The 71,943-nt window shown below is 47.7% G+C and overlaps 1 protein-coding gene across 1 annotated transcript; it reads right to left on the bottom strand.

Annotated features, from left to right (window-relative positions):
• Nucleotides 1-6,452: 6,452 nt before the first annotated feature.
• LOC123377418 (BTB/POZ domain-containing protein KCTD16-like) lies at nt 6,453-50,693 on the bottom strand. The gene is made up of 5 exons (XM_045030318.1): nt 50,616-50,693; nt 50,288-50,344; nt 30,707-30,832; nt 10,860-10,961; nt 6,453-6,993 (listed from the first exon to the last, which is right to left on the bottom strand). The coding sequence occupies exons 3-5, from the start codon at nt 30,813-30,815 to the stop codon at nt 6,476-6,478; spliced, it is 729 nt and encodes a 242-aa protein (XP_044886253.1). The 5' UTR covers nt 30,816-30,832; nt 50,288-50,344; nt 50,616-50,693; the 3' UTR covers nt 6,453-6,475.
• Between the last annotated feature and the right edge of the window lie 21,250 nt (nt 50,694-71,943).

Below are 71,943 nucleotides of genomic sequence, written 5' to 3' on the forward strand. Positions count from 1 at the left end.
GATCAATTGTTCTCCATGTCCACTGAAGCAATGGGCTTAATCTGCAGAAAGGGAGATTTACATATTAGGAAAAACTTTCTAGCCCTAAGGGCGGTTGAGCTCTGGAACAGGCTTCCAAGGGAGGTTGTGGAAACCCTATCACTGGAGCTTTTTAAGAGCAGGTTGGACAAACACCTGTCAGGGATGGTCTAGGTTTACTTGGTCCTGCCTCAGCACAGGGGGCTGGATTTGATGACCTCTTGAGGTCCCTTCCAGCCCTACATTGCCCTCATTCTGTGATTTTACCTAAATGAACAGAAATCATTCAAGATAAAGACCTGAGCATCACTGGGGAAAGTTTCACAAGCTGTGCTCAGCCTGACATGTCTAGCCACCATTATTCAGCATGCAAGAACAAGGGGCATTCAACAGCATTGAAAGGCAATACATTTCAAATTTGAGACAAGGGATTTTTTTTTACACATGCATAAGTGACCTGGGGAACTCCCTGCCACTTGATATCATTGAATCAAAGTGCTAAGTAGGACTTTTAAAAGGCTCAGGCAGGTACATGGATAATGAGAACATCCCATTACAATAAATGGTACAGAAGTAAATTATAAGGTATTTAAACCTGCCTGCTTCAAGACATCACCCAACTGGGGTGAGGAAGCCACTTCACCCCATAGGAAGATTATTCCATAATTATCCACTAGGGGGGTTTCTTGCAGCTTCCTCTGTAGCAGCTCGTGCTGTCCATTTCTGGAGACAGGGGGCTGGACTAGATGCACTTGGTCTGATCCTCTCTAGCAATTCCTATGCTCTTGTGCCTGGGTCTGGCTCCTCCCTGCAGCTGAACAGCCTGCACTGGGATTCAGGGTAGCATGATTTCCCCTGCACAGGCTTTTGCTGTCTTCCAGCTCCACTACAATGAGCCCATAGCCACAGGCTCATCCCACATTCCTCTGGCTGCCTGGGTTCTTGTAAACATGCTCCTCCCACCCAAGGCGGCTGCTTATAAAAGGAAGAAGAATGCAGCTAAACACACACCCCCGCCACAGTTTCCTGACAAGCCAATAAATTCCTCACTCCCAACAATGCCTCAGCAAAGCCAAGAGTTGAGTTGGTTTTTTTTAATTTAAAAAGGGAACCACTATTTCTCTGTGTATGTCAGCCAGGCTAGAGGAGCAGCTCTGGGGTGAACATGCTTGATCTTTTAGACTGAAGAGTGCAGCCTGGGTAAATTGTTTGTAATGAGGCTGGAACTGCTGGCAAAATTTGGGGCAATTCTTTTCTGGCTTGCTGTGATCTCCCCACTCCCTGCTTCCCCACAAGGAGTTGCAAACACAAGCTGTGGGGGGGAGGGGGGAAGGCGGCGAGGAGGGAGGGAGCAAAACTGTGCTTTCCATGTGGGAAGCATGCAAGGCACAGCATGACTGCAAGGGGGCACTGATGAGATGTGTGTTACTTCAGAGACCTCTCCCATGGGGAGAAGTGGGTATTTATTTTCTACCTCCTCCACACCCTGCTTTATTTGTCAGATAACCCTCCTCCCCCCAAAAAGTATCAGACATGACACAGACCCTGCAAATACACCACCCTCCCTTATATATGCTATGACCCTCACTTGAGCAAAAGGGATTTTAAATATGTAAGCAATACAATTCATGGCAAGGTGTAAGGTCATCAGTATTGTCAGCCCCAAGAATTTGTAAATCCTGAATCAGGCCATGAAAAATCCTGAGATTGGCTTCAAAACCATGAGATTTTTTTTAAAAATATGATATGTCTTTTCCCCTTTACCTTCTGGTTTCTGCACCTTTAGGGTGAACCTGAACCAGGTTTCTAAGATCGTCTCCATAACCATCAGGCCTAGAAACATACTTTGATAAAGTAAATGAAAACAGTCTCAACTAATCATGTGACTCCAGGAGCTGGGGCTTGAACAATAACTATTGCAAGAGCTGGCAGCACTGGGTTGTAGCTGTTCATCAAATAACTTTGCTGAGTTACAAGGTGAGAGGCAAAGCTGCCTCCAGCTGCATGGAGTTCCAGTGCAGTTACTCCCATTATCACAATCTCCCTTCCAATCCACTTCCTTTCAGTCTCTCATCAGCATTTTCCTTAGATTGCACCTGGGTCCCTGTGCAATGCTTTGTAATAGTACCATTGTACTGCAAGGTATGACACAACAGGCGGACAATGCCAGCCTGTTGATATAGCAGACAGGAGATGCTACACAGGCCTTCTCTTGATCCTATAAGAACTTAGATGTGCATCATGGAAATTAGATGATAAAACTCTCCTAGGCAGAATGCTGAAACTTCTACACTAAAATGAGAAACACTCTTAAGTCATTGCCAAGAGGCTGGAATGTGTTTGATAGTTTATACCTGGTGTTATTCTTAGCTCTTCTCAGATTATAACCAGAGACTGTCTAACATCCCAGTTCCCAACCCCAACCCACCCATCTGAAATCCTGTGGAGAACACTATGTTTCCATCATATTCTTGGAGGAAAAAGGGGTCTCACTTTCATGATCGACTGAGGGTATATTTCTGACTATAAAAGTTCTTCAGCTGAAGTAGCATCTGTGATGCTGTCTACCCAGGTACCGGCTCAGGATAGGGCTAATTCACTCATATGCTAATAGAAATCAAAGGAGTGTCAAGAGATAGTGTAGTGGCTGGCCAATTCACTCGTGTGTTAGTTTAGTTCAAAGGAAATGTTAAGGGTATTATCTTCACTTATCTATAACCTGTTGATTGTGGTCACATTACATTATGTATACCCCTGTAGCTAGTTAATCCTAGATCAAAAGTATGTGCTAGTGTTCCAATGAGAATGTGCATGATGTGTAAACTTCATGAAAACTAATGAAGGATTGTTGTTCGCTATTACCTTTTACATTATGACTACCCCTGTAATTAACTTACCCATCAAATGTGATTAGAGCCCTGAAAACGTAAAGGAAGAAGAGTGCTAATTTCAAAGCAAGGGCCATTGTGTTTGACAATGGAAATTCACCAGCCCACATGTGTGAAGACTGTCAGATTGTCTTCTGTGAACAGAAACTATAAATACTGATCCAAAGGACTGTTTGGATTCTAACAGGGTGGAATAGCTGGACAAGAAGATGGAGATCCCTGGAGTTATACTGGGTAACCCTGAAAGACTTTGGGGAAACTAGCAGATTACTACATCTCTGCTACCATTTTGGATTTACAAACTTTGACTCACCTGTTAATATATTTTACCTGCTTTAACTTCTCAATAACCCTCATTTATTTTCTTAGTAAACTAAAGATTTATTAGCCAAGAATTGGCTACCAGGGTTGATTTGGTGTGAGATCCAGAGTACCAAATTGATCTGGGGTAAGTGACTGATCCTTTGGGATGGGAATGAACCTGATGTGGTATAATTTTTGGTTTATATGACCTTTTATCATCAAATGCAGTTTGTCTGGGTGGCAAGATAGGCTGGAAAGCCAAAAGACACTGCCTGTGACTCTATGATAAGACTGGTATAGTGATCCAGTTCATGTGTGTTGCTGGCTTAGTGAAATCTAATTATAGAACATACCACCAGTTTGGGGTGCCTGTTTTCTGACAGTCTGACTGGAGATTGGCACTCACAGCTGTGAGCCACTCCAGACAGCGTGACAGCATCCCCAAGTCCCATGGTCCAGATGGGACCTCTACATAGCAACACAGGGAAAACAGTTTTCAGAACGGAGAGAGGTAAATAGTGGTGTCCCCCAGGGGTCTGAACTGGGACCTGTTCAACATATTCACAAATGATCTGGAAAAAGGGGTAAACAGTGAGGTGGCAAAATTTGCAGATGATACAAAACTATTCAAGATAGTTAAGTCCCAGGCAGACTGTGAAGAGTTACAAAGGGATCTCACAAAACTGGGTGACTGGGCAACAAAATGGCAGATGAAATTCAATGCTGATAAATGTAAAGTAATACACATTGTAAAACATAATCCCAAGTATATATATAAAATGATGGGGTCTAAATTAGCTGTTACCCCTCAAGAAAGAGATCTTGGAGTCAATGTAGATAGTTCTCTGAAAACATCCACTCAACGTACAACGGCAGTCAAAAAAGCGAACAGAATGTTGGGAATCATTATTGCCTCTATATAAATCCATGGTACACCCGCATCTTGAATACTGCGTGCAGGTCTGGTTGCCCCATCAAAAAAAAAAAAAGGGGTATATTGGAAGAGGTTCAGAAAAGGGCAACAAAAATTATGAGGGGTATGGAACAGCTTCTATATGAGGAGAAATTAATAAGACTGGGACTTTTCAGCTTGGAAAAGAGACGACTAAGAGGGGATATGATCACGGTCCATAAAATCATGACTGGTGTGGAGAAAGTAAATAAGGAAGTGTTATTTACTCTTTCTCATAACACAAGAACTACGGTCACCAAATGAAATAAAAGGCAGCAGGTTTAAAACAAACCAAAGGAAGTATTCTTCACACAATGCACAGTCAACCTGTGGAACTCTTTGCCAGAGGATGTTGTGAAGGCCAAGACTATAACAGGATTCAAAAAAGAACTAGATAAATTCATGGAGGATAGGTTCATCCATGCCTATTAGCCAGGATGGGCAGGGATGGTGTCCCTAACCTCTGTTTGCCAGAAGTTGGGAATGGGCGACAGGGAATGGATCACTTGATGATTATCTGTTCTGTTCATTCCCTTTGGGGCACCTGGCATTGGTCACTGTCAGAAGACAGGATACTGGGCTAGATGGACCTTTGGTCTGACCCAGTATAGCATTCTTATGATGAAATGGAATCAGTGCAGGATTCCAATCAGTGCAGAATATAGCCTGCCCACCTTCTCATCACTCAAGGGTGTATCTGGTACTTCACTGGTACTGCACTTGATCATTGCTGAAAGGCCATGTGGTTATACTGGATACCTGCATGTTTGTGGCATGCTGGGAAGTCACAGTGACGTAAGCCACAACTTCAACCACACAGGAAGTGATAATTTACCTGGGCAATGGCACAGCATTAAATGCTCCAATGCAACCCAATGAAAATACTCTGTAATATGACGAGCTCTTTGTGCGCTGTGGATTTATACCAGATACACATACCATTCGGGGGCCAATTTTAGTTTTCAATTCACTTTCACCTTATTTATAGATCTGGGCTGAGGTTCTCAAAGCCGAATCTAGAACTTGTCAGAAGTTTTGGTTTTTTTAGGCATGGAAAATTTAACCTTATCAAAAAATTCAAAACCAAAATATTTAGGTCTAAATCTGAAATATTTCAGTTTGATTGCTGCTATGGTGTCTCATGGGAGTTGTAGTCCAGGTGCTTTATGCTCCTCTTCTCCTCTATAGGCTGGGACCTTTGTTGGACTACACCTGCAATGATGCACCATGGTCTTCCCTCCTGGTGAAAGGAAGTTGGTTGTATATTGTAGGGTTTCTAAGGCCATGGTATATCATGGGAGAAATAGTCTGGCAAGGGAGCCCAGCCCATAGCAGAGAACGAGAACACGAGGCAACCCCAACCACAACTCCCATGAAGTACTCTGTGGAATTTCCAAATAAAAGAATTTCAGTTTTTAGCCAAAAAAGCAAAATCTTTTCAGTTTTTAGCATTTAGTTCTTTGACCAAAAACATATAAATAAACTCCATGGAAAGCAGAGGCTTTTTGCAAAACCATTTGTTTGGTCAATAATGCAATTTTCTGTTGAAAATCATTTTAGATGGAAAATTTTTGAACAGTCCAGCTGAATCTAGGGGATTTAGATGCACAGTTGCCATTTGCTTCAACAGGAACTATGTGTCTAAATCCCATGTTCAGCTTTGAATAGCTCGGCTCTAATACCCAATCATTTTGAAAAAAAAAAGCTGGGAAGGGACTGGAATTAGGTTTCATCATTGGCTACATTTATTAACCCCAGGAGCTCCGATCAAAGTCATACTGTCATAAAGGCAGGAATGTCCATATTGCTTGAGCTGTAGGTTTGTCCCTACAGACACAACCCGAACCAACATCAGTTTCCTCCTTCCCATCCTGACTCAAATATTGTCACTTCTAGGATTTGTACAGCTCCTTTCATGCACATTTCACCCTTGACTGCCGTGAGAACAAGGAAGCTGTAGCCTTATAATCTCTGCCTGTGGAGCACCAATTCCTGGAATGATGCATTGATCAAGAAACCACTGCTCTTTGTTTTGAATACCCCTGAGTGACCTAGGTAAAGTCAATGAGGTCAGACAGGATGCAAATCAGTTAGTCCCAGTGTCAATCAAATAACTGGTTTAAAGTAAGAGGCTCTCACAAGTCTCTCTTCAAAGAAGGCTCAAGCCTGTAAGATGCTGAGCTGCTCCTGGCCATCAACGGGGGCCAAGGACACCCAGCACCTGGCAGGCTGGCCCATCATGGACAGGATGCAGGGGAAGGTGCCTCTTGTGTCTGTGGAAGCCAGTGGGAGGCTTCAGTCCCAGCCCCTCCCCTCAGACGTGGTATTTGTTCAGTAGTTCGCTTTGCCACTGCCGCTTCTTGTTGGGGAAGGACATGGGGATCTTGATCTTCCTGAAGTCTTCGATGCACTTCCCCAGCTCCGACTCCAGCGCCCTTCTCTCCTCGCTGACGGGAGGTGCCTCAGGGCAGCTCTCTACCCCGTTCTCCTGGATGTTCAAGTGGTCACTGTTCCTCCTCTGCCCCATCTGCTTCACCTCCTCCAGGAATTTGAGGGAGTTGGAGAAATCCAGGGTGTTAGGCCGAGGTGGACATTCCTCTGGCAACTCTGGCCAGGGCAAGGAGGCTGTGGAGCCGGGGTCACCAGCCTCCGACTGGGGACCTTTGTCTGGGAGACTGTCTCCAGTGGCCAGAGCCAGGTCAGGTTCACAACGGCTGTCCAAGCTGGAGGTCGAAAAGTCGTAGCTGCTGTCCATGCCAGCCGAGTCCTTGTGTGTCTCCAGGGTTGGGTTTGGCTCTTCTGTCACCGTTGGGGCACTATCTGCTGCTGGCACTGGAGGGGAAAAATCAGAGACCGATATTAGGGATAGGTGGCTGCCATAAGGGCACATTCAACATTATGGGCCAAATTTGGTGCCCTGACATGCCACACAACCACACTGAGCTCAGTGGAAGCCCCAGAATCCAGCACAGAGTTTAGCTCTTTTGCTGCCATTCCTTCAGCTACTGCTCCGAAGGGAAGAGAGCGCGAGGAAAGTGCTGACATATGGCTAGCTGTTGTCAATGTACGGTGTTTTATCCTTTATTTAACCATTTCCTTTGGCTTCTCAGTTCATCCCACCTCCCTCCCACCTCCGCCTTTTCTCTCAACTGCACACAGAAAGAGACCAATCCACATGCCCCTCGTGCTCGGTGGATCACAGCTAGGGAACCACTGCTGTAGGCCAAACACAACCAAATAGGGGCCCTAGCATGAAATCCAGACCCAACTGACAAAACTCTCATTTACCTCAGTGAGGACTGGGTTTCACCCATAATCCTTGCTGGGAGGGGAGATTCAGTTGGTAATAGAGCCCCATACAAGTGCTTGGCTGTTTTTCATTTTCTATACCCCCTGGTCAAACCCCACGAGATGGGACATACTCAGCATGGTGTGTAGAGCTGGGCTCTCAGCTCTTGCTTTGAAACAGGAATTGGGTTACATGTTGGGCCACGTTCATGAATCATTCAGCAAGCCTGAGGCTAAATATTGGGCAAACCTGGAGGCTGATCTATGGGTTAGGGTGGAAATTTTGTAAAGCTCACTAGTTTCAAAGGTTTTGGTACACTGAACACTGCCACTGTTAGGAGCTGAGTGAAACTTGTTATGGATTGAGTTAAAACACCATTGAGATTGGTAGGGGAGTACTCACCCTTCAATTAACATAACTCTAAGCATAAACCCCCACTTAAGAAAAAAGATGTGAGTGAACCCACCCAGGAGCTTTTGGCTGAGTATTGTTTTGGGTAGGGGTGTTGGGGGGGAAGAGATCACACAAACTGGGATCAGGCAAGAACAGAGAGAGAGGGACTGAGGCGAGTTAATAAAGCCAAGCAGGACCCTGTAAGCACAGTGTGACTCTGGAAAAAACTAGAGTGAGAGCTTTGGGTTTGATGTTGACTAACGAGGCTTGGAGGCTGTAAGACAAAGAACTGCTGCTTTGTTCTTGGTTCCTTCTGCATTCAGAGACACAGGACTTTGTACACTCTTTGTAAATAAACAAGACTGCATCAAAGAAAACAGCAGCTGCCATCAACTTCTATTTCCAACTTGAATGTCCCCAGGGCCCCAAACTTCGACTAGCTGCCCTGGTCGAAAAGTGGTAACAATATTCAGCATGATGCGCAGAGCTCAGCTCTTGCTTTGAAACAGGCTTTTTGTTACACACTGGACTGTGTTTGTGAATCATTCAGCAAGCCTAGGGCTAAATTTTGGCCAAGCCTTAGGGGCTGATCTATGGGTTGCAATAGAAATTGTGCAAATCTCGCTGGTTTCAAAGGATTTCAGGCTGAGCTTTGGGGTGATTCAATCATGAAACCAAGATGAATGGAAACTGGAAAGTGAAAAATAAGTTGCACAGCTTCCTATGTTGCTAGCTGCTGAGTTGGTCTGAAACAGTCACGGTGAATCTCTGTTTGCTAGCATTAGTGGAAAACAAGCAGTGACTCTGTATTGGAAACAGCCACTATGTTTCAATTTCTAGCCACAGGAACAAATCATGCAAAGGAACTTTAATGGATACTGATACTAAACCATTTAGCAAGGTCAGCCCTGTCCCCTTGCCCTCAGTTAGTGAAAAGCAGCACATGCAGCCACAGCAGAACCCAAGGGAGTGGGTCTTTTACTGATCCCTGTGCCCAGATATGCAGAGAGATTACAGGGCTAATTCCCTAAATGCATCTAACGGCTGCAGACTGCAGATTATCATGGCAATGCCATCCCTGAGGTTCTCTTGTGGGTAGAAAAAACCCCATGGGCAACTCATTTTGCATAAGGAAACATTTTCCCATCATGCATGTATCTAGTCCAACTGCATGCTGGAGTGTGCATGAAATATCACTGCTACCATGTGATCATCTCAAATGATAAAACGGGATTATTGAGACCTCTTACCAGTGAGCTGAGCATTGTATGCAGGGCGATGTCTCTCTCTAGCCACATATTATTATAGTAGCAATATAGAGCTGGAAGGAATGTCAAGAGATCATCTAGCCCATCCCCTCACTCTACGGTGGGATTAAGTATGATCTAGACCATCCCCGACAGGTGTTTGTCTACCCCTGTTCTTAAAAACCTTCAATGACGGGGATTCCACAATCTCCTTGGGTCACCTGTTCCAATGCTTATGTTAGAAACTTTTTCCTAATATCTAACCTCAGTCTCCCCCTTGCTTCAAACTAAATCAATCACTTCCTGTCCTACCATCAGTAGACATGGAGAACAATTGATCACTGTCATCTTTATAACAGCCTTTAACATATTTGAAGACTGTGATCAACCCCCCCGCCCCCAGTCTTCTCTTTTATGCTCTAGACTAAAGATGTCTTTCAACCTTTCCTCAGAGGTCACATTTTCTAACCATTTGTCATTTTTATTGTTTTATTGTGACTCTCTCCAATTTGTCCACATCTTTCTTAAAGTGCAGTGCCCAACACTGGACACAGTACTCCAGCTGAGGCCCCACCAGTTACCTCCCGTGTCCTACATACGACAGTCCTGTTAATACACCCCAGAATTACATTGCCTCTTTTGCAACAGCATCATGTTGTGGACTCATATACAATTTGTGATCCACTATAACCCCCACATCTTTTTCTTCTGTACTACCACCTACCCAGCTTTTCCCCATTTTGTAGTTGTGCATTGAGTTTCCCTTCTAAGTATAGTACTTCACACTTATCTTTACCGAATTTCATCTTGTTGATTTCAGACCAATTCTCCAGCCTGTCTAGGTTGTTGTCAATTCTAATCCTGCCCTCCAAAGCGCTTGCAACCCCTCCAAGCTTGGTATCATCCCCAAATTTTATAAGCATACTTCCACCCCATTATCTAAGTCATTAATGAAATTATTGACTAGTACTTGACCTAGAACTGACCCCTGTGGGACCCACTAGATATGTCCTCCTATCAAACCACTGATAACTACTCTTTGAGTATGTTTTTTTTCAATGAGTTATACACTCACATATAGTAATTTAATCTAGACCAGTGGTCTTCAACCTGGAGCCGCAGACTATGTCTACGATTTCCAAAGGGGTCGGCATCTCCATTCAAAATTTTTGAGGGGTCCACAAATGAAAAAAGGTTGAAAACCACTGATCTAGATCACAATTCCCTAATCTGATTCTGAGTTCTAGCTGAAGTGCAAACAACCTTTATAACTTTCAAACAAAACCCATTTTTGGAGGGGTGTGTGGAAATTTGGCCATTTCTCAAAATGAGAATTTTTTGCAAAAACTTTTTTTTTTCTTTTTCAAATCCCTTATTCCAAATATTTTCAGCAGAAGTTTTTAAGGGGGAAAAAAGAAGCCTGCTAAATATTTTTGTTTGTTTTTCCTTTTCTGTTGTCATTCTGCATTGCCAATTTTAGATCAGTTGAGTCACATGGAGGGAATTTTTGTTCCCCAAAGTGGAATTTTTTGAATAACACTGACGGATCTCAAAGTAATTTACAAAGCTCAGTATCATTATCCCCATTTTAAATATGGGAAAACTGAGGCTCAGAGCAAGGCAAAGACTTGCTCAAGGTGACCCAGCAGGGCCATGGCTAAGCCAGGACTAGAACCCAGAGTCCCAGTTCCATGCTCTAACCACAAGGCAACATTGCCTGCATGTTGTGGGATGGGGGAGCTGCAAATAAAGGCACATTAGATACCAGCCTTCAGGTTTGCAAACCCCATCCTGTCTGGAACCGCCTGCTCCTGTGCCAAGCTCCTCCTCACATCCATGCCCATCTGAGGGTATGTCACTGACTCCAGCACCTGGGGAGAACAATCCACAACAAACAGAACATCAGCAATCAGAACAGGTGATTGTGCATGTAAAAGATGGGAAGGTCATTAAAGTGCAGGGTATCGCTGAGCAAAGGGAGGTATAATGTAGACCAGCTCTGAGCCCACACACAGCTCTGCCAATGCATCAATAGCGGACAAACTGTGAACTCTCTGCAATACTGACCATTGCTCCTGTAGCTCTTTCTGTCTCCGGCTTTGCTTTGTCCTTTTGGATTGGACTGGATGCAGAATAACCCTACTTCTAGAAAGCCCAGAGGGAAATTAGGGGGTTAAGGAGTATTCTCCAGAGGGCATGCATTTGGAATGAGATGAACATACACTGATCCTGGTGAATGCCGTTGCTCTGCTGTGTGGTAAGGAGAGATCTTCTAAAGCACCTAAAGGAGTTAGGAGAACAAGTCCCATTAACTTTCAATAGGACCTGTGTTCCTAAATCCCAGAGGTAATAATATATAGAGATATACTTATCTCATAGGGATGCTGAAAGGTCATTGAGTCCAGCCCCCTGCCTTCACTAGCAGGACCAAGTACTGATGTTTGCAGGGGCGGCTCTAGGTATTTTGCTGCCCCAAGCACGGCAGGCAGGCTGCCTTCAGCGGCTTGCCTGTGGGAGGTCTGCCGAAGCCACGGGAGCAGCGGACACTCCGCAGGCATGCCGCCAAAGGGAACCTCCCTGCCGCCCTGGCGGTGACCGGCAGAGCGCCCCCCATGGCTTGCTGCCCCAGGCACGCGCTTGGCGTGCTATTGCCTGGAGCCGCCCCTGGATGTTTGCCCCAGATCCCTAAGTGGCCCCCTCAACGATTAAACTCACAACCCTGGGTTTAACAGGCCAATGCTCAAACCACTGAGATATCCCGCCTCCCCTTTTGAAAGGCCCTCACCAGAGCTATATTTCCTGATCAGAGGGTGCATCTCAGTGTTAAAATGGCTGGGAAGGTGCTCTGCAACATACTGCAGCAAACACCACAGTGCAGTATGCAGCCCTGCTGCACAAGTCTCCCCCACATAACTGTATACGCACATACACACGCGCATGCTCATGGCTAGATCCTCAGCTGGTGTAAATCAACACCACTGACCTGGGTTATTTAGGCTCCACAGAGGAGCCGCCTCTCGGCTTGCACAGCACAGGCTGCGTGTAAGGACGTCCTCAGCGTGAGGGGAATGACGCGATCTCCGGGTGCCTGAGTGGCTTTGCATTTAGAAGCAGGCAGATGCTAATCACTGGCCCTTGGAAATGCCTTAGCTCAGTAATAGCACATAGATATCAGCTTAGCCTGTTTTTATCCCTTTACTGAGGGCATGTCCTCGCTTAGCCCATCCAGCAGGGCCCTTATGCTAATGGCTGTAATTATCTGTACTCTGCTGGCAGTGCAGCTCTCAGCAGGTCTTTGCTGTCCCCAGCCACTGCTGTCTGCATGCCTGCGTCCCCTGCAAACAGGGTTCACGTGTATTTCCTCTGAGTGTAACATCCAGTAAGGCCATGGGGCACAGAGGCTGTTCTGTCCAGAACTGGTCCCAAAGGAAATGGACTCCTAGCTATGCAGACCAGGGGCGATCATTTGAGCCATCCAGGCTGGTGTCACTGTGCTTTACAGACTCTTTCTATCACAGAACGTAGGAATTGCCATACGTGTCAAACCCGTGGCCCATCCAGCCCAGTATTCTGTCTCCATCAGTGGCCAGATGCTTCCATGAAAGGTGCTAAAAACCCAGAAGTGGGCAATTGTGGGATAATCAACTCATTAACCCCATCAGTTAGAGCTTGGTGCTTGCTGTGAAGGATGAGAGTTCAGATCCCTTCTGCATTTCGGTGAGTCCCCACCCTGAGACCAACCCCCGTCCTGATTTTGGGACAGGTTCCACCTCAGCTCTTATTCCTTCCACAACCTATCTGGGCCCCTGACCTGCTGGGTGACCTTGAGCAAGTCACATCCTCACTCTGTGTCTGTCTTGGCTATGTTTCAGAGTAGCAGCCGTGTTAGTCTGTATCCGCAAAAAGAACAGGAGTACTTGTGGCACCTTAAAGACTAACAAATTTATTGTGATTAGGTCCTATGATGGATAGGATTTACAACCTATCCTTAAAGATGATCCCTCACTCTCACAGATCTTGGGAGACAGGCCAGTCCTCGCTTATAGACAGCCTCCCAACCTGAAGCAAATACTCACCAGCAACCGCACACCATACAACATAAACACTAACCCAGGAACCTATCCTTGCAACAAAGCCCGATGCCAGCTCTGTCCACATATCCATTCCAGTGACACCATCATAGGACCTAATCACATCAGGCACGCCATCAGGGGCTCGTACACCTGCACATCTACCAACGTGATATATGCCATCATGTGCCAGCAATGCCCCTCTGCCATGTACATTGGCCAAACTGGACAGTCTCTACGCAAAAGAATAAATGGACACAAATCTGACATCAGGAATCATAACATTCAAAAACCAGTGGGAGAACACTTCAACCTCTCTAACCACTCAGTGACAGACTTGAAGGTGGCAATTTTGCAACAAAAAAACTTCAAAAACAGACTCCAAAGAGAAACTGCTGAACTCGAATTAATATGCAAACTAGACACAATTACCTGTGGTCTAAACAAAGACTGGGAATGGTTGGGTCATTACATTAATTGAATCTATTTCCCTATGTTAAGTTCTCCTCACACCTTCTATGGGCCATCTTAATTATCACTTCAAACAGTTTTTTTCCTCCTGCTGACGATAGCTCATCTCAATTGATTAGACTCTTCCTGTTGGTATGCATACTTCCACCATTTCATGTTCTCTGTATGTATAAATATCTCCTGTCTGTGTGTTCCATTCTATGCATCCGAAGAAGTGAGCTGTAGCTCACGAAAGCTCATGCTTCAATAAATTTGTTAGTCTTTAAGGTGCCACAAGTACTCCTGTTCTTTTTGTCTTGGCTATGTAGACTGTAAGTTCTTTGGGGCAGAGGCTGTCTCTTACTATGTGTTTGTGCAACACCCGGCACCACGGGGCCTTGATCTCAGCTGGGAGCTCAAGCCATTATTGCAGTACGAACAATAAATAACCTGCTCCTAGACACACTTCCTGGGCCACTTGCTCCATCAGGAAAAAGTCGCAGGTGTTTGGCCTGAATTTTTCATCCCTCATTTTTCTTAAGCCTTTGCTTCTTGCCTTGCTCATCTGTCCGTTTCAGTGAGTAAGGTAGAGCGCGGAAGTGACATTTATCAAGTGTTCTTCTGTGCCATTCTGTTTGTCAGAATCCTGCTGGGTGCTATTAATATGCTCCCTGCTTCTGTTATGTTCAGCGTTTGGAGCGGGAGCCATGCATGAGTATCCCAGCCCTTGGATCTCGTCAGTCAGCATTTACTCCCAAGATGAATTTAACATGGGCTGGGAGCCCCGGGCCTCCCTGGCACTGTTAGAATATTCAGCGCACTCCTTTGTCTGATGCCTCCAGCTCCAGGTCTTTCACAGCATCCAAGATCCGGGAAGGAACCCAAAGTCTCTGACATGTCCTCGGGCTCTCAGTGCACTCCGCAAACATTTTGGAATAGAAGAGGAAGGTGGGGGAATGTTCCTATTGGGAGGAGGCCAGCAATAGCCTCGCTGCTTTCTCTGCAGGGTCCCAGCACCTAGGAATGAAGCTGAGCAATGCACAGCAATGAGCAGAGTGTAGCGAAGCCAGCCCCATGGCAGGTCGAGACAGCTCCCCCAAGTGGATCTCTGTCTTTCCTCCACTCCAGAGTCCACGATCTCCCTCCCAAGCAAGGCAGCTAAGCCAACTCCGTTCCACCCCAGCTGGCTGAAATCAGCCCTGGGCTTTTCTGCAGATTCTGACTTCCTGATGCATCTGGATCCTCTCCAAGTCAAGGGCTGCCTAAAATGAAGCATCCTGCTTTAATTGCCCCCGAGTGGAGACCCAGCCCTGGTGGGCAGTGACCTCTGCTCATTCCCAAGGGGTGAGAAGACTGGTTTGACTCTCCGGTGTTTAGAGGGCATTGGCAGTGTCCGGAAACGCTAGGGGGCCTGCCACCATGTGGTGATGCCATGTCATGACAGGCACATCTCAAGGGGTTGGTTATGCCAGAGCAAGGCCTTCAGAGATGTCAGAAAAGCAAAGAGGACGCTGAACCCAGCACTGTGTTAGCAGGAGCAATAATGCGGCTTCCCAAGAAACGACTGTAAAGGGACCCAGAAGTCTGTGTGGGATGGGGAAGAAGCAGCTAATTCAGGTTCCACCTTCATAACCAGCCTGGGGACTTTTACGCTGTTGTAGGCTCAGGGACTCTGCCAGCCTCCAAGCATGGTTTGTTTACACTGCTGCCCCCTTTCTCTCTATTAGCTCAGAGAGAGCAAAGCTTCCCACAAATCGGGGGCCAAAGTGTCTTCTCCTTCATCTCAGCCAAAGGGAACCAGGCCAGGCCTCTCCATCTCAACCATGCTCTCCAAGAGTGTCCTCTCCTTCATCTCTACCAAAAGCATTCTCTGAAGGCGTCCCAGGCCAGGGCTCTAGTCACAGGCTCATGGCTAGAGGGACTCCCGTGCCCACAGTTAGGAGGGAGCCTGAATGGAGAGCGAGAGCAGCAGGAGGTGTGCTGTGATAGATGATGCTGTGCGTTGACCTTGTGATGGTTACCACCACCACGTGTCACTGGCAATGCTTTCCACCAGGATCGCTCAGGCTACATTGACAGAGGGGTTTTACCTCATGTGAGCTGATTGCCAGTGAACTCAAGGTAGTTAATGTAATCTGAGAGGCTACTTTGGTCACACTCCAAATGTTTATTCCAGGTGACAAATGGGGCTCATATAGAATGATCGTGTCACACGAATCTCAACTCCTGCACTTGTCCAGACTGCGTATAGGAAATTCAACCTGTGCTGCTTCTGAAGGCTTTGGTCCCTGATACACCATCAGAAATGAGCAAGACTTTGTGTAAATGTGCATCAGCTCCCTGCTCACTAAGGCTGGCTGCGACAGCGAAGGCCGTTTGTTAAATCTGCAACGTAGTCAACACTGCAGCTGGATTAACTGCCATGGCAACCCATCTGTGCCACCAGAGTGCCTGCACCAGGTTAATCAAACAACAGAGAGCCTGTATTTTTGAACCAGTTTATGGCTAGCAATTACTACTCAAGTTTGCAGCTGTGCCAATGCACCTCACTCCTGACCTGCAGCACCCAGTGCTGTTCCGATCCCAGGCACTCACACAGCTCTGTCAATGCGCCTCCCTCCTGACTTACAGTCCCCTTGCTATTCCAGTACCTGGTTCCTCCCCAACAGTTCTGCCAAAGTCAATGAATCCTGACCTGCAACAGCCCTTGCCAGTCCAGTCCTGGGTCCCTCAGGTTGGGTCTACATTGCAAATGAAAGACCTGTGGCATGGCTGTGGCTGGCCTGGGTCAGCTGACTCAGGCTCACGGGGCTATAAAATTGTAGTGTAGATGTTCGGATTAGGGCTGGAGCCGGGCTTTGAGACCCCGCAAGGGGGGAGGATCGGAGACCAGGCTCCACACCTCCATACTGCAATTTTCTAGCCCCGCAGCTCGAGCCCAAGTCAGCTGACCTGGGCCCTGAGACTCAGTGCAGCATGATTTTTATCACAGTGTAGACCTACCCTCACATGGTATGTCTTACACTGCATTGTAAACCCAAGTTTGTGGGACCTGGGCTTGTGGACTTCATGTTTCCAACCCTATGCTTGAGAATCCATGCTGCACGGTAAATCCAGGCTTTCAATTGCTGGACCCAGGTCTCACAGCTGTGCTAATGCATCCATACTATGCTACCCAAACCTTCTGACTCAGGACTGTAGCTTGAACTGCATCCACACTCCAAAATGACAGGGCTTGGACCCAAGACCCAGCAGGACTCGGCCTCTGACCCACCCCCCCAGCAGGGTCCTGAGTACTTGCTGATCTGAGTCAGGCTGTGGTCAGGAGGGCTTGGGCTCAAACCTGTGTCAGAACCCAGGTTTTGCATGAAGTGTAGACATACCCTGAGGAGCAGAGGCTGCTAATCTTGAGATGAGATGCTACATCATGTGGGTGTTTGCCATGTACACAAATAGAGACCAGCTTCAGACAAAACTCATTTCACCTGTGACCCAAGACAGGCTCCGAACAGGCCTCCAGAGCTGAAAGTCAGGAACTCCCGGACTGCTCTGAGTCCCTTTTTTCCTAATGCAGCTTTTCATGATCAATTCCTGCAGCTGCTGCACCAAAGTGGGGGGTGGGGGTGGAGAGAGAAGCCTGAGCCCTTGAAAGAACTAATCTTGCTGAGTTTAAATCATAGTTCTGACTTCCCTCTGCCACTCAGCTTGTCCTTCGCTGTCAAGGGGTTGCAACGTGGACTCAGTGCTTGGGAATGGCAAAGCAAGAGGCTGGGGCCACGCAGCATCAGGTGAAATGAAAATCAAAGAGTAGCTGAGGGGGAGAGCAGGCACATTTTAATTAGCTATCTGGGACCTGGGCTGCTGGCCTCCCCACTGGACTCACCCCTCAGGACTTTGAGCTCTAGAAGCGGAGGGAGGACACGTGGATCAATGGTTGCTTCCATGGCTAGGTCTGAGCACCTTCAAAATACCTGGGATGGGGAAGGGGTGGAATTATAGTGGGGGAAGAATTAGATGGAAACATCCTGGCTAATGAGGCCTCTCTGATCCTGGTTTAGTCTTTGCATAGTCTGTTAATGCACCAAGGCTGTTCAGAACCAGCTCCAGATAGCACCTTAAATGGATGTTGCTGAGCAGTTTTGCTATGTTGACTCTAATGTTACCAGCAATAGAGATCTTGATACTGAGCTCACTAGATGAATTGCAAGACAGAGCCTGGAAGAATAACAAATTGTCGATTCAAGTGAAAAGCCGTATTTATTAGACGTGTTTTGCCCACTCTTCTATATGGCTCAGAAATGTGGATGATTTATGCCAAATGTACCAAAAGACTAACAATCTTTCATATCAGATGTTTGCATAAAGTTCTTCGAATAAGATGGCAAGACAGGGTGACAAATACGGATGTGTTAAATCATGCTGGCATGTCATTCATGGGAATGTTAGTAAGAAAAGACTCAGGCGGCTTGGACATGTCACGCAAATGCTGGATTACAGGATCCCAAAGAGTGTGCTGTACTCTGAAGCTTGCAAAGGGCCTAGAAACAGAGGCAGGCCATTGCATGGATTTCAGGATGCTTGTAAAGAGGACTTAGTATCCTTTGGAATCTCTGTGGATGATTAGACTGGATGCTTGTAAAGAGGACTTAGTATCCTTTGGAATCTCTGTGGATGAGGTAGACTGGATCAAGCTTTGCGATGTCTGCATTAGAGGAGGAAAGAATCTGATGCATTAGAGGAGGAAAGAATCTGCTGCTTGGATTAATAGCATTGCTAGCACATGGGTGTGCCCTACTGTGGATGGGACTGTCACTCATGCATCGGACTCAGCAGCCATCAATGAACTCATTGGCATATATGCCATGCTCTGTAAAGAGCGACGGTGCCATTGATTGAGTCTGTTCATAATGCTTGTGTAATCCCCTGCTCAGTGTGTTATACAGTCCCTCTGTGCCCAATTGTGATGCATGGCCAGAAAGGGTTAAACATCCTGCAAAATAAATAACTCTCAAAAGATATGTGGGGAGATAATGTTTGTGGTTTTGTGTATTTACATATGTATGAGTAGGGTGGACAATGTAATCAACAGTCCCAGTCTATGCTGTAGTCTGATAATTCAGAGATCAAAAGAACATCCTAGCATTTAAACGAATTGTAAATGCGGGATATCTCAGTATTCATCTCTCTTTGAAATGTATAGCAAATAATCTGTGAATGGTGGAGGAACAAGCAAATTGCCTTATGTTAATTCTACAGCTAAGTACCGGTGATGGACCTCCTTCAAAGTCATGCTAATTATCTGTTGAACTCCAACTTGTCAAAAGACATGAAATTGTATAAAAGATCCTTGGGTCCTGATTCTGTCATCTCAGATCTGCTTAGGCTTCATCAGGGGAAGTTTGAGTCGCAAGACTGAGGTCCCAGTTATGCTGGTACGCCCTGAATATGAGATTTGGACATTGGACTATAACCTATGAACTATTTCTAAAGGAACTCACTGCAACTACAAAGCTCACCACCTCTGCTATGAATCTGCATCTCAATGAATTGAACTCATGCCTGTATATATATTGATCTTTTAACCATACTCTCTCTTTTGTTTTTTAATAAAGTTTAGTTTAGTTAATAAGAATTGGCTGTAGCATGTATTTGGGTAAAATCTGGAATATTCAATAACCTGGGAGGTAATGTGTCCAAACCTTTGTGATTGATAGTACCTTTTCCTTTATATGATGAAATAAGATATACAGAAATTTTCATCATATTTGACGTGGGTATCTGGATGGAGGTCTGAGGCTGGATCACTTTAAGGGAACTGTGTTGTTTGGACTTCTGAGTAACCAATAAGGTAATAAAGAAGCTGTTTTATGCTGGCTTGGTAAATCTAGGTATTGGAATATCCACCAGCTTTTGGGGGTTTGTCTTCCCCATTTTTTACAGTTCACCCTAATTGAGTGACCATAGCTGGCCCGACTGGGACCCCGGTCACACCGATCCACAAAGGATATCAGTCTGGCACAGGTGTCCTAGCGATGAGCATGTCTCTGTAGTTCAACCTGTAGAGAGGTCATGCTTTCAGCTCTAGAAGTCCCTGGTGTAGCCCCAATTATAAAGGAAGATTTAACCTCATCTATCATGCATTGGTCTGAGAGGGTTCTGCCTCCAAATAGGCTGCAGTGGTGAGGTTGTCATTAGCATGAAGCCCTTGAGGAGCACACACGAAGCAGTCCTCTGTGTGGTCTCTAATAGTAATGTTATCAACTGCATTAGTAGGAGCATTGCCAGCAGATCAAGGGAAGTGATTATTCCCCTCTATTTGGCACTGGTGAGGCCACACCCATAGGCGGCAGGTTTGTATAATTTTTGGTGGGGCCCAAAATTGTGGTGCCCCCCCGCTCCCGCCCTGTAAGCCGATATAAAATGAAGCTACAACGCGTCAGTGCCACAAGATTACAAGGGTCAATTAAAAGTGGAAAGTCAGAAGCAGCACTTGCCTAGTTCAATATACAGTATTATATTTTGTTGCACCTGTTGTGATGAAGTGGGAATGTTCTTAATATTTTCTCTGAATACTGTGTGGGTACCTCAGTTTCCCCTGCAAGATGCCAACTGAAGGTGTTGGGGACAAAGAGATCAGGTGGCCTCCCTGTCCGGAAGAGACACAGAGGCCAGAGGAGGGAGTGTCAGTTTGGAGCTGGCTGGGGAAATGGGGAGAGACCCAGAACTTGGTTCTGGGCTCCCCACCCTCCAAGATGGACCTGACAGAGGGGTTCTGTTTTCTGTACCAACAAGCTCTGTTTAAACTGTGTTCCCGTCATGTAATAAACCTTCTGTTTTACTGTCTGGCTGAGAGTCACATCTGACTGCGGAGTTGGGGTGCAGGGACCTCTGGTTGCCCCAGGACCAGCCTGGGCAGACTCACTGTGGAAAGTGCATGATGTGGAAGGGCATGCTGAATGCTCCGAGGTCAGACCCAGGAAGGTGTAAGCTTCTTGCCCTGGAGACAGTATGCTCCAAGAGAGGAGGCTCCCCCAGAGTCCTGACTGGCTTTGTATGGAGTTGTTCCAAAGCATCACAGCATCCCCTTCCACACCGTGCACTTCCCGGAAGTCCGCACAGGCACTGACACTCCCTCCTCCAGCCTTTGTCTCTTTTCCAGGCATTAAGAGGCCACCCAATCTCTCTGTTCTCCAACACCTTCAGTTGGCACCTTGCAGGGGAAACTGATTTGGGAGAAATGAAGTAAAAGCTGCCCAAACTGAGCTTGAGCACTCCTGAATTTTGAGGTGTTCAAATCTGGAAGGCAGGTGCTGGGGGTGGGAGAGGGCTGTGGGCTCCATGGGGGAGCATGGCAGCAACTGTCTGGAGCTGCATGGAGCCAGACACGCTGGTCTGAATGGCACAGTAAGCAGTTTGGGGGTTGGAGAAGGGGTAGGGGGTTCCGGGGGGCAGTCAAGGGACAAGGAGCAGGGGGGGTTGGATGGGGCAGAGGTTCGGAGGGGCAGTCGGGCCAGGCAGCAATTGGATAGGCATGGGAGTCCAGGAGGTTTATCAGGGGACAGGTAGGAGGGTCCTGGGGGGAAGTTGGGTGGGGTCTCAGGAGGGGGCAGTTGGGGACAAGGAGAAGGGAGGCTTAGATAGGGGCTGGGGTCCCAAGGGGCAGTTAGGGGCAGGGGTCTCGGGAGGGGGTAATTGGGGGACAAGGACCAGTGGTGCTTAGATAGGGGGTGGGGCTCCTGGGGGGCAGTTGGGGCAGGGGTCTGGGGAGGGGGCAATCAGCGGCCGGGGCTGGGATTGAAAGGGCTCTGGGCTGCTGGCAGCCGCGGGGAGCCCAGAGCCCTTTAAATCCTAGCCACGGCCGGGAGTCAGAGGGGTCTGGGCTGCCTGCAACCGCGGGGAGCCCAGAGCCTTTTAAATCCCAGCCACGGCCGGGAGTCAGAGGGCTCTGGGCTGTCCGCTGCAGCGGGGAGCCCAGAGCCCTTTAAATCCCAGCCGCGGCCGGGAGTCAGAGGGCTCTGGGCTGCCTGCAACCACGGGGAGCCCAGAGCCCTTTAAATCCCAGCCACGGCCGGGAGTCAGAGGGCTCTGGGCTGCCCGCTGCGGCGGGGAGCCCAGAGCCCTCTGACTCCCGGCTGCGGCTGGGATTTAAAAGGCTCTGGGCTCCCCGCGGCTGCCGGCAGCCCAGAGCAGGGGAGAAACCTAGCTCCAAATATTGCTGGAGCAGAGCCCCTTACTGTGAATATTCCTGGGGCTAAAGCCCCAGGAGCCCATATAAGTTGGCGCCCATGGCCACACCTGGAGTATTGTGTCCAGTTTTGGTTCCCCCACTACAGAAGGGTTGTGGACAAATTAGAGAGAGTCCAGTGGAGGGCAACAAAAATGATTAGGGGGCTGGGGCACATGACTTATGAGGAGAGGCTGAGGGAACTGGGGTTATTTAGTCTGCAGAAGAGAAGAGTGAGGGGTGATTTGATAGCAGCCTTCAACTACCTCAAGGGGGGTTCCAAAGAGGATAGAGCTAGGCTGTTCTCAGTGGTGGCAGATGACAGAACATGGAGCAATGGTCTCAAGTTGCAGTGGGGGAAGTCTAGGTTAGATATTAGGAAAAACTTTTTCACTAGGAGGGTGGTGAAGCACTGGAATGGGTTACCTAGGGAGGTGGTGGAATCTCCATCCTTAGAGGTTTTTAAGGCCCAGCTTGACAAAGCCCCGGCTGGGATGGTTTAGTTGGTGTTGGTCCTGCTTTGAGCAAGGGGTTGGACTAGAGGTCCTGAGGTCTCTTCCAACCCTAATATTCTATGATTCTATGATTAGCAAAATAAAATTGCAAACACTGTAATACAGCAAAGGAGACCGCCAATACAGCATGTCCAATACCTGCGCTGTGTTACTCACCTCATCCCTTGCGGGAACCCTGAAGTAGATGCAGTGATCCCAACGTGATCATCAGGCCAATGTGTGCCGATGGGTCCCACTGCCCACAGGCTGGGTACCACCTTTCACACTGGGTTAGGCTGACACCCACCAGGCCTTATACATATTTAATGATAGGTTCAACTTCCTTTCCTGAAACGTAATTCCACCCCTCAGTAACACTGGGGTCCCTAGCTTCAATAGGTCACTTGGTCATTTATGACATATTCATTAGCATTTCTGTCAACTAGTTGCCATGGTATATCTAGTATGAAACATGAGACTAGTACGTGTAAGTTTTGGATAAGCTCAACATCCTTTAAATTTGCCCTACATTTCCAAAAGTATATTCTCGTGGTTTCATATGTCATCTTTTCCCAACTTGTAATACTTTCGGTTTCTGTCATACTAAGGTTGTGACTTAGGGCCTTTTTATCAGTTAGCTCCTTTTTCCAAGCTATTCATGTCAAGCTTGGCCTTAGTTATGCTAAGCTAATTGTCATACAGGCTTGAGGCCTGTAGGTTCTTGGGTTACAGCTGGTGACAGCTTGTCTGGGTTCAGATTCCTGCAGACCTCAGATGCTTGGGACACGCTTCTTCAATACATAACCCATGATCTGTGTGTTTGATCCAAAGAGGGTGTGATTCTGTTACAGAGCCTGGATCAAGCTATGGACACTCACGCTCTTAGCTCTAGAGGTCCGCAGTGCCATCCCTAGCTTTGCGCAAGATGGCAGCCCTTATACTTGCAATGTTCTATGTCGGAGCCCAATCTGGCACATATGAAAATCAGCCAAAGGGACTACCAATTGACTTTAGTGGGAACTGGATCTGTCCCTACATGTTTAGAATTATTAAGGTATATCTATAAAAAAATCTCTGCACCTCTCACATGTGATCATGCATGCAACTGTCATACCTGCATATGCAAATGACTCATACTCCATAGGTCAGATCTCAACAATGGCCCAAAGGATTACACAACATTGTGAGAATTGGTATATCAACTATGCATGGGGCTCAGTGAAACCACTGCTGCGGAGATTGGTAGAGTCAAGCCAATGATAACTTCAGCAACTAGTGTTTAGCCACAACAACTATGTAAAAGCGAGAGCAGCACCGAAGAGGTGTTTGAGGAGGAAACAGAAAAGACCCTTTTCCTGATGAATCTACAAAGGAAGTGTAGGTAGGAACACCATAAGCACCCAATCTATGATTTGTCCAGGCCATCAAATCTAACACCTCTACTTCTACTGAGTTCCAAGTGGTTATGACATTTGTTGTAAGTGTCATCTGAAAGACCTCTCCAGACACCCATTGCCACTCAACACCATGTTAGTGGCTCAGTGAGACAGAAATCTACAAAGACCTACCAAGAGAGGAAGGATGAGCCAGTGGTTAGAATACATCATGGGACTCTGGGGATTAGGTTTCGGGCTCCTCCTCTGCCACAGACTTCTAGTAAAGTCACTGGATCTCTCTGTGCCTCGGTTCGCCAGGTGTAAAATGCAGATAGTGGTACTTCCTTACCGCCCAGAGGTGTCGTGAGGGTAAAGAGATTGTGAGGTGTTCAGCCAATTGGCAACGACAGAAACGGATTCACACACCACACCTTGTACCACGTACTGGTTAGTGTTCTTCAAAGATTCACTTAGCCGAACCCTGCTTAGCTTGCAGGCTCCCAGAAGAAGAGTATGTGATTAGAGGTAATGAAATTCTCTTGAGAACTTCCAGGAGAATAAAAACAAGAGTTAGCTGGAATTTGCCTGTGCCTGTGATTCCCCTTCTCTCCCCGTGTGCGCGCACACACACACGCACACACACACACACAGAGCGTCTTTCTTGGGCAAGAGAATAATATATGACCCAAATTGCCATTCGAGATACTTAGGATTATGTTCTCCTCTGAGCTTTATTGATTTACAGGAACTGCTTGGTTCCATGAAATATGCATGGCTGCAGCCAAACTCTCGGCAGGTTCAGCGATCACTATAAATCAGAACTCATTACTCACGAGGCTCCATGGAACACTGTTGCTAATGTTCATCACCAGGCTAAGTGCAGTTCAAGTTCATCCCCAGATACTTTTTAATCCCTAACTTCCTCCTCCTTTTATCTTCTCTCCAGGGCTTCAGGTGTGGATGGGAGACACTGGTGCTGCACTTGTAGTGAATCTCATGTTTAGTGGTAGTTGGGCAAGTTGAGTCAATCACTGGCAACTATCTAGGCTAGGGAAGAGATTAATGCTTGTGTTTGTTGGGAAGAGAAAGGTTTTATGCCCCTTCTTCACCATAGTAACACAGCCCATCACTGCCTCTCAAATCCTGCTCCTGTGTAATCACTCACGTATACAAACCATCTCTGCTCAGGAAAGACGGTCCCTATTCTGCTCGCTTGTATTTACCATTTCACCATTCAAGAACACTCTCCTTGTTCAATACCATTCTGTGCAGTTCAGAATTCTTGTCCTATCTCAGACAGTTCCTACTGGTGGATGGCAGATTATACCCAGCATGACAATTCCAGTAACTAGTAATTAGCAGCATCAGCAGCATCCCTTGTTATCATAACATCAAGGAGATGGAAAGGGAAACCAGTGCAGTCAGAACCAGAATAAGCAGCCAACCCACTTTGAGGTTCCCTCAAGGGCGACCAGTTTTAATAATCGCTGTTCTCCAGGTGCTTTGATTTCCCAAGAGGCTGGGATTCCCCAGGGTCGATCTGAATGCTAGCAACCGTTTTCAGGGAGTAGAAACGGTGTGCACACAATCAGCTAAAGAAGCTTTTCTTTGGAGGTACTTTCAGGGTGCATCAAACAACATGCCCAGCCTAGTGGAGGTAAATTTCCAACAAGATGGCAGCAGGAGTCCCCAGTAGTTTGCCTAATCAAGAACTTTAACAATCAGGTCACAGTGTCAGAGTCAAATGACTAGGGTGAGATGACGTGGCCGGGGTGCTGAAGGAGAAGTTTGGTCACTGCGCTAGTTGTTCAGCTTCATTGAAGACATGGGTCAAAATCATTGTGAATGTCAGGTTTGAGGTGTGCCAGGACATTCCAGAATGCCGATCCAGCACAGTTTTTGGGGAGCTGTAACAGTGCTCCAGCACTTCTCGTGGGTAGTCCTGCAAGTACCAGGAGTGTGCCCCAGCATTTCTTTTTTCAGGATTTGAACATAGCCCTTATGTATCCATCCACTCACATCACAGGGCCCTATCCTCAGCTGGTGTAAATCAGTGTAACTCCATAGATGTCAGTGGAGCTGTGCTGACGTACACCAGCTGAGGATCTGGCCCACAGCATGTATATGTCTCTGTCTATGACATTAACTTGTAAATGGCATGACTACAGTGACAGCCCAGAGATGTCTCTGAGGCAGAAATCTTTACTCAGCTCCCTTATGGGACATCAGGCACAACAAGGTGGCAGGGTAGCACATGGCAAATATTTTCCAGGAAAAGGTGTCCTGCCAACATGACAATTTCAAAGTCAACCCACTTCTATAACCACTTAGTCTCTTCCCTGGGTCAGAATCTACAGTGTACGATAGATCCAGCGCAGTGCTGCTTAGATACTGGTTGGACACAGCAGCAGTCAAGTCATTGGTGTGCTGAATGAGACTCACCCCTTTGTGTGTGGCTTTCTCTAGGCTGTGGCATAACCTTGGGAAAATGTATCCCTGGAGGAAACCATCTGTATCTGACAACTCAAAAAGTTCAGGGGAAATGATGAGAAGTGGTTAACTCTCTGAAGGGCCTCTGGCACACTTATACATGGATGTAATGGCACCTCGCTCATGGATGGGATGGATGCCTTCGAAATGCATATTGCAGTCTAATAATGTCAATTACTTCACATCTGTTGTTGTCCTTAAAGCATTGCCAGTTCTTCCTTAGATAAAGGTTACATCAATATTTGCACTATTTCCTAATCTCGCTCTGGGAATGGGTAAGGAATGATGCAAATACTGAGGAAATGCTGTTTAGCTAGCTGAAGCCACTGGCAGATTTTAAGGGGTGATTATTGTGGGGCTCTCTGCCTTTCTCCTCATCAAAAATCCCCTCATCCTGCCATTCAGGCAGAATTTGGCCCAGCACATCTAGAGTTGTGTGTGTGTGTGTGTGTGTGTGTGTGTGTGAGAGAGAGAGAGAGAGAGAGAGAGAGAGAGAGAGAGAGGACAGCTCAATCCCCATGGTAGCCTCACTAATCAGGAAATGGTTTGGAATTTTGGAAAAGGGGGATTCACAGTCTCTCTTGAGTGCTGGATGCAATACAGTGTAAGGACATCATGCCTTCTAGGGTTACAAGCACTGGGGACAAATTCTTACCAACTGGATTTTTGTTTCCCCTCAAAGGAGCTGAGAAGAGCTGGGTGAATCCTATTAAACACTGCACAAATATTCATTCAGATTTCTAGCAGGTTTGCATGGACTCCATGTTCATCCCCCTTTCTGAAGCTTCCAACAAATGGATTTTGTTAACACAAAAGTTAGGTGAACAGCTGCTAATTCTTCAGGAGGTAAAGGTTGTTGGTGTATGACCAAGAGGATTTTTAATCATTTTCTATTTTCCTTTCTAAGAGGTTTGCCATCCAATCAGAGAGAAGAAACCCACCCATGTCTACATGCACCATTTCGTCTTAGTCTGCTTGGGTCATTGCCAATTATGTGCTTCCTGGCAAATTGATTTCTTGATATACCTGAGCGCAGCCAATTCGTTGTGCATGTGGAGAGCCTGCAGCGGCAACATCCAATGGATTGTGTGTATTAATGACATGCATAAATATACAGTGTGTATACAACAGATTAGTTATGTATGGATATTCATTTAGCTGTATTTTCTAAGTCATGTCAAAGACCCCTACAGTGTAATAAACATTCTTTTTTAGTGGGTCTATAAATATGAATATATATGAGTGAAAGAGAGAGAGAAAGAGAGAGATTAATGCACTGAGAGTGTGTGCGCGTGTGGGTATAGACAGAAGTTACCTAAACCATTTTGTGTGTGTGCAGGTACAGGCTGAGATGGCCTAACCCACTGCATGCATAGTCAGATATTGCCTAACAAATAGCATGTGTGAGTTGGCAGCCAGAAATTGTCTACGATGCAATGTAGGTGTGTGTACATGCATCCATAACTGTAGGGAATAGGGAATTCTTCATTTAGCTCCATTTTATTGCTCGGTCCCCAAAAGAAACAGGTGAGTCATAAGCTAGACCCCTCTGTCTCCAGTTTTTCCATATGTCTCTTGTGAGTCCATATCTCACATCTGCCAATTATATTTGGGTCATGTCTCTGTATCTCCCTCACATCCCCATTATAACAGGCCCAGAATCCTTCCATGAAACAAAACAATACACCAAAAATTCTACAGTGGTAGCGAGTCATCAGGATGGGGGAATCACCTCACTCTGAGCAGTGATGGACACAGGAGTCCTGGAAAGAGGCCACAGGTTTAAGTGGGATTGTTGTTTCTGTCCAGATGGCATCAGATGTGTTCATAAGTGTGAAAAGAGAAGATCACACATCATCACACTCAGAGGAAACTGAATAAGGCCTGAACCACAATCATAAAGAAAAGATTCAGCTTCTAATAGAGAAAATTACACTGGAGGCTGCCAGGCATGGAACTACTTAATAGAAATACATGTTGATTTGGTGTAGGTTCTATATAAATACTGTCTATTTTAATTGACAGGTTAAAAATCACACATTTTTCTAAAAAATCCTTCTCTCTGTTACAAATAATGCCTTAGGTTACTTAAAAAGATTTTTTTTAACTCATTTACCTTTACTCAGTTTTGTTGCCTGCCTCTTTCCCAGGCACGGGAGGGAGGACGGCAGGCGGCTCCGGTGGACCTCCCGCAGGCATGTCTGCGGGAGGTCCACTGGAGCCGCGGGACCGGCGACCAGCAGACCGCCTCCCATGGCGTGCCGCCGTGCTTGGAGCGGTGAAATCGCTAGAGCCGCCCCTGCTCTTTCCCCCTCCCCCTTCTCTCTCAGTCTGAATACTGAAAATAAGACTGGTCAGTTTCATGTTTATTATAGCCAGTTTCAAGTCAATTTCACTTTCAAGCGCTCATGTGCTAACACAATGCTGCAAAATGGAGAGTGCAAACAGTAGAAGGCAATGTTTGTTTTTTAAAAAGATAAACTGCTTACATTGGAATGAGCTAAAATACAAGTATTTGGGTTGTTCTTATAGTTTTTAAATGCTTGGTTTTTACAAAAATCTAAATTTGGTTTCAGATTTGCCATTTTAAATCAGGAATAGTATGATTAAATTTAAACATATAGAGGGGTATTGCTATATTTTAAATATCTACGAATAGATATATTCAGATAGATAGAGAGAAGGAGATTAGAGAGAGAGAATCTAGATAGAGATCTAGATATATTCTAGAGAGAGATATATTACAACAATTATGTACATACAGATATTAGATATAGAATTAGATATTTAGAGTGAAATCCTGGTCCATATGTAGTACATAGAAGTTCTTCCATTGACTCCAATGGAGTCAGGCTTTCACCCTTAGAATCCAGATGTTATTCTCCATTTACAGTTATCAATTTTAAAATACAGTGGTTGCCATTACAAGATCAGTATTTAGCATTAGTTAATTTGTAATGACCATGTGAGATACCTCATAGCTCCCCTACACATAGAACAGGAAATAAGTGTGGTTACCGTATGATATCTGTTGGCAACCAAACTAGGCCACATAACTGACCTGACCTACTGGGCACAGGGGTAGGACATCAAGTGGTATAAATCGGGGTAGCTGCACTGAAGTCAACAGCTTTTATGCCAATTTACATCATCTGAGAATCTGGATCAAAGTTCTTTCAGGGTTTGTCTACATGGGGAAGTAGCCCGGAGTAGCTAGTATGCATTAACTACTCTTCATTACCTCCCCAGGTGGACACTTACTGTGCACTTCAGAAGTGCATTAAGCTAAACCACCAGAGGGTGCTTTTAGTGAGCAGCAGGAGTGTCCACACAGGGAGTTAGTGCAGAGTAGCTAGTGTGTTTAAATTCACAGCCTAGCTTACTCCTCACTAACTCCCCTGTGTAGACAACTCCTCAGTTGTTGATGTGTCCAGAGTCTCCCTAAAAATGTTTTTTGCTGTTTGGAAAACTCTGGAGCCAAGGAACTGTGAAGATGTTCTATTAATCACTTGAGTGCTGTACAACACACCTCAGACATGGACTGGAAAACTACAACTCTCAGGCTGAACCTTGGTGAGTTACATCTTCCCTGAAGTGCAACATAAGTGCTTCGTATACCACAGCTAAAATCCACCATCACTCAAAGGGTGCAACAGACAGCACTAGTGAAAGGCTTAACAGAGTGTATTATACATGAATCCATGCTGTCGGCAGTGGGAAAGGGAACCTCTTATGGTAAAAGGTTTCCTCTCATTGGAGTGCTGGAGCCAGAAGGGCTGAGCTTTGTGGCTTTCTCACTGTTACTGCCTGTGGGGTGATAAAGGAAAAAGACCACAGAGTCTGACTGACTCACCTCTTATTCATCCTTTATTTGAGCAAAGCTCTCACTTGAAGGTCTGTGGGAGTTTTGCTGAGTAACGATGTTGGGATTTGGACCTGATGAAGTGACACTCATAGCCCAGTAAGAGTCCTCTGGAATCTTAAGACCATCATGGGGCAGAAGGATGCTCTCTTGGTTAAGAGTTTGGACTAGAACTTACAACAGCTGTGTTCAATTCCCAGAGCACCAGACCCCCTGTGACTTAGGGCTGGGAATTTAGGCACCTAAATTCCTTTAAAAACTTGACCTTTAATCGCTCTGTGCTGCAGCTCCTCACCTATAAAATGGGAACAGTTCTACTTCCTCTCTCCGCCTCAGCTCAATAGGCTTTGAGTTTGGAGGCAAGAGCTATGGGTTTGTACAGCATCTAGCACAGCAGAGCCCTGATTCTGGTTAAGGCTTTTAAGTACCATCACAACAGGAATAATCATATTCCTACCTGCTAACTGCATGATTTATAAAACCCAGGTCCGTGTTAGAGGTGCTGCTAAGCAAGGCTGCCAATGCGATGCCAAGTGAATTAATTGTTCTGCTTGTGGCAACGAAAACCTGAGATGCTGCAAAGAGCCTGCATTTGACCCCATGTGCCCACCCCACATGGCATGTGGGACCCAAGTGGCAAACATTCTCACCTGGAAATAATGTAGCTTCGTCTGCCTTGAGGTCCAACGTGGGCTCAGAAGAAGAGGAGAGATGCTCTTTAAGGCTCTGCTCAAGTTCTGCAGGTGGGGGAGCAGCCATGCTGAGGCAGGAGCTACCTAAAAAGCCCCAACCCAAAGAGAGTGATTAAGTTGAGATTCCTGACCAGAAAACTTGAAGAGACGGTAAGGACCATATGTAGCCGGAGGGCAGGGATCATCTTATGAAATCTCTCCCATTCTAAGGGCCGTGCTGCCCACCTGGATACAGACAGCATCAGATGCTGCTTCTCCTCCAGTACATTCCAAGCTGTTAATCTGCATCTTCCCCACATTAAAGTACCTTCCCTGGGGCAGTATGTGAAGATCACACCACAGGATTTCCCAGCATACACTCTACAGTCAGGGAGAGGATTACAATTTTCTTTCAGTTTAAAGAGATCTGTCTCTTTCCTTCTTTCTGTTTCTCGCTCTTCCTTTGTCCATAGAGCTGGTCTGGAAATAGACTCTCACATCCTGTGAAAAATGTCAAGATTTCAAAATCCTTTTATCCTGATTTGGAACAAAGAGCCAAAATTTTGAAATTTTTCATAAAATGAAATAATGAAAAAAAAAGTCACTTTGAGTCAATCCAAACATTTCATTTCAATGAATTCGAAACACTGTTTTGACTCCAACCCTCTAAAACACAGCAAATAAAGTAAATGTCCAAATAAAAAGTAATTTCAAAATGAAAAATCTAAATTTTTCATCAGAAAACTTCAAAATGGAACAACATGTTCAAACTATTTTCTGTTTCTTTAATGAAATTTCATCAGAATTGATGCAATTTCACAAAACATTTCAGTTTTGTTGAAATAGGCATTTTCTGACAGAAAACTCTTTCTACAAAAATTTTCCAACCAGCCCTATTTGTCTGCTCTCTCTCCCTTCCTATCTCCAGCTCTCAAGACTTGGTCTGGCCCCAAAATATACTGGCACAAGCAGAGAAGCCCTGTGCAATTGTGTATCATAGAATACAAATAGCAAATCAGTCTTTCTCCACTCCACCTACTTCCCTCCCTTCTAGAAACCACCCTGCATACTGTAAAGAGGTAGCTAAATAGATACTCCTTTATAATAGGATTGATATAACATAATGGCCAAACTCTAACCACTCCCCTACCCATACAGGGCCAGTAGAAACATTCAGACAGTGCATTTTCCACACTGTGGTATATTTGTAACAAGATACTTAAACCAACAGTAACAGTAAATGCCCCCTTTGGATCTTAGGGCTGAACCAAGTCCAGGCTGTTTCATTTCCATTGATCGCTTTGTGCTTTATGTGAGATTGTTTCACCCTTTGAGGGCTGCTCCCCAGCATCATGCACTCCCAGGGGTGTGGCACTGACACACTCTCATTGGAGAATGGGCTACTGTGTTCCACCTCTGGCCTACTCTGGTATAGAGGCGGGGTGTGTGGTGTGGAGGGTGAGACTTGGTATCAGTGAAGAGGGGTGATGGACAGACAGACAGACATATGCACACATTTTCTCTCCTACATTCTCATCTCTGCATACTCTCTCTCTCTCACTCACACACACACACACACACACACACACACACACACACACACACACACACACACACACAAGCAAATTACTCAGCAGTTGTTATTTTTGTCTGCACTGGTTTTGGGCAACTCATTTTCTAAGCTATTTAGCCTGTCTTTGCTAGCCTAATTTTCCTCCCTCTTCCTGGCTGCATCTCGCCTGACAATCTCCTAGTCTTCCCTTAGTTACTTGCACACTGTTGGCAAGAGGGCTATTCCGGTTGCTCACTTGCTGTTTTAATTTCCCATCTTGATCTTGTTTTAGGTTTAAGCTCTTTGTCAGCTCTCTTACGTTATTGCTCAGCGCGCTAAACAAGCGAGGCAATGCACTGCAAATACCATTTTGCTCCTTATCTTTCCCTTTTCTTCTTCCCCTTCCATTTCCAGGTTAAACAAGTTACACACACAACCCCAAGGGTCAAGCTTTACAATATCGGGCCTGAACAACCGACCAACACGACTATTTACAAATTATACAACAAAGGGTGCTAATGTCTCCGGTCTCTCACTTTTAATGCCATGGCGTTAAGTTTGTTGGCCAAGAGAGAATTCTTTTCCTCTCTGGCTAACATCTAGCCAAGAAAAGCACCTTAATCTTTATATATACTTAAAATGTGGCTTTTCACTTTTCCAGCCATGTGAGACCAACACCCAATGCCAGGCCCTTTGTGCTAGGAGAAAGTGTAAAATGTTCCCACAAATGCACTCACTTTGCACAGAGCCAACACAAAGGGCAAGGTAGTGGGGAACTGGGTCCTGTCATAAACATACAGCTAAGGGTAGCATAAAATCCCCCTTTACCCTGTAAAGGGTTAATTCCTCTTTTACCTGTAAAGGATTAAGAAGCTCCGATAACCTGGGTGGTACCTGACCAAAGGACCAATAAGGGGAGAAGATACTTTCAAATCTGTGGGGGAAGGTTTTTTGTCTGTGTCTCCTGGAGTCAACAAGGAATCAGGGCATGGAAAATACATCTTCCTAAACCATATCTAAGCTAAGCATCTAATATTGCAGAAATAGTAAGTAATAGCAAAGAAATGCATTAGGTTATCTTTTGTTTTAGCTTGTGAATTTTCCCTGTGCTAAGAGGGAGGTTTATCCCTGTTTTTGTAACTTTAAAGTTTTGCCTAGAGGGGAAATCCTCTGTGTTTTTGAATCTTTTGTTATTCTGTAAAGTACTTATTATCCTGATTTTACAGAGGTGATTCTTTTACCTTTTCTTTATTTAAAATTCTTCTTTTAAGAACCCGATTGATTTTTCATTGTTCTTAAGATCCAAGAGTTTGGGTCTGTGTTCACCTGTACCAATTGGTGAGGATATTATTCTCAAGCCTTCCCCGGGAAAGGGGGTGCAGGGCTTGGGGGAATATTTTGGGGGAATAGGACTTCAAGTGGTCCTTTCCCTGATTCTTTGTCTAAATCACTTGGGGGTGGCAGCGTACTGTTCAAGGCAATGTGGAATTTGTGCCTTGGGAAAGTTTTTAACCTAAGCTGGTAAAAATAAGCTTAGGGGGTCTTTCATGCGGGTCCCCACATCTGAACCCCAGAGTTCAGAGTGGGGAAGGAACCTTGACAGGTCCTATAGCCTTTTCCCTTGGGGCCAGCAAGCAGCACCCTTATTTGCCTTGAGCAGCGCCTCACACCTTGGGTAACCCGTTGACATCTGTAGCCCTGATTATCTTCTCACATGGGGGTAAACCAGGAATAACTCTACTGGAATCATTGGCATGATGCCAGTGTAAAAACAGAGGCCCAAGGTGACTACTTGAGCAATGAGGTACTACTCCGCGGCCCAGATCCTGCCCAGTTACACTGGGGACAATCATGAACAACTGCGCTTGATTTACACCAGTTTAACTGAGGTCAGGATCTGGTCCTCTGTGAGTTAAGGTGGCACAAGCTGGGCCTTTGTGACTAGATCAGTGGTTCTCAAACGATGGGGCGGGCCTCCCAAGGGAGGTGCGGGAATGTGTCCAGGGAAGCGTGAGCTGTGTGCTTTTTTCTTTTTTTTTGAAGACCTCTGGCTGTCAGCCCAGGGTGGCCGGGGCTCGTACAGAAGGGCTGTGCACACCCGGGAGGCTGGGATGAAGGGGACCGCCGGAGCCCTGTCACCTGGGCTTTCCTTCCCCCCACACCCTCATGCCCTCACTGGGAGGCAGCTCAGGCTCAGGCTCTCCTCCCTCCCCCCGGGTGGCAGCAGCAGCTGCTGCTCTCTGCTCTGCCTTCAGAGCTGGGCGCCCGGCTAGCAGCTGCTGCTCTCTGCTCTGCCTTCAGAGCTGGGCGCCCGGCTAGCAGCTGCTGCTCTCTGCTCTGCCTTCAGAGCTGGGCGCCCGGCTAGCAGCTGCTGCTCTCTGCTCTGCCTTCAGAGCTGGGCGCCCGGCTAGCAGCTGCTGCTCTCTGCTCTGCCTTCAGAGCTAGGTGGCAGTATATGTACTTGGGGGGGAGGGTGTACATAACTACAGACACAAAGAAATGGGGCCCTATCAAATAAGGTTGAGAGCCACTGGATTAGAGCAAAACCAGAGATTATTCTGTTTATGAAATCACTGACCACAACCATAGCCCACAGACAGCATAAAGGGTATCATTTTTGGCCCTATCAGAACTATGCCATGGGCAGAAGAGAATATTATTTCCTCTGGAAAAGTTACATTTTAGAGAGGCTTCTTTCCCCACATCAAAGTAGAGCCCATGAATGTCCTGTTGCCCCATTCGGCTGGCTCTCGGTGAGGTCAGGGGAACCTTAACAGAGAGTGATAAATACCAAATACTGCTATCTAGAACTTCAAAGCCGGCAGAGGGATTGCACAGAAGAATTCACTGGGGAGGATAAGAGAGGATGCTTTAGGGAGGGCTTCCCTGCAGCAGGAAAGAGCCCTCCAGAAAAACAAGGGGATGTGAATATGATAACGCTGACATCTGAGGGGAAAGTGCTGGGAGCACAAAGACATGCTAGAATGGATTGGGCAGAGGGACATTCCCCTTCACTGCCGATGCCCCCCACTGCCCATCAAGGTCTAAAGTGGACACATTCCCCGGAGGCGCTGCTCCAGCTGTCAGTTGGCAAAGTCATTGCAGGTGTGATATGTCACTGTCAGGCTCCAGGCAGCCTGTCGTCAAGGGGGCTGACAGAACTGGAGAGACAATTGATGCCGCTGTCAGCTATGGAGCACTCAGACGGTTACTAGCGGCCTGAACAATGCTAAGCAGCACCTTCTTATAACTCCACAAACAAACTCCCCTGGGGAAAGGGGACTCTCTCTGGGCCATTGGTGCCTGCTGCCTGCAGAGCGAGAGATATGAGGTCTATGGGAGCCGCTGGACCGTTCCACCCCTTTGTTCTCTCCTGGCTGGAGTTCCTCCCCCTTCCTGCCTGAGCTTTCTTGTGGAATCCACTCCCCTCCCATCATGCTACTGATCTGCTGATGAAGCGTGAGTCAGGTCTGTCACACTTCTCGGGAATTTTGGGGGCAACGCTCTATTTTGTGGAAAATTCTAGGCTCTTTGACCTTTATTTTTGTTCCAAATCAAACCAAAACCCCCAAATTCCATAATTTCCCACCAAAAAAAATTATTTTGTGTCTACCAAAACTTTTTGTTTTGATAAAATGGAAACGATCCATTCTGGATTTGGTTTGTTGATTTTATCTTATATTAAATATATTTATAATATGAAATAAACTTTGAACCCCAAAGTAGTTTTGAAACAAACAAACAAAATAATAAAAGCATTCCCCTCCTGATGAGGTTGAAATGACCTCACTGACATGCTTGGTTTTGATTTGTTTTCCTAAATGATGTTTCACCAAAATCAACATGTTCCCGCAGAAAGTTTTGATTTCAACAAAATGGCATTTTTCTGATAGAAAAAAGTTTAGTTGGAAAATTTCCAACCAGCTCCACTCAATACACAATCAACAGCTGAACTATCTCCCCACTACCATCAAATAAAAATATTTAAATCTTTCAGAGGCCTGCACAGTACCGGCTCAAGTGATGTAATTAAGGGAATACTGCTTTAAAATATCAACCCAGCTTTCTGAAAAGAACCCCTATGGGGAGCCCTCCTTATGTCTGATTCTTTGTAACACAGAGGGTTATTTTAATTGCCCTTTTTTTTGTGTGGGGGGCAATGTTCACAAGACCTGGGCTATGAGGGTAGCAAAGGAAATGATATGCTTGGAATATAAGCCATCAGGTGTGAAACAGATCACTTCGCTGCTCAATGTACACAGCTTGGGCTCTGAATGACACCTCCCCACCCCATCGCCTGCAGCAGAAATGTCCTGCGAGTGGCAACACCATTCGTCAGGTCTCTTTGGAGCTCCATCCACCTGCCCCTGCCTCCCTTCACTTTCCTTTTCCAGATAATTGGCAAAAAAAAAAAGACTTCTGTAAACAGCAAATTAAGACTCAATTACTGAAGAAATCTGGAGTCTCAGGCTCTGGCTGTTTGCTGATGAGGTGAAGTGGTGTTGAAGAGAGCATTCTGTGCAGCCAGAGTAGTACTCAATAAGTTGCCATGGGGAGAAGTGATTCGTGCTGCATACATGCTGTAGGACAGAATGGGATCTAGTTTTCCATAACATCTCTCTTTCTCCCAAAGCACTCCCTACTTCCCCACCCAGAGTCCGCAGCCTAGTGAGTTAGTGGGCAGACAGATGGAAAAATGATCTGATGGTTAAGAAGTCAAACTGTAACTCAGGAGATCGGAGTTCACTTTGCCAGAGAAGACCTTGGATAGGTCATTAAGGGCTGGTCTACATGGTGCGGCAACGCACATTGGAGGGGTGTGAATTCTAACGTGTACCAATGTGCTGCACACTAGAATTTCCCCAGTGCATGTTTCACAGATTCTAAGGCCAGAAGGAGCATTGTGATCATCTAGTCTGACCTCCTGTATAACACAGGCCAGAGAGCTGCCCAACAGTAATTCCTAGAGCAGAGCTGTTAGAAGAACATCCAATCCTGATGTAAAATTGTCAGTGATGGAGAATCCACCACGACTCTTGGTGAATTGTTCCAATGATTAACTACTCTCACTGTTAAAAATGTATGCATATTTCCAGCTTGAATTTGTCTAGCTTCAACTTCCAGCCTTTGGATCATGTTATACCTTTCTCTGCAAGACTGAAGAGCCCATTATTAAATATTTGCTCCCCATGTTGGTACCTATAGAGCAGGGCTAGGCAACCTATGGCACGCGTGCTGAAGGCGGCACACGAGCTGATTTTCAGTGGCACTCACACTGCCCAGGTCCTGGCCACCGGTCTGGGAGCTCTGCATTTTAATTTAATTTTAAATGAAGCTTCTTAGACATTTTAAAAACCTTATTTACTTTACATACAACAATAGGTTAGTTATATATTATAGACTTATAGAAAGAGACCTTCTAAAAACATTAACATGTATTACTGGCACGCGAAACCTTAAGTTAGAGTGAATAAATGAAGACTCGGCACACCACTTCTGAAAGGTTGCTGACCCCTGCTATAGAGTCTAGACCAGGGGTGGGCAAACTACGGCCCGCGGGCCACATCCGGCCCGCGGGACTGTCCTGCCCGGCCCCCGAGCTCCTGACCCAGCCCGCCCGCGCTGCACGGAGACACGGGAAATCGCAGCGCCTGTCCCGGGCGCAGCGGCCCCGATCGGGACCTGGGCAGCTCGCAGGGCTCGCGAGAAGCAGGACACCCCCCCGCCGCCGCTGGCTGGGCCCCCCGGCTCTGCAATCAGAGATGCAGCGCTCGGCTGCTCCTCTGCCCTAAAATCCAGCTTCCCTCCCGGCACGGGCTTGTCCCTCCTCCGCACACAAAGGCTGGTGCGGGAGGCAAAGTCTCGGGAAAGGGTGGGGCCGGGGAGGCCGCAGGAGCAGGGGGCAGCGAGCTCCCACCCGGGGCCGGGAGAGCCCCGCAAAGGAGGCACAGACACGCCCCCCCCTGCAGCTGCCATAAGCGCCAGTGAACAAACCGGAGCACTCCCCGCTTGGTGTGGGACACACTCACTGCCGGCCCGAGCCGCTTCCTCCTTCCTCCGCTGCACTCAGGGGCGGGAGGTTTCGGGTTACAGCGCCCCGGACCCACCACAGCTGCCGCCAAGCGAGAGGCCCGGAGCAACTGCCCCACCCTCCTCCCTCCATCCCTCCTCCTAACCTTCTCCTTCTAGCCCCCTTTCCATATCTCCTCCTAATCTCCACCATCCATTTCCCTTTCACATTTTTTCCATCCAGCCTCCTTTTCACATCCTACTTTTTCCACCACCTCTATCCATCTCTTTCCATCCCCTTCCTCTTCTATCCCCCTTCCCAGATCTTCTCCTCAACATCCTGTTTTCCACACCCTCCTTCCTTCATTCCTTTTGCTTCCCTCCCTTCTCTTTCCCACCTTCCCTTCTCTCCTCTATCAGTTTCCAATTCTCTTCCCATGTTTCTCCAATCAGCCATCCCCCTTTTCACTTTCTTTCCTGACAGGTATCTTTTCTTTCCACCTCCCCATCTGCCACAACCCCTTTCCTCCTATTCCTTTGACCCTCTGTCTACCCTCTCACCTTCTCTGCGATTCTTTTCTCCCTGCCCCGCTTCATACTCACAGGTCCAAATTCAGAGATGATATGTAACTTAGATTCCAGTACCCCAATTTAGACTCCTGTAGACATTGGTATATGTAACTTTAAGTGTGTGTGGGGGGAGGGGGTATCTATATGAGCACAAAGGAGTCATGCTGTATGAAAGAGATTGCCAGTACAAAAAGTTTGAGAACTACTGAATTACAGCAACCCCGCAGGCTGCTCTTACAGCAGAGGTAGGCAAACTACGGCGGCCCACAGGACCGTCCTGCCCGGCCCCTGAGCTCCCGGCTGGGGAGGCTAGCCTCCGGCCCCTCCTCCGCTATCCCCCTCCCCTGCAGCCACGCTCCCGCATGGGCAGCGCTCTGGATGGCAGGGTTGCACGCTCCTGCAGAGCAGTATGGCAGCGTGTCTGGCTCTGGCTGGGTGATGTGGCTGCCAGACATGCTGCTCTGAGCGGCATGGTAAGGGGGCCAGGGCCGTGGGGTTGGATAAGGGGCAGAGGTTCGGTGGGGCTGTCAGGGGATGGGGAACTGGGGGGGGGGGTTTGGATAAGCATGGGAGTCCCAGGTGGCCTGTCAGGGGGCGGGGGTGTGGATAAGGGTTGGGGGGTAGTCAGGGGACTAGGAGAAGGGGGGTTGAATAGGGGGTGGGGTTTTGGGGGGCAGTTAGGGGTGGGGGTCCTGGGAGGGAGCGGTTAGGGGACAAGGAGCAGCGGGGGTTGGATGGGTCAGGGGTCCTGAGGGGGCAGTCAGGAGGCGGGAAGTGAGAGGGGGTGGATGGGGGCAGGGGTCAAGCTGTTTGGGGAGGCACAGCCTTTGCTACCCGGCCCTCCATACAGTTTTGCAACCCCAATGTGGCCCTCAGGTCAAAAAGTTTGCCCACCCCTGGTCTAGACTATGATCAAGTCCCCCCTTAACCTTCTCTTTGTTAAGCTAAATAGATGGAGCTCCTTGAGTCTATCACTATAAGACATGTTTTCTAATCCTTTAATCATACTTGTGGCTCTTCTCTGACACCTCTCTAATTGATCAACATCCCCCTGGACTTGTGGGCATCAGAACTGGACACGGGATTCCAGCAGCGGTCACACAAGTGCAAAATACAGAGGTAAAATAACCTTTCTACTCCAACTCAAGTTAATGCAGTACACAGTGGAACACAGTACTGAAAATCAAGGGTGAAAAATGACAAATTTTACACCAAAATTAAAATTGGAACTAAACATTTCCCAGTTTTGGTTTCCATTTTTTCAAATGAAAAATAGAAAATTCTGACCAAAGTGAAAATTTCCACAGAAAAATTTCCTTTTGAACAAAAAGTCAGTTTCCATCATAAGAAAGGTCTTGACAACAAACCTTTGATCTGCTCTAAACAGAAGATTTGCCCAAGCAAGGGCTAAGAGTAAGGAATAAGGGCTGCACAGATACGGACATCCTGGGTGCCAGCAGGGATGGAACCTGGGCTATTCAGCACCAAAAGCATTACATTGCTCTTTGGACTAAAGGAGTCACTTGAGCTGTGATTAGAGATGGTTGAAAAATTCTGATTTCCAATCCGATCTAGTGTTAACCCGTGTGCCAAGTCACGACAGTGCAGATGTCAGCACTGTTAGCTGTGTCACTGCTAATGAGATGGAGGTCACCGATCAGCACAATGAATGCAATTGACGGCTCATTTTGGTGATGACTGGAGGATGCTGCCATTAATTCCCCCCTCCCCCCCACCCCAAGCGCCTAGCCAAGCCCAGCCCATGGGCATATTCAAACCCTACTGGGAGGAGCCAAGCTCAAGAACTCATTGGAGCTCAGGGAGCAGCGCAATCATGTTTCGAACATCTGCACAATCTACTGTGAGTGGTGTTTCACTCTGGTGATGCGCACTTTGGGCAGAGCTAATTTTGTGGGTGGAGCTTGGAACCGAACCACCACTTCCCCCCCACCTGTTTCCTCCCCAGAGAGGCATGCTGTGTGAGCAATCCACGGCTGCCTATATACAGACTCCAAAAGCCATCAGCTGACCTGTACACATGCAGCCTGAGTGGGAGGACAATGATCATGATCTTTAGCTCCAAAACAGATCTCAAAGGAAGTAAGTGGTCCCTTCAACTCAGCCAACAGAGGGAACTCTTGCCCACATGACTGATCCTGAAGTATTCCAGCCATCCGAGGGCTCTAGCGCACACACACACACACACATACACACACACACACACTGCTCATCTTCAGTACAGATACCTGGGGCCCACAAGAGTTCAATCCAGCTGCTGACCCTCACCCTGTAATGACCTATGGCCACATCCACACATAGACTTCACTGTCACTCAATGCCACCTGTATATGGTCCATCGAGACTAGGACTCACGATGATCTTGAGTTACAATCCAACAGACCTCCACTTGGCGAGCTAACATAGCAGCTAATTAGCAGCTATGAGCAGGCCTGAGCACTTGCCCTCTCTAATGGAAGTCAATGGGAGTTGCATGTTTTCGGGAAATGGCCCTATATTAGAATCTTGCCCCTTTTTTGGAAAAGCGCTTGAAGAACATTCCTTGAACTGCAGCCAGCCCTGCTCTAGGAGAGGGAGGGATGGGTTTGGTCAAGAACATCAGAAATCTCTTAGGAGACACATCAAGGAATCCTCCACACTCATCTGCACCAGCTAGACACAAATGCAAATGGAAAGGATGGGATGAGACTGAATGCTCTATCTCCAAAAGGCAAAGAGATGAGTCAATTAGGACTTCTAGATGTAAGAAGCATGGATATCACGAGTATGACGTGCAGACGACTAAGCCATGCCCCACAACCAGCTCAACCTGTAGGAGCCAGTATAGACATGGGCAGGAATAAAATAATCCATCCATTAGAGGGCAGCAGAGTACAAGTTTGCTCAACACCTATTGCCAGTGACACTGGGTGCAAAGAGCAGCACTTCTAGAGTCAATTTTAATTAATCTAATTTGCTCTGTCTACGAACTCCTCCCTAAGCCATAAACATGGCTCTTATGCCTCCCACGTCACTGATCATCCATGCAGGCTTGTAATGTTTGCATAGCCACCATCTGTTCCTCAATCTCCGTTTCAAATGAAAAGGGTCATTATAAATTTCAAGCATGCAAACTAAACTGTTTGAGGTCCCAAATCCAGAATAGAATGAAACATTAAAGGGCTAGGTAATATCACTGCACCCCAGCTAACTCTTACGGGAATTGAATGGGGTGATTACCCCTTAGAAAATTAATCTCCAAACAACAGCTTTGCAAATCAGTTCCTCTTTTTATTGCCCTGAGGTCATGTCATTGTGTTTCCTGGGTGGATGGCAATGATCTCAGAAGGCGTTCATGGGGTGCAGCGGAAAGCAGCTGCAGTGATGTCAGCTCTGGAAGGGAAACGCGGCCCCTGAATTCAGGTCATGGCCGATACGTGAAGGGAAGGGTTTAAATGGAATTGTAGCTGCTGCTGGCCATGCAGAAATACTGTGCTCAGCCCCCCTAAACACCTGTGAGAGTAACTGAGCTTTCCCGTCTACTGTTCACACATCCACCTACCTGGCCCCGGCCCATTCTCAGGCGCTAAACAGCAAGGCACACTGGTTAGGCTTCCACTCCTATGCCATTCCCCAGCATATCGGAGCTGCTGCTAAAGCTAATGCTTATTAAAGATTTAAAAGGCAAGCCGTCAGCCGTGCTGCTCCGAGATGGGCTTTTTTCCTGTTATAGCTCTATCCACTCTCTAATACTAATAGGATTGGAGGGGGAAGGAAAGGAGAGGTCCCTGCCGAGGCTGTACTGACCTACTGAGTGCTAGGCAGGGGCCTTGCTATTACTGAATCTGTAATAGAAGCTTTGCACACTTTGGGGAAGAGGGAGGAAACACGGCCTTACAGGAGATCTTTCCTACAGCTCCCTCTCTCTCCCCTCCTCCCCCCAATCTCAGCAGAGATGTCAGGTTAATAATTCAGTATCTGCTGCAGGTAACCGGGATTGAGAGGCAGCCCTGAGAGCCACAGTAGAATTTAGTCAATAAGGTCAGTTGACTGCGTCCTGCCATCTCAACCATGCCAGGGGATGTTTAGATGATCCTGCCAAATGACTGAAGCTGGGACATGCTGTCTAATGTGACAATGACCGTGATGGAACACTGTGATAGTACAAGTCCACCGTGATTCCGGCGTCACATTGTGATACTGGATCTTGACCAACATGGAAGAGGACGAAATGCAGTGACCCTCCTCCCAAATCCAGCTGGCTGAACTTGCTTCCCTGACCTAATGCATTCATGGGAGAGGCTACCATGGTTGTGACATGGGTGGTCTTGTAGCTAAGACACCAGAATGGGAGGCAGGAAATCTGAGTTCAGTTTCTTGCTCTGCTCCAAGTTCCCTGTGTGACTTCAGGGAATTCTCTTCATATCAGAGCTGAGTGGAGGGTGGAAGTTCCAGTTGTTAGAGGATTCTGAGTTTTGGCTACGAATTGGAACAAAAACCAAACACTTCCTAATTCTCTGAAAATTCCCCCCAAATTTCCTTTTCGGTCGGTGTCTTTTATTTTGTAGTAGAACATGATATATAATAATCTTAATGATTAAGAATACTGCTTTGCTGAACTTTCTTTGATCAGCTCTACTTAATAGATACCTGCCTCAGTTTCCTATCTGTAAAATGAGGCTCATGCTTGCCCACTTCCCTGAGGAGACTGTGTGGGTAAAGTCGCTAATGGCTGGGGGGTGATCAGATATCTGGATGACGAAGGGCCATATAAATGGAGAGAGAAAGTTGGGCTTAATTGCCATTAGAAATCAACCTGGAGGAACTGGCTCGATGAGCAACTCCAACCCGGCTCCTCATACAGGTTTCACCTCTGGAAAATGTTCCTCCCCTTGTAAGGCCAGGTTCAGAGGAGATGCTGGCGCTGGAACAATTTTTACAGTGGGGGTGCTGAAAGCCAGTGGTCCCCAAACTTTTTACCTCATACCCCTTTGCCCCTGTCTGTGCCCTTTCTCCTCAGAGCTGGCTTCAGGAGCAGGTGGGGGGATGCAAACAGCAGTAAGGGGGCTGAGGCTGAGACCACAGCTGAGGGCGGGAGCAGAGCCCCAGGTTCAGGTCTTGCAGCTGGGACCCCGCATGCAGGGCCAGGAACAGAGGCCTGAGCGCAATTCCGGTGGCAGGTCCAGGACTGAGCTGCCACTTCAACTTTTGAGAGGAAAAGTCGTCTTTCCAAAATCACCAGACAACTTGCATGTTAGGGGGAGCAGGTTTATAGCTGTAAGACACTTCCACTTTCCATATATGTTGAAAAGAAAGCTAAGCCCAACAAAAAGAGAAAGAATAATCGAGGCCCCTCGTCTAAACCCTGTATAAGTCATTTTGTAGGTTCCACTTTCTCTGAATTTAACAGGAAACCTGTATGCACTAGTGCCCACCCCACAAGTTCCTACCACCACATTGGACAGGGCAGTTCTTGGCACATTCTTTGTGCCATCCAATTAGTCAGCCTGAATGCCCAGCCTGCACTGCAGGGCGGTAGGAGAAAGTTTGGAAGTGAGGAGATCACTGGCCAGGTTTGTTCAGATTTGCCTTGCAAGAGAAGCTACTATTCTCTTAGTATTTCTTACCTGACCAGAATAGCAGAGTTTCCCACAAGCATTTCCAATACCCCATGGCAAGCATATCTTGCTAACTCTGAGGGGAAACAAAATATGCAAGAGGCTGAACTGTGACACATGTAACTTTCACAGGTTCCTTGCTAGTATGGTGGTAGGAAATGGAGGTGCTCTGACAGCTCAGATCCAGGAGCAGAGCTCTGGGCGTGGGTCCAGTGGCAGCCAGGACTCCGTATGTGGGGCCATAGCAGATCCCAGGGTGCAGGGTTGGAACCCTGCACAAAAACTGGGAGTGCTGCAGCACCCCCCGCACCCCTAGTTCCCACGTCTATGGAGGAGACTGGAATACCATCTGCCTTGCTTGGTTGGAACTGTCCTCCCTTTGCTCCATTGAAGTCCCAGTGCTCTCCGCGTGTTTTTCTTGCCACTCAGGGTATGCTGCACTTTCTGTGTTACTCCTTACATCTTAGCTTGCTCAGAGTTACCACGGCTGTGTGCGCAAATCTGCAGTCACTGTAATTTACACCTGAGCACAATTCTAACATACACAGTGGAGCGAAACTCACTGGTGCACAGATGATACCTCTGTTAATGGAGCTGTGCTGATTTACTCATTGTTCTAAAGGGGACTTTCTGGGTATGGAGATCTGGAAAATCCAGCTCCTAGGCTCAGGTCCTCAGTGGTATTCAGGCACCTAATTCCCAGTGGTTTCAGGATCTGGGCCACTGCAGCTTGCCCATGTCACAAAGCGAGTCATGGTAGAGTCAGGAATTCAAGCCACATCTCCTGTGTCCCAGGCAAGGGACCTCAACCACAAGAACACCCCTGCTCGTGTCTTGGGATGAAAGGTGCTATAGACATGTAAGCGATTTTGTGCATAATGACAGTGATTTCAGCGCCATTAGGGAGCCTCGCAGAGGCTGTGCAACCCAGCTTTCCCTCTTTAATCAATGCCTTGTGTGCAACCTACATGTGGGCTGTAGATCAAATCCAATTTACTACTTGATTGGGAGTGATGGCCTTGGAACCGTAAAATGCTAGTTAGTGTCTTCATAATTCATGGGCTGCCCTTTTGCCTCCTGTACTCAGAATGTTAAGAGCTGCTGGGTCGCTCCTGCTGCTAGCTGTGGGAATTAGACTTTCCTGACAGCATTTTCAGTAGAGGGCCATCAAATGCCAGTGGGTTTTATGAGATCCAGAGCCCAGTGTGTGGGTTTGGCCAAGGTTCTGTAATGGGGAACAAAGATGCTAACAATCTGTAACCAATCTGTTTGTGTTTAGGTAGGACTCCCAGATGCTGTGTCCCTGGGTACCGAATGATCGCAGGGCCGCCCAGAGGGGGGGGGGGAAGAGGGGCAATTTGCCCCAGGCCCCGAGCCCCACCGGGGCCCCCACGAGAGTTTTTCGGGGCCCCTGGAGCGGGGTCCCTCACTCGCTCGGGGGGCCCGGAAAACTCTTGCGGGGCCGGGCGCAGGAGCTTCTGCCGTTCCCGGTCTTCGCCGAAGCGGGGGGGGGGTCCTTCCACTCCGGGGCGGAAGGACCCCCCGCCACCGAATTACCGCCGAAGACGGAGCGGGACCCGCCGCCGAAGTTCAGCTCGGTCTTCGGCGGTCTTCGGCGGCGGCAGGGGGGGCCCTTCTGTACCGGGACCCGCCGCCGAAGTGCCCCGAAGACCCGCGGCGGGGGCTCCCCGCCACCGAATTACCGGCTGCACTTTGGCGGCGGGTCCCGGAACGGAAGGGCCCCCCCCCCGCCGCCGAAGACCCCAGGCCCCCGGAATCCTCTGGGCGGCCCTGAATGATCGTGTTTACTTAAAAATTCAATGGACTCAATTCTGGTCTGACCAGTACTGGTGTAAATGAGGAGCAAGTCCACTAAAGCAGTGTAAGCAAGATAATTATACTTAGCTCTCATAACGGCCCTTTCCTACATATATCTTATAGCACTCAACAAAGGCAGGTCAGTAATATGATCCTCACTCTGGAGAAGGGGAAACTGAGGCAAGGAGGGGCCATTTATCATACAGCAGGCTGGAGTCAGGGACAGAAACCAGCTTTTCTTATTTGTAATCTCATTCCCTGTCCACTGGACTGTGCTGCTCTAGTTGTCTCCTCTGCACCCCCTCTGAGCTGACTGGTGCTTCATGCCTTGTTTTCAAAGAGGCGGTTAGAAAAATGTTCCTTTTGCTGTAGGGCCTGGATGGTCCATGGGTGACACTTTATAGCTAGTTCTCCCTTGTGCTCGGGTATTGTTTAGTACAGGCCATCCCACTCTTCAGATGTTCTATTACAATGAGCCACATATTCAGCTGGCCTCTTCTTCATTAAAGATTCAAGGGCCAAATTCTCCACTGATGTAAATTGGCAGCATTCTGTTGAAATCACTGGAGTCACCAGAGCTCTGTCAGTTTGCGCCAGCTGAAGATCTGGCTCTTAAATATTTGCTCCGTCCAGACAAATAACACTTCATTTTTATTTCAGCAGTGCCTCGAGGCCGCAAATCGAGATCAGGGCCCCATTGTGTTAACACTATACAGAGGAGGAGACAGGCCCTAGCTCAAGTGAAACACACAAAGGAAGCATTGTTATCCCATTTGGTCACTGGGTTCTGAGAAACAAAAGGACTTGCCCAAGGTCACATAGAATGGCTGTAGCATAGCCAAGAACTGAACAGACATTCTAAGTCCTAGGGCACAGCCTTCACCATCAGACCATCCTCACTCTCATTTTCTCTGTCTTTCTCCCCATTCTTATTCAGAGTCTGAGACCTGGACTGCAGATTGACAGTAGATTTTGGACCAGGTAAAGCCTGACCAAGTCAGGTCCAGCACTGGACAGCCTCCCTTCCAGACAATGGATGTATCTTTTTTCCATCTCTTCTTTGCATTGTATCAGTTCTTGGAACCCAGTGTCTGCTGTGAGTGCCTGGGAACTTGGGGTTAGACACTCCTAAAAGGTAATAATTGGAGATATAACAATCTCCTAGAACTACAAGGGACCTTGAAAGGTCATCAAGTCCAGCCCCCTGCTTTCACTAGCAGGACCAATTTTTGCCCCAGGTCCCTAAGTGGTCCCCTTAAGGCTTGAACTCATAACCTTGGGTTTAGCAGGCCAATGCTTAAACCACTAAGCTATCCCTCCTGAAGTAGCAGAAATCTTTCAGTGAAAGGTTTGACAGAGACTGCTCTTTGTAATGGGAGCCAAGCACTGCCTGAGCCCAGCCCTGGGTGGCGAGTAATGCCAGCGTGCTGGGATGCTGCCAAGTGGAAGACAAGCTAATTCAAAACAGATTCCAGGCCATTAGCCAGTGCTTCCAGTCATAGATATAATCATGCATATGCTCTTTGTGTTCCCCACTCATCTTTTAAAGACCAAGCAAGAATGCTGCTCTTCAGCTGTCTCTAATTCTCTAGCCAGCTTGGCTAGCAGCCAGCAAGCCCCACCTAAGTTTTGGAGTCATGGAATTTTTCAAGACGTCTGCAGCACAGTAACTGGTCTGACCAAGACCCCTGGTGCCATGACACAGTCGTCATCCTCATGGCTCCAGGATGCTGTGTTCACCACAAACCCAGACCCAGAGAGGACAAATCTGCATTGCATTCTCTTCCAGGCTCAAATGCAGGTAAAATCACTGCAATCAAAATCCTTTGGCTGTGTTCACTTCATTTGGGAATGCTGAAATGAGACTAATCTGGGCACCCCCATGTGACTGAGATCCCCACCCTTCCTGGAGATCACAGAGCACCTGGGACCCTCCTTAGCAGAGATGTTGGCAATTCCGACGGGGGAAATCTACCACCCATCCATAACATACAGTACTCTGACCATCACTAGAGTACCCATCTGAGAGGCAAGAGATCTTGCATGCTACCATATGGTAGCTATTCTTCCTTTCCTAACTACGCTAATCAAGAAGCAATCAAAACAGTCTCCAGTGTACTATGTCAGCCTGTCCTCCCAGTGCCACCTGCCTGTACCCTGAGTCCCTCTCAGATAAGCTTCAGGGCTGAGACAAAACCCAACTTCCAAACTTTAGTGGGGAAGTGAGGGCAGGTTCAAAGGCTGGAGCCAAATGGCAGTTTTGCAGCTCTGACCCATCTCTGGTTAAATCTTTCATCTTTCCTATCTGGAGAGTGGAGCTCACACCCAGTCCGTTTTACAGGCAGAACAAGTGAGATGGTCTCAGTCTAGCCCAGGGGTGGGGAAACTTTTCGGCCTGAGGGCCACATCGGGAAATAGAAATTGTATGGTGGGCCATGAATGTTCACAAAATTGGGGCTGGGGTTGAGGTTGGGTGAGGTGCAGGCTCTGGGGTGGGGCTGGAGATGAGGAGTTTGGGGTATAGGAGGGTGCTCTGGGCTGGGACCGAGGGGTTTGGAGGGTGGGAGGGGGATCAGGCATGGGGCAGGGGTGGGGGAAGGAGTGCAAGTTCTGGCTGGGAGTGTGGGATTGGGGGTGGGACTGGGGATGAGAGGTTTGGGGTGCAGGAGGGTGCTCTGGGCTGGGATCAAGGGGTTTGGAGAGTGGGAAGAGGATCAGGGCTGGGGCAGGGGCGTGGGGAGAGGCTCAGGGGTGCAGGTGCCAAGCGGCGCTTATCTCAAGCGTGGTGCGGCCCCGACCCTGTGCCCCGGCTGGAGTGCCGGAGTGGGGCCGAGCTGCATGGTGGAGTGCTGGAGCGGGGCTGAGCCGTGTGGTGCAGTCCTGACCCAGTGCCCTGGCCGGAGCAGGGCTGAGCTGCATGGTGGAGTGCCAGAGCAGGGCTGAGCCAGGTGGTGCAGTCCTGACCCAGTGCCCCAGCCGGAGCTGGTGCGGCCCCCAACCCAGTGCCCCGGCCGGAGCAATGGAGTGGGGCCGAGCCACTGGTGCAGCCCCCAACCTCGCACCCCAGCGGGAGCACCAGAGCGGGGCCGAGCTACATCGCGTGGCTCGTGGGCTGGCTTATATCGGTTCCTGGGCCCATTTCGGCCATAGTTTGCCCATCCCTGGCGTAGCCCATGGCTTATGTTTCTACACATCAAAACTACCAACCCCACTTGTCCCAACTGGAGGAGACACCTCGGACTGTCTAGCAGGTGACAGAAGCATCAGGAATCCCTGTCCTCACGTCCACTCCCCTCTGCATGCCCACAAACTCTCTGGGTGAAATTCTGGCCTCTCTGAAGCCCATGGTAAGACTCCCCTTGACTTCAATGGAGCCAGGATTACACTCTCACACCCAGGCCACAGAGGACAGCTGGACAAACACCCACCAGCACAACTGCAACCAAGTTACTCTCTTGTTGACAGTCTAAGCAAAGAGGCCAAGGAATGAATGATCCTCAGTGAGTGAGACGGAGAAACCCTTTCATACTCCCAGAGAAGGTCTTGCCAAGTGCAGTCCAGGTTTGCTTAGTTAGCAATAAGGGATGTGGCAGGTTGAGTTGCAGGAGAGAGATCTTTATTCCACATGCTGAGAGGTCAGGGTTTCATGCTCAGAGGCCTGTGTTTGTCCAGGAGCTTGCACTCCTGAGCTCCAGGTCCAGATGTCACACCAAACTAGGTCCTGCTTGGAACCTGACCCTCTTTTTCCAGCCCCCTCATCAGAGTATGACAATGAGGAACACGGCTAGGGAAGTTTACACTGCTGCCACTCACGCTGTACCTGCCATGTAGCGACCCAGAGGAGCTTGATCTCCAGCCATGGCCTTTCACCTACATGAAATTAACAACAGAAACCCAAACCTACATCCCAAGCCCTCTCCATACTATAGCTAACCCTTCACCCCCCTCCAATATCTTCCTCCCAGAACAATACCAGTCCTTTATGTTGCACCTTACCTGGGAAGCTGAAGTGTCCAGAAACCTGCCTTGAGCCTTGCCCTCGGGCTCCAGGACCTAGAGGAAGAAGCAAAAAGAATGTGTTGCTCTGAGTTGCCACCAGCATCACTCTATAGCTCTGGTTGTAACATCTTTTTGTATAGGCTCCCAAATTTGGCTTGGAGTAGGTAAAACCCCAACAATTCCACAATGATCCCATCCCATTAAAAATCATTTTCAGGGACAATATTTTCCCATGAACTTGCAGCAGAGTCAGCCATGTTTTATGTTTCAAGAGCCATGGCCTTCTTTTGAAACATCTCTGATAATCTCTCTGGAATATGCTCACCTCCAGGAGTATTCAGACCATTTAAGTAGTGAAGCACAAACCAAGGACCCACATGGATTCTGACTGGAATTCTGCAGCTCAGACCCATCTCAGCACTGTAGTTAAAGGGATGTCCATGGACCCCTTCCAAACACTGATTTTCAAGGCTTGAGTTAATGGACTTTTAGTTGGTGTCTTTAGAGAATGGCTTTGCTTGACTGTGTGCCACAGATCTAACTTAATTTGTAGCTAACTTAATTGTAACCAATAGGATTGCAGTATGCAAATGAACTGAGGAGGAGGACGGTAATGAGGAAGGTTATAGCTCGTATCAACTAAAAGTGTTATTGCCCTACAGGGAAATGCCTTTATGCACGAGCCAAAGGTAAGTTCTTTTGCAAGGCTCAATTCTCCTGGGAAAGCAGTGTCACATGGGTGCCCTTGACTGTCCCCTTTTGCCACAGCTTCACCAACCCTGTTATGTTCTTCCCATACACTCAGAGCAACCCTTCACTTCCCATCTGAAATGGCTTTCATTATAGGTTAAGGAAGAGGACAACAAGAAAGAACAAAAACAAAGTCTTCATGAGAGAGAGAGAGCGCACGCACATACTGTCCGCATCTCCCCTCTAACCGTCGGCAGCAACTCCCAAGACAAAATGCCTACAGTTCATGCACACAAGCAAAGGTCTTAGAAATGTAACAGTGCAGTACAGAGAAAACAAAAGCAACGGTTCCACAGCTGAAATACATCACCAGGACCAACTAGACTCAGCGAAACCTTGAAGCCCAGTAAGCCCATTGAGTACATATCTGTGAGTAGCTCAGGTATCTAAATTACAAAGCCTACCACGGGATTCATGGCACAATACCATTTTCTTCTGACTCACCTCTGCCTGCAGTTACCTCCTTCACAAGCAGCACTTCTAACAGGGAGAGCCCAGAGAAGGTGTCACTGTTTCAGTGTATTCACATGAATGGCCCTTTGCACAGCAGTCTTAGTCTCCTGTAGTTCTAAGAGCATTAGGAGAGGATTTTTTTTCCACAGTTAGGGATGGAGAAACATGGCAAGCTCCAGCTACCTGCTGTTACTGTAAACATGTTATCTGTGAGGCAGAGCTGGCAGAATTGTTTATAACAAATACATTCAGCTGTATGATCAGCCAATTAGAGTTTGTTCCCATGATGTCATGTCTGTAACTTCATAACTGAGACACTTTGGTATGGTCCAGGAGGGGGTGGAATTTGTCTAGCCGTGGAGACAGAACCAGACCACCCTGTCTGAGTCCAGCTTTGAATGTTTGTCTGCAGGGTTTTGCTTGGGCTCATCTCACTCAAGAACCAGACAGAGCCAGAATGACCTATGACCTCCTCTGCAGACCCCGGTCCTCTCTCATTCCAAGCTTAACACTCACAAGTGGTAATGAGACCTGACAGGTGACTCCAGTCCATGATGGGTTGGGGACTCACTGAAACCCCCCCAACCAATTATATTTGTCATGATATAATGACAGTTGAAGAGTAACTTTGCCAGCAGCAGCACCATTTATCACCAGGAGAATTCATCCACAACGTGCCCTTGGTGAACAGGGGGATTAGATACCTTTGAAGACTGGTGAGGAAAGTGGGGGCCTTTCACCTGTTCAGATCTGGCTTGGGTTGGTGGTGTCTGAAGTCACCATCTGACATAAGGGCTGGAGCTAGGGGTGCTCCAGTGGTTTCCATTATATACAGGATTTACTGTTTGGTTCAATGGCTCACAGCACCCCCACTATACAATTTGTTCCAGTACCCCTGCCATATAATGGCCCACAGAAAGGGCTGTGAGGACTCAGAACATTTCTATTCTATAGAAGCTCTTATCCTGCCACCATCATTGCTGTATCTCAGTGCCTTCTGGTCACACATTAAGTGATGTTGCTAACCCCACTTATGGGGTTAGCATTCTCTCGCATCCTCACCCCAGGGGGAAGAATTGTGTGTTCAGTGGAATGGTTTGTTTTGAAAGGTGTTTTTCTTGATTTGTGTTTTAAATATCCATTCTGTTCTGTGTTTGTTAGCCTAGGCAGGTCAAAGACGCATACCTTGCCCTTGGAACTGAAGGTGGTAAGGTTTGTGGTAGCTCTTAGTTCCTGGAGGAGTTCATTCCAAGGTGTCAGACGGGCCTTGGGAAAGCTCCGTCTCCTGCACAGGTGAACTTTACCCTTGTGGTAGAGTTCTATTGCACCTGAGGTGGGGAGCCATCGACCGCAATCCTCATCCCAGAGCTGCAAGCAATCTTCTAGGTACCCTAGGCCAGGGGTTCCCAAACTTGGTTTGTGGCTTGTTCAGAGTAAGCCCCTGGCAAGACACTTTGTTTACCCATGCGTCTGCAGGTACAACTGCTCGCAGCTCCCAGTGGCCGCGGTTCGCCGTTCCCAGCCAATGGGAGCTGTGTGAAGCAGTGCAGGCTAATCTGCAAGCGGCCATACCTGCGGGCACTCGGGTAAACAAAGAGTCTCGCGGCCCACCAGGGGCTTACCCTGAACAAGCCGTGAACCAAGTTTGAGAACCCCTGACCTAGGCCCAGGCCACAAAGTGCCTTAAAGATAAGGATCAAGGCCTTAACCCAGCATTCTATGGGAAGCCAGTGTAGAGCACTGAGGACATGGCTGATGGGCCTGCATTAGCCAGCGTGGCTGAGGTGCGCTGCAGCATTCTCAACTAGATGAAGGTCCCTAAAGGCTGGTAGTTTCACATCCAGGTAGACAGCGTTGCTGTAATCCACTCGAGAGATGTGCGTAACCAAGGTCAGACCATCATTCACTAGGAGGAGAGTCTCCTAGCCAACTGGTGGCGGTAGATAGCCACCTCGGTGTGTAAGGCTATGAGAGCGCTCAGCATCAACAACGAATTTAGGAGCACTCCTGAACTCCAGATTGAATTGACCAATTGCAGGTGTGCCCCTCCACCAAAATGAGACCGCACCGAAGCTGCAGCATGTTTCCCGCACCTTGTCTAGTGGACTAATATCAGTGCCACAAAAGCTGTTGGCACAGCTGGGCCCCTTGTGCCGATGTCAGCAAAGAGGCTGAGAGGTGACTAGGCCCCAGAAGTTGACCTCCTCTCAGAGCCTCCAGGGCAGGGCTGAGGACATTGGCAAGGACACTCTGAGGGAAGCTTGGTCTGCCACTGGCGCTATCCTTTTGTCGGATGAACTCTGTCTCCAGGGCTGTTAATTTAGTGCCTTGCACTAGCAATAATTTCCTTCAAATATGACGTTGGACAAACTTCCCTACATAGATATTCCCAGAGCAGCACAATCTGTTTTAGCCGAAAAGCTAAATATTAGTCCTTTCAAAGCCCTCCCTTCATATGTATTTATACAACGGGCTCTGGCTGCTACAACCCATCTGGTCACTAATCCATGTTTTAAACAAAACCTCTGACACATAATCCATGTTCTCAGAACTATTTAGATAGCATGGACCAGATTCCCAGCTGGGGTAAACCAGCATGGCTCCACTGAACTGAGTGGGTCTCCTTCAAACTACACCAGGCAAGGATCCGGCCATATGTGTTGGAAGAGTCCATGGGCCTCATTCTCTGCTGGGTTTTAACAGTTTTCTGTCAGTGCACCTTCACTGAGGTCGATGGAGTCTCCACTGAAGTCTGGGTCCTGCAAGTGCACGACATGGTTGTGACAAAGTGAGACAATGTCTATTTTTTTATAAATAGTCTGTGTGACTCAGTTTCCCTGCCTGTCTGAATGCATAGAATTAAATCAGGGGGCGGCGGGTGCGGGGGGAAAGGGGTGGCAAGAAGGGGTTGTTACAGAAAGAAGCAGGAAAGGTAGTACAGTGATATCCTCAAGTACAAAGCTTCAGAGGAGTTCAGATAGCAGTGAGGGGAGAAACTACCAATATGGCTCCATCTGGGTTAGGATGGGTTACCTGTCCCAGTGCTAAGCCTGGGATAAAAGCCCATACAAGAAGGAGGGGGTTAGGGTGAACTACAGAGGACGTGGCAGTGGAAAAGCTGACAGCCTGGGAAACCATACTCCTAGAGAGGGATCAGGCTGCAGGCAGCGGTTTGCCCAATTCAGAGATGGGAAATAACAATCCAGGCCTGCCTGAGCTATGGACACAGAGGTTAAGGTTAGATAAGCAAATATGAATGTAGGACTTTTTGTTTTATACTTTGGCCCTGCACGCTTTGTACCGTTGGATGAAAGAATAAATGCTGCTTTGTTTGGAAGTAGTTGGTTTTGAATCATTTTAATCAGCTGCTGTCACAAGCTCCCAAAGGGAAACCCACATGGACCTGGTGAAATAGTCACGGTTGGTACCCAGGGGGGCTGTGAGCCAGGTCCTGGTCTGAGAGTGGGTGAATTGCAGAATTCCACCCCAGAAGAAAGGGTCCTGTTCCGGTACCAGATCTGTACTGGCTACAGAGCCAGGGCCGGCGCTTCCATTTAGGCAACCTAGGCAGTCGCCTAGGGTGCCAGGATTTGGGGCGGGAGGCATTTTGCCAGGAGGGCAGCAGGCGGCTCCGTGGACCTCCCGCAGGCGTGCCTGTGGAGGGTCCGCTGGTCCCGCGGCTCCGGTGGAGCATCCGCAGGCACGCCTGCGGCATGTCCACCGGAGCCGTGGGACGAGCGGACCCTCCGCAGGGACACCTGCGGGAGGTCCACTGGAGCCGCGGGACCGGGGGCAAAATGGGTAGAGCCGGCCCTGCGCCTAGGGCACCAAAAACCCTGGCGCCGCTCCTGTACAGAGCTTGCTTACACCAGCTGATGTATTCATCATAAGATACTTCAATGCTCTGCCAGGCATGGCTGAGGTTTGTTTAAAGCAGGTATTTTACACACAGTGCCATCAGTATATTACAGTTTAGCATTCCATTACACTGCCCCTTTAAGTTCTACATTCCTGCCATTTACAATAGTACTCTCTGAATCGTACTGGTTTTCTAATTACACAACCCGAACGTATAACAACTTGGTCATCTGGCTGTCCATTAGTTGTATTGACTGGCTGTGGTTGGGTTGGAATTTTTGAGTCTTCTTGTTCTTCATTCGCCATCTCTGGAATTTTCTCTGTTGATTGTTCTTTCTGAGGAACAAACTGTAGATGTCGACAGTTTCTGTTGAGTTCTTCGTTGTCGGTCTCAATCACATATGATCTGGGCATAAAATTATTTTTCTTTATGACCGCTGGAGTTGTCCATCCATTTTCTCTAGCCAATTTGACATGAATACGATCACCAGGTTTGAGACTGGGTAATTCTCTGAGTGACATCTGTTGCAAAAATGTTCATAAGCTTTTTTAAGCCCTTTTATCCATTTTGGCTACTCTCTTCATGTCTGTCCAATAGGTTATTTTCCAAAGTTGGAACAGTAGTTCTGAGTTGTCTCCTCCTCAGGAGTTGTGCTGGACTATAACCAGTAGCTGCTATTGGTGTTGATCTGTAACTCAGAAGAGCAAGGAATCGATCTTCTTGCTGTGAGATTTTCTTTCATAGAGCTCTCGCAGCCTCTCCATTCGCTTGTGGGTAATGTAGGCTGCTAGTAATAAAATCAAAATCATATTTCATTTGGAAGGACTTAAATTCTGCTGCAGTGAATTGTGGTCCATTGACCATCAATAGTTGTTCTGGAATACCAAAGTAAGCAAAAGTGCACTTCAGCTTTTCAGTAACAAGTTCACTATTTCTATATACCTGGAAAAATAGTCCACAACCACCAGATAATGATGTCCTCTGAATTTGCATCAAATCTGTAGCTAGTCTCGTCCAAGGTCTGCCTGGTAGAGGTGTTGTTATTAAACTTTGTGTTGTGTTGGTCTGTTAGTTCTGCAATATTCGCATGCAGATACTTTATGACCTTGCTGATGTCTGGCCACCACACTGACTGGTTGACACATTCACAGCATTTAGTTACTCCTTGCTGCCCTTCATGGGTGTGGTTTAAGGTTTCTTCTCTCATTTCATTTGGAATTACGATGCAATTGCCTTTAATCATGAGTCCATTTGACTTGCTTAATTGTCCATGCACTGCAAAGTAGTCTCTTGTCACTTCCTTAGTGTCCTTTAGATACTTGGGCCAATGTAACTTAGAACGTCCTGAAATTCCATGTCTGTTGAGGTTGCTTTTTGTAGCTGGAGCAGTATTTTTTCTGTATGTGTCCACAGCATCCACATATGCCTTTACATCAACTTCAAGCTCATGGGAAGTTGAGTGCTATGCTGTGCTCCATGACAGAGCGACTGCTTCAATCAGATTTTTTCCCAGTAACATACTTAGCAATTGGGTTAAATTGCATTAACCTTTGCAATAGACGTTGGCATTGTAGTGGTGCTGGATACAAGTCTTTTCTGTTGACGAAGGTTATAAGTAGTTTATGGTCTTTTATCCATGTAAATGAATCCAGTTCACACAGATATCTGTAAAAGTTCTCACACGCCTATATGCTCACCAGGCACTCCTTTTCAATCTGTGCATGTTTTTCTGTGTCTGGGTGTTTGACTATGTGTTGGACTTTAACAGTTCATTCAGTGGTTTTGTCACTGTAGAAAGGCCTTGTAGATATCAACTAAGGTAATTTACCATCCCCAGTATATGTCTCAGTTCTGGTACATTAGCTGGTGCATTCAATTCTCTAATTGTTTTTACTTTCTCAGAGCTAGGATGGATTCCATCCTTGTTTATTAGAAACTCAATTTGGGGTAGACGGAAAATGCATTTTTCCTTGTTTCGCTTCCGTCCAAACCGACTGATTAGGCTTAGGACTTCGCTGACGGTTTTGTTGTGTTCTTCCATCAAAGATCGATATCGTCCATGAAAACCTCCAACTCCATTTGTGTTTGTTAGCAGTTTTGCCATCTTTCTTTGGAAACTTTCAGGTGCACTGGGAATCCCAAAAAGGGCTCTTTGAAAGCAAAATCTCCCAAAGGGTGTGATAAATATAGTCAGCTTAGCACTTTCTTCGGCTAAAGGAATTTTTTCCAGAATCTGCTCAAAGCATTCAGCTTGGAGAATACTGTAGCTCCTCCTACTTTTGGGAGGAAGTCATCCATTGTTGGGAGGATATATTTTTATCTTGCGACTGCTTCATTAAATCTTAAGATCCACAGAGATTCATATTTTTCCATTTTTCTTTATAACTGGTACCATTGAGGCCCACCATGCTGTTGGCTCAGAGATTTTCTCAATTATGCCAATCCACTTTATTCTCTTTAACTCAGTTTCCACTCTATGAAGTAATGGGACAGGAATCCTGAGAGATGTACATACACGGTATGGTTCCGTGTTGTCTCTTAAGGTTATTTGTACTGGATCTCCTTTCAAAAGTCCAATATCACCAAATACTCCATCAGGTTCTTCCACCTTTCTCACTAGGCCCATCATGGCTGCCACACTGCAGCTGAGAAGGTCTTTGATCCTTTGATTACATACAAAGCTATGCATTTAGAGTATAAGGTGGACTGGCCCATGCAGTTCAGGGCTAGTCAGAGCTGGGGCAGGTGATTTCGGTTTTGGGAGGGGTTGAAGGTCACTGTAAGTCTCTTTTGAGATGAGTCCGAAAGAAGAGGCTGAACTGCTAACAAAAATATGCTCTATACGGAGAGTACTTGAGAGCAAAAAAGTGTCATGTATCTCTCTGCTAGGGGTGATCTGGGAAATCACTAAGCCTTATTCTGTGTCTAGTACGTTAATTGAAACAATAATTAGAGAGTTAAAAGACACCTAATAATACCTATCTCTTTATATATTTGTAGATTTCAAGGCCAGAGGGGACCATTGTAATCAACTAGTCTGATCTCCTGTGCAGCACCAGCCGGAGAACTTCCATATACTAATTCCTAGAGCAGATCTTTTACCAAAACATCCCATCTTGATTTTAAAATTGCAGTGACCCTGGCGGCTAGAGGTGATCTCACAGGCATCCCAGCCTCAGCATGGTACCTCGAATTTTTAGGTCAATAATGCCATTGCTGCCAGCTAATTTATTATCATAAATGCTCCCAAAGTCACCAGGTGTTGCCCATCACCATAATATCAAAACCAGGCTCTTCTTCAGACTCCCTCTTCAATCAGAGCAGACAGGTTCACAGGTTACTCTCTGGTGGCCCCCATCTGACCTCAAAGCCCAAACAAAAAGCACAGAATAAACATCATCCACCCACGCTGGCTTAATGAAGATGCAAAGTAACCAAGGCCCACCCACCCGGGGCTTAAGCTCCTGAGTTCTGCCCCCAGCTCACGACTATTCCCTCAAGCCTTCCTTCTCTCTGAGCTCAGAGAAACCAGTGGGCAAACTTCCCCCCCACTGCCCTCCTGGTCTGGAGCTTTCCCAGCTCTCTTCCCACAGCAGCTCTCTGGGAAAACTCCACCAGCTAGATCACTGTCTCTCAAGATCTTCCCCCACATCCCAGCCGCCCCTTCCCACCTCTCTTTCCCAACCACGGCCTTTTGTCTTCTCTTCAGTCCCCCGTGCAGTCAACTAGGCACAGCTGGGCTGGGCCTGCTTCCTCTTAAAGGGGCCTGGACAGTCTCATCTAACACTTTTCAGCAGTAGTTAAAAATGTGGGGGCTCCTATTTACCCTCTTTCTTAATACATGAGCAAGGGGACATTCAGTGAAACTGAAAGGCAACACATTTCAAATGGCTAAAGGAAATCCCATATACAAGGCACAGTTAACCTGTGGAACTCACTGACACAAGGCACCAAGCCCAGCAGAATTCAACAAAAGGGTAGACATTTGTATAACTAGTACTAAGAGCGAGCCAGCTCTGCCACTTGTGTAATTCCGTATAGCTCCATGGAGCTTCACTGATTCACACCAGCTGAGCATCTGGCCCAATACCTAGAATTACATTAGATAGGATAACATTTTCTAAGGGTGCTTTGGGACACTAGCCAGTCACTAACTGCCTGGGAGTAGATAGAAATCTCCCCACAGGCCCCTTAATGCAAAATTGTCAGTTATTTTATAGGGCTTTCTTGCATCTTTCTCCAAAGCATCTGGTATTGGCCACTGTCAGAGACAGGATACTGGACTAGACGGGCTATTTGTCTGTTCCTGTCTCACAAATCCTATGTTCCTTCCTATTGTGTTTGCTAATGTCATTATCTGCAGTTTTAGGTCTCCCTGTGTATCATTTCTGGATAGGCTGTGGCTCTTAATCTCTATTTGTTTATTCATTTTGCTGGAAAGCTTTTCAGTTCACCTTTAACATAACTCACATGTAATTTAATTACAAGGGATGTTCAGTGGTGAGTTCATCTTATCAGAGAGGAGCATTAATTAGATCATGAGCAGTCTAGGGGGAGGAGGAAGAAGCGGGAGATACATTGCGAGAGTGTGTGTTATGTCATCTGAGCAGTGATTAAATTATTATTATCCCCACCTCTTGAGTATGAATTTCTCACACAGATTGATGACTTCACATAGCAGAATTTCACTATCAAACATTCATTGCAAGTTTGATTTTTAAAAAGCCTATTTTATTTGATGAGGGTTTATGGACACACCTCCAAGGACCCAGTGGGACATTCCACAAGAATGGGACTGACCAATCCCATTCCTTGCTGGAGGATCAAGTGCTTGACTGTGTGTCCTAGGGCCTATAGTGAGTGTGAATGGAAATTCCCCTTTAGCTCAGAAGGTAGGCATGTGTGTTTTGGAGCAGGAAGATCAGTGTCCCCCCCCCCCCACACACACACACACATTGTTGCTGTGATGTTCTTAGTGACCGTGGTATGCAGAATAGTGACAAACGGGAAGTTGTAGATGGCCATGAATTTTGTTGTACTAGGTACACAGAACAGACAGGGTGGTGGGGATGTAATAAAGAACCTATTTCCAATACTTGCAAGGGAGTGATGGGGTGAAACGGAGCAGCAGTTTCTATTGCACACAGTCCTCATCAGCTGTGGCAGGATTACGGTTTTGTGGGGCCCTGGGCCAGAGTAAATGGGGAAATGGGGTCAGTGCATGGGGGTGTACATTTTTCCAGGGCCCCTGGGCACGGACCCCCATTGGCCCAGTGGCTAATCTGCCACTGCTCACCAGTAAGTTTGTTCTGGTGCTCCTTATGTTCTAAGAGCTGTTTATGAAAGGCAGAAAATTTGCATTTGATACACATTTTCCAAAAGTCACAGGCTGATCACAAGTTTGGTGGCAACATGACATACTCTGTGCATGGGCAGACAGGGAAGGTGCTGACAATGCTCACGTCACTCTCTAATGCCACCTACTGGCTGGAAGGAGCCACGCCTAGCACAGCTTAGCCAGAGAATAGGAAAACCTGACACAGAGGGCTTTGATGCAGCGGGAGGCTTCAAGGGAAACTCTCCCTTGGCCAAAAGCCCTTGGGAATTAAAGAGCTGTCCCATCAGCCTGAACTCTGACTGCTGAGTATATGCTTCTCCTTAATTACAATGGGAGGATAATCTCAATTTGGTTAAACCCCAAGGGTCTGATTCTCCTCTCACCCTGGTGTAGATGGGCAGCAACTCCACTGCAGTCAGTGGTGTTCCACCCACGTGGAGCCAGCATCAGGAACAGCAGGATCAGGGGCAGGATGTTTTGCCCATCATTTGTGGAAGAATTAATCAGAAAATTGCAGTCCGGCAGGCTTCAGCGCGGGAGTCCAATCCCTTTAAATCGTCTGTGCCCCGCCACCGAGCTCTCAGCCACGGATTATTTAAATAATGGCTCTGTTTTGATTTTATTCTATTTTTTAAAAGCACCCCAGGATTTTGTATCAAATCAGATATAAAATTATATTAATCATCCAAACATGGCTCCGCTGGATTTCCCAAGCCTCTGGAAGGTGGAAGAGGGGCAGGCTGACGGGTTCATGTCCATGGCCCAACCTGGGATGAAATAACAGCCTTGGAATGATGTCTGGAATAATGCCAGGAGGGATATTGCTGTCAGCCTTTCACTTGTGCAGACCTGATTTAATATTAGGACTAGATCACATGTGAAATGAGCGTGGTGATCTCAGCCTAATCCACTATAACATTCCAGATGGTGGGTCAGGGGGCTGCTGCGGAGAGCTTTTCCCATTGCTCCCAATACCCCACTGGGTCTCTCTTCTGCCTCTGTGTCTTTGTCCCCTACAAATACCCTACACAGGACTGACCCAGAGGCCCTTTCCCTTCACCTTCCCTTGAAGCAAAGCTTCACTTCCCAGAGTTACTTTATGTTTTTTAGTCTGGCTCAAATTCAACCCAGGTGTAGACTGGCACACCTTCATTTGAGAGGAGTTGTAATCACACCCTCTAGTGCCATTGCTGAATTTGTTCCTTTGACTCAGAGGGCCAAATTCTGGATAGATGATGATGGACAGATACGGGGCATGGGGACAGACAGATCCTCCATCTTACAGCAGAATTTGCCCCAGTCTTTGGAATCTATATGCTGCTCCAAAGAAAAATAGACAGAGAACAGCCTTGAAAAAAATACAGCATGGGGCAGAACCCCTGATCAGTCCAGATCTGCTCTCAGCCTGTAACCATGTCTGCAGGAAAGGTTGTCCTAAGACTGAATGCAGTTTTGACCTTGACTTGTTCTCACAGAAGCCCAGTACAAGGGCTGACTTTCCATGTGAGCAGGAGTTATTATATGCAGACCAGGGCTTGACAAAATACAGTGCAGGCGCCCCAGCCCCAAGGAGTCTAGAAAGGCAGGACACAGTGCAAGACCCTGAGGAGGGAGGAACTTGGCATTACTTTTTGTAGCACTATTAATTCACTTCCAGTGGGCAGCGCAAAGAAGCGAGGCTTTAAAGGGGACTGGACTGAGGATTGGGTGGTGGGTGGCAAGAAAGCTGTGGAAAGGAGCAGTTCTGAGGCAAGGACAGAGAAAGGGTGTCGCTGGCAGAGCACAGGCTGTGAGGGTGGAACATGGTGTGAGCTGAGACTGCAGAGGTGGTGGTGAGCCTTCCCTTGTATCCAGTAGGATGGTGAGTAGCGCACTCACACTCCAGGTGCAAGACTTGGTTCAAATCCTCTCTGCCTAATGTGGAGCAGGGATCTGATCCCAGGTCTCCTAGCTAAGTGCCTTCACTGCTAAGCTATAGGGACAGTCCGGAGCAGGCTGCTCTCAATCTTCTGGTGAAGCTGTTCCACTTTGTTAAAACTACTTAAATATATGGGAGCAGGGACTCAAACCTGACTTTGCCACAGCCCAAGGAGATGCCCGAACCACTAGCTAGAAAGTCACTCTCACTCTCACCCTCTCTCTGGCACAATACCTCGGGGCTGTGGATTCCACTAAGCAGCTGCATGCCTAAAGTTAGAGCTTCAAAGGCTCAGCCTAACTCCCCTTTGCAGATCTAGCCCTAGCTGTCTCCCTGTTCAGCATAGCATTCCATGGATGGCATGGTCTCTGGTCAACAAGAGAGACAAAGGGGGGACCCAAATGATGTGGAAACTTGTATAATGCCTGGTCTGCACTTCACAGTTAGATCAAGCCAGTTACTGCCTCTCAGCCAGATAGATTAACTATGTCGATGGAAAAACTTCCTGCTGTCAATGTGGGAAGCGCCCAGGCTATATCAGCACAGCTGCTGCAGTGGAGATATGCCCTGAGTCTGTAGCCAAGGGTCTCTTGTTTAACAAACGCCTCCTGTTCAATAAGATCAGCGATTCCACATATTGTGTTAGGGAGCATCCAGAACAGTCATGGATGTGCGGTGTCTGGGGGCGGCTCATGCACCCAAACTGGGTGGGGCCTGGTGTGGTTACTTCCTGACCTCAGTTTTTAAAATATCCCTGCAAAGTGATCCGGCAGGTGTCTGAATAGCTCCAAACCACAGGCCTGGCTGGCTTTCAGTTTTAAGTATCATATAGGAAGGCTCCAAGCCTTCAGGGGCAGGGAGGAGGGATGCTGCAGATACTTCTGCATGACTTGCCCTGGGGAGCTGAACCTTTCCGACAGGGCCTTTGTGTAACTTCAGCATTTAATGTATAAATTTAGCCCTGCTTTACATCCTACCCAGTGTAATTCAATTTGGCTGTCAGCAGACTGGCAGGGAGCCCAGGCCTCGTGGAACCACCCAGGGAATAGTACATCAGGCTACAAGAAACACCTTCCCAGGCAGCAGGCTGGAGCCTGCTCCCATCCTGGAGCTGCCTGGAGCCAGGCTGAGGTTATTTGTGGGGAGGAAGGAACTGAATCACTTTTTAAGGGGAGTTAACGCTGGGTACTGGATAAGGTGCCAGGCTGACAGACTCAGGAGATGCATACAGCACAAGCTGCCCCATGAGCCATACCCTGGCGGGACTCTGCCTTAAGGAGGTAATTCAGCCTCTATGCCCAGGCAGGGCATCCTGTTTCCCTGTTTGCTCCAAATAGGCCACACAGGGAACCACTGGCCCTCTGCAGCAGCAGCTGTGCAGAGACCAGGCTTCAGGGCACTGGACTGAGATGGGTGGGGACACACAGGGAAGGCCATGGTGGCTGTCTGCAAGGTCCTCCCTCAGCCTCTGCACCGCCCAGCAGAGGTGCTGTGCTGCCGCTCACAGAGCTTACTAAGCAATCCTCCCCAGCACACACCTCTCGGTTTCCCACAGCCAAGCGAGATGGAGTTACTGCTGCTCAGGGTAGCAGGAGTTATTACATTCCACAGCCCTGGGAGGAGAATGCGCCATACAGCAGCTCCCTACACAGCTCTGCCCCCTGGCTCCACACCCCTGTGCCACATAACCCAGCAGCATGGAGAGAAGCAGGGAGATGCTTAGCTGGGGGTGCCTTGCAAGCTCCCGTACCATCCTGCCCCTCCCTTGTCCTGCTCCCTGGTCCTTTATTGTGCTGGGTCAGGGTCATCCTGCTCCACACCAGGGGAGGTAGGCAGCTTACAGATCTGTTCTCCCCATTTAGAATCTGTGCCTGCTGCTTCCTTGAGAGCCTCCATCCATGGTCTCTTTTCGGAGTAGCGACTTCCTGAGTGCTGGACAGAGGCCTCTGACTCACCTTCCCACCTGGTGCTGGGTGGGAGCAACTTCTGATTGCTATGCTGGGGTAGGGCTGAAGTCCTAGGCAGGGAAGGCCCCACACCTCATTGGGAATCTCCTGCACCAGTCAGGCTACATGGAATGTGTAAAACCTCATCATGGGCAAGCAAACACGGGTGGGCGCTGTGACACCCTGGCACCACTGTCATGTAATTAGGATATGTTTTGTACAAAGTATGCCTAGTGAGGTATCATTTTAAAAGTCTTGATCTGCTAGACATTAATATCTGGTTGGATTGTATGTGCTGTCGTCATATGTGAAGTTATGAAGTTTGGCTATGTATGTGTCACTGAAACATGTTATGAGGTTGAAAAACACCCACAAGCAGCCTTTCAGGTACAACAGTAAAAGGGCCAAACAATGTTAGTGGCTTATTGAGGAAATGCACAAGGATTATCCCAGGAACAGTGTACAATAGAAACCTCTCAGAGATAGCACTACACAATGGGAACTGTTTGACCCAGGTCACAGCAAAAGAGCTTTCCAGCAAGTGGGAAGAAGATATAAAAGGGGGGAAATGACATCATGTGGGTACCTCACTCTCCCTACAACAACACATCTGGAGACACCTGAGGAACAAAGACTGAACTAGGGGAAAGTGATGGTCCCAGGCCAAAGAGATTTCTAGCCTGTGTATGAAAATCTGGGAAACCCAAGCTGCAAAGCCAAGGCAGCTTGTGCCTTAAGAATCTGCCATCCTGTTTAACAGTCAGGGTGAGAATTTGCTAATTCATATCCTGCCTATCTAGTATGTTAAACTCAGTTTGCGGTTTTGTTTTTTAAAAGGTAATCTACTTTGATCTGTTTGCTATTACTTAAAATCTATCCTTTTCTAGTTAATAAACTTATTTTATGTTTTAATCCAAAACAGTGTGCATTGGCCTAAGGTCCCTGGGGAAAATCTCAGCCTGGTTACCACAAGTGTGCATGGTCGTCTTCACATTGAGGGAGAGGCGGACCAGGTGTTAAACCCATATACTGGCCAAATTTTCACCAGGCAGGACAGTACTGCTCTGGGGTCCTAGGCTAGGAGGCTGGTGGTTAGAAAGCCTGCGTGTGACTGCAGTGGGTGTGTCCCTACCTATGTGAATGCTGGTGAAAGTGAAAGGTTGGAGGGCTTTGCAACTTGTCACAGCAGCACAGTGTGAGAAGGAGCCCAGGCTGGTGGGTCGGAGGGCTCAGTGGTACCCCAGTTCCAGGTATCACCCTGGGGGGACCCGTCACAGGCACGTTACAGGAAACTGAGGCTAAGGCTACACTGGCGCTTTACAGAGCTGCAACTTTCTCGCTCAGGGGTGTGAAAAAACACCCCCCTGAGCGCAGCAAGTTACAGCGTTGTAAAGCGCCAGTGTAAACAGTGCTGCAGTGCTAGGAGCCGTGCTCCCAGAGCTGTAAACTAATCCCCTTGGGGAGGTGGAGTACCTGCAGCGCTGGGAGAGCTCCCGCAGCAGCGCTTTGGAGTTTTGAGTGTAGCCATGCCCTGAGAGGGTTTGCACCGATCAGCATCAGTTAGTTACAGGAAGGGCTAGTGACACCAAGCTAGCAAGAGACAGACATGGGGCAGTCCAGGGAGGCACAGAGAATTCTTTAGGCCCTCCCGCCCCCACACTTCCCCCATAGACTCTCCAGGCCCTGCTACCCTGATGGTGTTGAAGTGTCCCTCATGGTGCACATGGGATGGGATTGGCTGCAATGAATATAAAAAGAATTCTTTAAGGAGGCTGCTGGACACAAACTAACTTTAAGGTTCTCTCTCACCCCCTGACTGATTCATACAGCCGCTGCTGCCACCCTCTGGGCTGGCACTGTGGCATTGGAGTGGGCACCTCCACATGAACTGCTACAGTGTGAACTACTGCCAGAACTGGCACTGCAACAACTCATATCCTCTGTGGATCAGCACAGTGGGGGACGTGTAACACACACACCACTGGGTTAGCTCATCATTCAGGGAGCCTTATTGCCTGGCCTGGCTGAAGCAGCCTGGGAAGGGCTGTTGATCTACATGCCTGGTGGACTCCAAGCTCTGAAAAGCCCCATGCACTAAACAGCCCATGCTTAGCAGCAGACAAACACACGTGGCCTAGCCCCATATGCACACTGTTGGTCTCTTTGGATCTGAGGCTTCTGCAATAGAACACACAGTGAAGCCCACTAAAGGGCTCCCAAACTATTTAAAGGGATACTCCCCAATTCCTATACATTGCACGCTCTCTGGGCTCTGTTCTGGAGATAAAAGGGGGAAAGCTCAGGATGGCAAATCCAGATCTAAATAAGCGTAAGTTTTTAAAAATAAAGTATTGCCAACCCCAAGAATTCAAAAGTCACAGGACTGGCTTAATAATCTTGAGATTTAAATACACACCTCATTTGGATTCTTATTTAATTGCTGTCATTTTTTTTTTTACCTTTTAGGTCACGCTGGAGTCACATTTCTAAGCTTTTATCCAGGACCACAAGGGCTAGAAACATACATTAAAAAAAAACAAAAAGAAAGCTAAGTTTATCATGTATTCACATGACTCCAGGAGCTGGGACTTTCAGAAATACAACAGATAGTACCAGTCTCATCATTAAATCATGAGAGTTAGCAGCACTGGAAATACAAAGGGAGGGGGAAAGTTGCCTCCATATGAAAGCTTTTCCTTGGGACATTTTGGAAAGGACTCTGTAATAAAACCTAGCTCTCATATTGTGCTTTTCAGCAGCAGATCTGAAAGTGCTTTAGGAAGGGAGGTAAGTACCACGATCCCTATTGTACGGATGGAATGGAGGGAGGTGACTCCCAAGGTCACCAGTGGTGGAGTTGGGAATAGGTGCTCTCTCTCCGGAGTCCCAGTTCAGTACACTACCTTTTAGGTCACACTGCCTCCCTACAGTATTCAGGTCACATTCCACCTAGCCAGATCAAGGAGGTGAGGGAGCCCTAGTTCAAATGCAAAGTTATTTGGTGAAAAAGCTCCAGTGTGTTTTAGCAGAGATTCAGAAAAGCTGCTCTCCTAGTGTGAGTGGCTTTCTCCCCCCTCCTCCACCCCTTAGGGACGGAGCACCCACAGTCAGCCACCTCCATTTCCTCAGAGACAGGAAAGGCTCAGCCAGGCCTCGCTGAGCCAAAAGGGCATTTTTCACATAGCGCCACAGAACCGCAGGGCTCCCTGCCAACTTCAGCAGTTCTCTCTCCTCTTCCCTCCCTCCCGACCCACTGCCATGAAAACCCCAGACTGTCTGACAAAGAGGAAAGATGAATGGAAAATGTCACCCTAAGCAAAAAAAAAACCCTGGCGGGACGCACTGCAGAAAGAGGGAGCTGTGGGCTGTGCAGCACCATTAATTCAGTAATGCTGGCAATATCAATATGGACACCAGCAGGGCACCCCAGTTCCAGGGCCTGGCGCACCTTGGAGCTCTGCAAACTAACTCCCTCTTGCTGAGATGTAAGTGCCACCCCAAGGGAAAGAGATGAAGCAAAGTTAGCCAAGCAGGCGGAGGTGGTCCCTGTTTAACCCCTGCCTGTCTTAAGGGGGCACAATTCTTGTCCAGTTAAACAGACCCTACACAGATATCCATCACCAGCTGTGTGCAATTTAACACCACTGTATCCTTTTGAGGCCCACAGAAGAGTTATCAAATCAGATCTGCCTTCAGATTTCTCCATCTGTGCACAGTTGCAGGTGTGGTTTGGTTGAGCATTCTCCCCTAGGATTTCCCAGCCAAGCCCCCTCATGGGCTGATCAGACAAGACGGGGAGTCATACATGGGACAGAACAAAAGGCTGTTGTGTTAGGAGCAACAGGAATTACGGGGGCGAGAAAGAAACAGCGGAGCTTTTCATAAGAGGTGGGCTGAGCAGGATAGAGAAACTTCTGAGCGCCCAGCCCCTGTGATCTCTGTATCCTTTCACCACTGACCTAACCTTGTCCTCTTCCCCTTTTCTGACTCGTGTCTAGCTGCCATCAGAACTCATTTCTCTTTGACATTTCCCTTCCAAAAATATACATTTATCTAGCACTGATCCAGAGCAAAACCTTCCACCTCCCAGATTGGGTCCCAAACAACAGCTTTCCTTTGTTACTCCCATTCTCACACATGATGAGTGGATTCCAGAAACCGAAACATCACTTTGGCAGGCACTTCTGTCCTTTAACCTCCTTATCTAGATCTGAGCCACAAACCAGCAAGGTGACGCGGACAAGCAGCAGGGGCCAGGGCCAAAGGATGCAGGCAGCCTCCCCCCGCCCACAGCTCTGCCAATTCACGATAGTCCCGGCTTTCAGCATACCCTGAGAATCCAGTATCAGCAGCCACATACAACCCCAGCTCTCCTGATTTTATTGTGAATCTCGCAATAATTGATGTTTAAATCCCCAGCTGCTGGAGTCATGGGAATAGATAGGGAATCTCAGCTTTCCTTCTGAAAAATAAGGAAGTTTCTAGCTCTCAAGGTTTCAGAGAAAGACATGAAAATATGATCCCAATAAATTTCAAAGCTCAGAATCGGAAGGCAAAGAAAACATACCCAATATATCTTTTGAAAGTTCATGATTTTTAAGCCAATCTTGTACTTTGGAGGAGCTGACTTGTGATTTTTGAACACTAGGGGTTGGCAGAACTGGGACTGCACCTCAGGTCTTATCTGCATCCCCCAAAATCTATCATTTTGCTCCTAGGACCTCAGATAGCTCTGCCAATGCACCTCAGTGCTAACCTACAACATTGCCTGGTGTTCCACAGTGCTCCTCATCCTGAGGTTAGCCCACACTGCTACTCCACTACCAGGCTTCTAATACAGCTCTGCCCATACCCCTCAGTCCTCAGCCACAGCAACCTGGGGCTTGTTCTAGGGGGCAGGCAAGCCGAATGGTCACCCTGGGTGCCAACCTGCTGTGCCACTTGGCTCCCCTGCTCCTTGGCCACTTGGGACGGGTGGGGTGTGAGAAACATCTTCTGCCCTGGCCAGCAAAATGGCTAGGGCCGCTTCTGCAGCATCTTCTCCCTGCTCTCCAGTGCTGGGCCCCCAAAGCTCTGCCAATACACTTGTCCTGATGTGCAGCCCTCTGCTTTTCCACTACCAGGCTCTGCTGATACCCCTTAGTCCTCACCTGCAACCCCCCACCCCGCAGGACTCTGTGTCTAAACAGAGACTCCCAATGGCATGGAGGTTAGCAGTCAGCATTGCAATGCGTGACCAGTCTCCTGGGGATTAGATGCAGACCCACAAAATCCATTCCATCTGTGACAACCTTTGAACTCAGGCCATCAGATTACAAAGGGCTCAGCTAGCACTGAAACCTGCTAGGCAAAGCAGCTTTCTTGGATTGTGCCTTCTTGGAACACTTGGCTTCTCTCAAAATAAATCCTCCTGGCCAACAAGAATGACACAGCCTGCAATTTCATGTTTGCTGTCTGGAATGCAGAAGCCAGAGACAACAGGGCTCACATTGTGTTTTCCAAAGGTTAAAACACAGGGTACAGATGTTATCTTAGTTGCTGTCTGAGCCCTTTAAATCCTTCTGATAAATAGATATGTCCCTCCCTGCAGTCTCAGACTAGGTTCAGTGCCACCATTGATAAGAATGTCTCCTCCCACGAGAACGTTGCTGTGCTGGGGGAAGACACAGAGGGGCTGTTTTGCGGGGGGCGCAGTATTGCTCTGGACTCGACCCAGAGCTCCCCGGCCCTGCTGCTTGTAATAACTCTGCTCATGTAGATTTATTTCCTGGTGCACAACATTGTCTGGGAAATACGGTTGGGAAAGCGAGTCTGGCTGCAGCTGAACTCTCTCTGACCCCAGCGAGGCCAAGTTTTGTTGATGCAGAACAGACCGCCAGCTCCCAAGGTTTACCTTGGAACAGACGCGGACAAATACCTGGCGAGGAGGAGGAATGAACCGACTTTGCAAAGGAATAAATCAGCCGCAGGCGCCCAGCGCTGTCCCAGCATAATCAGCATAGGAACCAAGGCCTGCAGCTGCCTGGAGGGGGAAGCTGAAGGGTAGGAGCTAGGCTGGGTGGTCCCTCAGCAGAGCAGAGAGGAGCTGTCACATGGCACAAACTTCTGCTGAAGCTGCCAGTGCTGCCATCTACTCCCTGGCAGGCTTAACCCCAGCCATTATAGCGAGGCCCATCCATTGGGATGCCCTGACTGGGCTAGGATGCAGGGAGGCTGGGTTCAATTCCCATCTCAGCCACAAATGTCACACGTGACCTTGGACGGGTCATTGAATCAACCCTGGGCTTCAATTCTCCCATCTGTAAATAGGACCATCTCTCCCTCCCTCATTGGGTAGTTGTGAGGAGAACATCCAGGACTGACTGTGAGGTGCCCAGACACTACCCTAATGAGAGCCACAGAAGTATCTAGAGTGATTGACTCTGTTATGGGCCAGGGCATGTATCTTAGAGTCCCTATGCCCCTTCACCCATGCTAGGTCCCTTAATCATGAAGGATGCCTTTGGACTGAGACCCAGAAGACCGAGTCAATTGTATGAGGGGGCTGCTTACTTCCCATTTAAGTGTTATGTTCCTTCAGGGCTTCAGCCAGCCACCTGCAGGGGTCAGAAAGGGATTTTGTCTACCCCCAATGTATTCTGAGAGGGTCTTCTTGAAAAATCTCTTTCATTTGAAGCATCAGGGATAACTACAGCTGAAGATGGGATATTGGACAAGGCAGGCCAGGCCTCTGCATTGCACCTGCTCAGGTGCTTGGCTGCCTCATTCTTGCTCACATGCTATGTGGGGGGCCCAGAAGGAGTTTCCCCCCAGGGCAGATTGGCAGTGACCTTGGGAGTTTTCACCTTCCTCTGCAGTGTGGGGTGTGAATCACTTGCCAGGATTATCTGGGTCTCTCTCACTTCATTTTTTCCCTGCCTTGCAGGGGCCTCAGGCACTGGTATCTCTCAGTCCCTCCTTTGCTCTGCCTGTGGCACAGAACAGTCTGGTCTCCAGGGGCAGGTGCTGGGTTGTGGTGGCGGCATCCTCAACTATAGAAGAGGTCCCGCTGCATGATCTACTGGTCCCTTCTGCCTTATATCCACCTCTATGAATCCTGGCTCTGCTTCAGCCTTCCCCTGTGATTTAATCTCTCTGGTCCCTCAGTTCTACACCAGCACCGGCACAGCTGATGACTGTAATAAGCAGCAGCCACATTTTCTGGCTCATGGGCACCTTGTGTTCCCTCATCTCTGTGGTATATCCACCTCTGCTGTGTTTCTCATGATAGACGCAGGTTGTAAATGCTTTAGAGTAGTGACTATTAGAGGTAGGCGAATAGCTGATTTTTCAAATTGGCCACCGCTCTGATAAAAAGTGGGTTGGGGGTGGGAGATGTGTTCTGGATCA

The sequence above is a fragment of the Mauremys mutica genome, chromosome 9, assembly GCF_020497125.1.
Source record: "Mauremys mutica isolate MM-2020 ecotype Southern chromosome 9, ASM2049712v1, whole genome shotgun sequence".
In the NCBI taxonomy this organism is placed as follows: Eukaryota; Metazoa; Chordata; order Testudines; family Geoemydidae; genus Mauremys; species Mauremys mutica.

Coding starts and splice junctions, on each gene's coding strand:
- LOC123377418 (XM_045030318.1), bottom strand. CDS start 30,815: ATGGCTGCTCCCCCACCTGCAGAACTTGAGCAGAGCCTTAAAGAGCAT. Junction 10,962..30,706: donor CGAAGCTACATTATTTCCAG/GTGAGAATGTTT, acceptor TGTTCTCCCCAG/GTGCTGGAGTCAGTGACATA. Junction 6,994..10,859: donor TGGGGTTTGCAAACCTGAAG/GCTGGTATCTAA, acceptor TTTCCCCTCCAG/TGCCAGCAGCAGATAGTGCC.